Consider the following 72,089-nt stretch of genomic DNA (forward strand, 5'->3'; position numbering starts at 1 on the left):
GTCGTAAGTCGCCAGAGCTGCCCGCCAGTCGTAAGTTGGAACTGCCAGAGCTGCCCGCCAGTCGTAAGTCGGAACTGCCAGAGTGGCCCGACTGCCCGGGGCTGCCAGAGTGGCCCTGCCTGTTCGGAGCTGCCAGAGTGGCCCTGCCTGTTCGGAGCTGCCAGAGTGGCCCTGCCTGTTCGGAGCTGCCAGAGTGGCCCTGCCTGTTCGGAGCTGCCAGAGTGGCCCTGCCTGTTCGGAGCTGCCAGAGTGGCCCGTCAGTCAGGATCAGCCCGAGTGGTCCTCCTGCCCTCCGACCCAGCCCGGGTGGCCCTCCGGCCCAGCCCGGGTGGCCCTCCTGCCCTCCGGCCCAGCCCGAGTGGCCCGTCTGCCCGGCGCAGCTAGCAGCGCCGCCGAAGTGGGCGACACCGAAGGTGGAGCAAGGTCCTGCACCTGAGCCACCTCCAGGATAGGTGGGTTGGGGAGGGAGGGTGTAGCACAGTGCCGTCGGTGACTGCAGCCACCCTCCCTTCCCTCCCTTATTGTTTAGGGGTTATTGTTTATTGGTTTTGTTGGGGTATTGGGGATTTTCTTGTGTTTTTCTTTTTTTAGGTGCATCCCGGGGTCTGCACCTTGAGGGGGGGGGTACTGTCACGTCCTGACCAGCAGAGGGCGTAATTGTGTTAGTCTTGGTCAGGATGTGGCAGGTGGTTTGTGTTTGTTAATAACCTCTTGGGGCTAGGTGGGACGCTAGCGTGCCACCCGTGGTGCACTCCATCAACAGCAGGTGCATTTCAAGAGCGGCAAATTTGAATCCAAATAAATGTCAAAATTCAAATTTTTCAAAAATACAACTATGTTACACCATTTGAAAGATAAACATCTCCTTAATATAACCACGTTTTACGATTTCAAAAAGGTTTTACGGCGAAAGCATAAATTTAGAGTATGTTAGGACAGTACATTTACAAGAGTTGTGTGTAATGTTTTGTCAAGTCAAAGACAGGGTCACCAAAACCATAAAACCAGCTAAAATGATGCACTAACCTTTTACAATCTCCATCAGATGACACTCCTAGGACATTATGTTAGACAATGCATGCATTTTTAGTTCTATCAAGTTCATATTTATATCCAAAAACAGTGTTTTACTATGGCATTGATGTTGAGGAAATCGTTTCCCTCCAATAACCGGCAGTCAAGTCAGCGTCAGAAATTAAATAATTAAAATTAGAAAACATTGGTAAAATATTATATTGTCATTTAAAGAATTATAGATTTACATCTCTTGAACGCAATCAACTTGCCAGATTTAAAAATAACCTTACTGGGAAATCACACTTTGCAATAATCTGAGCACTGCGCCCAGAAAAATACGCGTTGCGATACAGACTAGACGTCATGTTGGGGAGATCTAAAATCGAAAATACTATGTAAATAATCCATTACCTTTGATTCTCTTCATCAGATGTCACTTCCAGGTATCACAGGTCCATAACGAATGTAGTTTTGTTCAAAAAAGCTCATCATTTATGTCCAAAAATCTCCGTCTCGTTAGCACATGATGTAAGCCAGCCGGACTTCTCGTCATGAACGAGGGGAAAAAATATATTTCCGTTCGTTCAAACATGTCAAACGTTGTATAGCATAAATCATTAGGGCCTTTTTTAACCAGAACATGAATAATATTCAAGGTGGACGAATGCATACTCTTTTATAACGTATTGGAACGAGGGTACCCAACATGAACTAGCGCGCCAGGTGTCTAATGGGACATCACCGTTCCATGGCTCTTGTTCGGTCAGATCTCCCTCCAGAAGACTCAAAACACTTTGTAAAGGCTGGTGACATCTAGTGGAAGCAATAGGAAGTGCCAAAATATTCCTAAACCCCTGTGTTTTTCAATGGGATAGGTTTAAAGTCAATACAACACATCAGGTATCCACTTCCTGTCAGAAAATGTCTCAGGGTTTTGCCTGCCAAATGAGTTCTGTTATACTCACAGACACCATTCAAACAGTTTTGGAAACTTTAGAGTGTTTTCTATCCATATATAATAAGTATATGCATATTCTAGTTACTGGGTAGGATTAGTAACCAGATTAAATCGGGTACATTTTTTTTATCCAGACGTGCAAATGCTGCCCCCTAGACCCAACAGGTTAAATGTTGTGGTGGTGATTGGGACTTCCAATTGAAGGCAGGTGTGTTGAGTTGCCTTTGATTGGAAGTCCTATATAGGTGTGTGTGTTTTGCTTTGGGGTTGTGGGTGGTTGTCCTTGCACTGTATTGTATGTGCCTGCAAGACTGTTGCTGTTGTAAGTACTGTTTATTGTTGTTTTCAAGTGGATGCTTTACGTGTTTTATTTAATAAACATGAGTGTCCACAATCCCGCTGCGCCTTGGTCCTCTTCTCTCCATGACAACTTCTGTGACATAGTGCCTTGCTGGGTACCAACATCATACAGCACATTGTCTTGGTGAGTTAAATTTGGAATAGTTGTAAAAAAAAACAGATTAAAAGGCTCCAAATACTTTTCTATTTGTGATTAAGAAATTCTGGCAAATCAGCAGTGTAAAATACAAACATTTAGGAAAAGTCAGGGAAGAAAGAGGACATGGCTTGTTTTTGCGCTGTTTTTTTTTCTTTACAAAATCAGATGTCAGTGGTCGTTGGCCTATAGCGTTCTAGTGTTAAATAAGTCTATGCCGAGTTCTGACTTGTTATAATGTATATAGATCTGAAAGTGTCAGAGTTTGGGTTGTCGCCATATTTAAGCAAATTGTCTGAATTAATCGTCCGACTATGCTACATTTCAATTATTACAGTTGTTTCTGAATGCTTAAACACTAACAGTGATTCTATCTCTGAAACCATTAACACTTGTAGCCAATGCATTTACCAAGTGTGCCAAACTGAATGCACGTTCTCTGCTTTACACTCAGTTTGTAATTTTATAAAGTTTGCAATTTAATAATACACTTCTAGCAAAACTGTAAACATTGGTCTCTACATTGCTACACTATTTCGACAATTGCTTTTCCACATTGACACATGAAAACACTTAGATAATGAGTTAACTTACAACAATGGAGGCCAATATTGGACAGAGAGTAAGAGGGGTGAGAACTAGAGGAGGACGAGGAAGTGGAGGTGAAGAAGTAAGAGGAGGAGAAGGAAAGGGTGAAGTAGGACGGGGGAGAAGGAGAAGAAGAGGAGGAGGTAGGTGAAGAAGGAAAGGGTGAAGTAGGACGGGGAGAAGGAGAGGACAGGGAAGAGGAGGAGGAGGTGAAGAAGTAAGAGGAGGAGAAGGAAAGGGTGAAGTAGGACGGGGAGAAGGAGAAGATGGGGAAGAGGAAGGGGAGTCAGGAACACAATAACTGATCGAATCAGAACGACTGTGGTTGACCATGTTGTCAACCATGGGATGAGCATGAGGGAGGCTCTGCAACGGGTTCAACCAAATCTGAGCCACTAGACTGTTATCATCCGGATATTTTGAAAGGAGAACCGATAAGTAACTAAGTGCTGTAGTCTTACTGGTACAGTAATATGTACTGTACTTTCATAACGAGAAGGATCTATCACTAAAACCATTCAAATGTGTTTTTACGGAACTGCAAGTAAACCAGTATCTGATGGAAGAGGTCGACTGTTCACCCCTGAGCAGGAGACCCACATTGTAAATATGGTCATTGCAAAAAACTGCATCAGACTCAGAGAACTGCAGGACCACATAATGGCAGATAACACCATATTCCAAAACGTCAACAGAGTGAGTCTCTCTGCACTGTCTTGTCTACTGAAACACAATAAAATTAAGGTGAAGCAGCTGTACAGAGTCTCTTTCGAAAAAACTCAGACCATGTAAAACAACTGAGAAATGAAAATGTGCAGGTAAGCTATACTATCCTATCATTGGTACTGGAAGTGTATGGTGCTACATCATATTGACTGATCCCTGTCTTTTCGTACTGTGCTACATTGTTTTGTCTTGTCTCTTTTAGAGAGTCATGGAGCTAGAAGCAGATGCAGTGCATCATGAGCTAATATATGTGGACGAGGCAGGTTTCAACCTTCTAAAAACAAGGGGCCGAGACAGAAATATCATCGGACTCCGTGCCATCATCAACGTCCCGGGACAACGTGGTGGCAACATAACAAAGTCTGCGGCTGTTAATCAAAACAGCGTCCTTCACCATCATGCAATCCTAGGCCCATACAACACTGCACACATTATCACATTTCTGGACACCCTCCACAACAGACTAATCCTTAATGACCAGAACAGCCCAGCTACGTTATCATCAGGGACAATTTAGTTTCCACTGGGCTGATGTGGTCCGCAATTGGTTCACAGGTCACCAACTTTTCTTCGCACTCAATCTCCCACCATACTGTCCGTTCTTGAATTATATTGAAGAATTCTTCTCTGCATGGCGTTGGAAGGTGTATGATCGCCAGCCCCACCAACGCATACCCCTTCTACAGGCAATGGAGGAGGCTTGTGAAGACATCGATCAGGGCCAGGCAGGCCTGGATACAGCACTCCAGGTGATACTTTCTACGCTGCCTAGCTCAAGACGACATCGCATTTAATGTGGATGATGTCTTATTTGTATTTATTATGAATCTCCATTAGCTGCAGCCAAAGCAGCAGCTACTCTTCTTGGGGTCCAGCAAAATTAAGGCAGTTTCCAATTTTAAAAACATTACAATACATTCACAGATTTCACAACACGGTGTGTGCCCTCAGGCCCCTACTCCACCACTACCACATATCTACAGTACTAAATCCATGCGTATGTATAGTGCGTGTGTGTGTGTATGCATGTGTCTGTGTCAATGTTTGTGTTGCTTCACAGTCCCCGCTGTTCCATATGGTGTTTTTTAATCTTTTTTTTTTAAATCAAATTTTACTGCTGCATCAGTTACTTGATGTGGAATAGAGTTCCATGTAGTCATGGCTCTATGTAGGACTGTGTGCTTCCCATATTCTGTTCTGGACTTGGGGACTGTGAAGAGACCTCTTGTGGCATATCTTGTGGGGTATGCATGGGTGTCTGAGCTGTGTGCCAGTAGTTTAGACAGACAGCTCGGTGCATTCAACATGTCAATACTTCTCATAAATAAAAGTAGTGATGAAGTCAATCTCTCCTCCACTTTGAGCCAGGAGAGATTGACATGCATATTATTAATATTAGCTCTCTGTGTACATCCAAGGGCCAGCCGTGCAGCTGTAACGGGCGTCATATAGAGGAGACCAAGGCGCAGCATGTTGAGTGCTCATCATTATTTTTAATGGAAAACGAACACTAGACAAAATGACAGCCAACAGTTCCGTCAGGTTATACAAACTAAACAGAAAGCAACTACCCATGAAAACCAAGTGGGAAAAGGCTGCCAAAGTATGGCTTCCAATCAGAGACAACGATAGACAGCTGCCTCTGATTGGAAACCAAACCCGGTCAAAACATAGAAACACAAACATAGAATGCCCACACCCTATCACACCCTGACCCAACTAAACAGAGAAAAAACAGCTCTCTTAGGTCAGGGCGTGACAGCAGCTCTGTTCTGAGCCAATTGCAATTTTCCTAAGTCCTTTTTTGTGGCACCTGACCACGACTGGATAGTAGTCAAGGTGCGACAAAACTAGGGCCTGTAGGACCTGCCTTGTTGATAGTGTTGTGTGACGGAGAAGTCCGTCACTGGCCGCGGGCAGCGTTTGGTACACTAACAAACACACATTCATTGCGCCTCCCTACTCCGTTATCAGCTACCTTAATGATGTGGGTCGACACACAAGTTAACTTCTCTGTCTTAGTACATACATTTCACACTTTATTCTTACCTTCTGTCAGTAACAGTTTATGGTATAAAGAATATACAAACAAGCGTTCCTGTTTAATTTAAACAATGTTTATTGTATGTATCAATGTTATGGATGAGCATGTTGTTTGTTTGGTTCTGTTCCGCTCTCTCTGTCTCTGTAGCTTCCGGGTATGCTGGGATAAGGACCAGAGCTACGGTAATCGGGCTGGCAATGTAGTGCCTGTCCCGATTGGCTTGTTCATGTGAATGGGCATATTGGAAGACTCCATGTCAGTAGGGATGGGATTTTGTAAATGGGTTATATTGGTATATTGTATCATGAGAAACGTGTTGCAATGTATATAATTCATTATGTTTAGCTGAGTGGAAAATGTAGGCTTTGATGAAGGTAATTGCTTAATTAATTAGTGCTGGGTATGTTCTGATGGGAGGGGCTTCCCCTACAAAAGGAGCCTCTCTTTCAGTTCAAGGGGGGAACCATTTTGGATTGAGTTGTTGATGGGGCAGCATTGTTTTTAAGCTGTCCCCATAATGTATACTTTCAATGGCAGAGCATCACTTTATTATACACAGACTTCTCCCCATCTTAGCTACTACTGCATCAATATGTTTTGGCCATGACAGTTTACAATCTAGGGTTACTCCAAGTAGTTTAGTCATCTCAATTTGCTCAATTTCCACGTAATTTATTACAAGATTTAGTTGAGGTTAAGGGTTTAGTGAGTGTTTTGTTCCAAATACAATGCTTTTAGTTTTAGAAATATTTAGGGGTAACTTTTTCATTGCCACCAACTCTGAAACTAACTGCAGCTCTTTGTTGTCAATCATCAGTCATTTGTGTAAGTACTGTGCTTGTTGAGTGTCCTTCCCTTCCCTACAAGCATGCTGAAATTCTGTTGTCAATTTGTTTACTGTGAAATAGCATTGTATCTGGTAAAACAATTTTTCCAGAAGTTTACTAAGGGTTGGTAACAGGCTGATTAGTCGGCTATTTGAGCCAGTAAATCGGGCTTTACTATTCTTAGGTAGTGGAATGACTTTAGCTTCCTCCAGGCCTGAGGGCACACACTCTCTAGTAGGCTTAAATTGAAGATGTGGCAAATAGGAGTGGCAATATCGTTTGTTATAATCCTTTTATGGCCAGACCCACAAAGAAGGAGAGATGTAGCCCCCCACAAATTGTTATTTGTTTTCTAGAACAAATGTTTTTGTTTTCTTCTACTGCACTTTTGTTGTTTGAGGAGTGTTAGAACATTTTGAGAAAAAAAAACGTATTTTTCCCCTTATTTGTATTATGTTCGGAATACACATCCATATTTGACAAATTTGTAAACCTGTGTTTATGTGTGTTTACTTTATTGTAAACTGCTATGCCCTACACACAGCAAAAGAAAAAGCCACAAGTGTTTTTCATTTGAACTATTAGTGCGTAATTAGTGTTTCGTGTACTTATTCAAATGATGGTTTGTGTGTACTGTATTTTTGCAAACACTTTTTTTAAGAGTTTGAAGAGTTTTGCAAGAATTGTTTGCTTTTGCAAGAGATGTATAATGTTTTGTTGGTTTGGTGTAAGGTTTTGTGGTTAGTGTGTAGAGTTTAGCAAAAATAGCCTCTACTTTCAAAGATAATGCCTAAGCAATCCAGAAAAAACAGTAATATTGGGTGATTTTAATCTGGATTGCTTAATGCTAGTATCAGATAGGCTGAAAGATACTTTTACTGAGCTAAATCTAACTGACCTGATAACTAAACCAACTCACCCCAACTTTAAACATCCTGAATAATGTACTCTTTTAGATATTATTCTAACACATGCCCCTCATAAGTATACTGCCAATGGAATGTTTGCTAATGAGCTGAATGACCATTGTCCCATTGCCTGCGTAAATGATGCATAAACAACCTAAATTTCAGCCATGCATTATTACAAAGAGACATTTTAGGAATTTTAAGTTGGGACAATGGTGAGGGAAAAAAGTATTTGATCACCTGCTGATTTTGTACGTTTGCCCACTGACAAAGAAATGATCAGTCTATAATTTTAATGGTAGGTTTATTTGAACAGTGAGAGACAGAATAAAAAAATTTAAAAAAACGCATATCAAAAATGTTATAAATTGATTTGCATTTTATGAGGGAAATAAGTATTTGACCCCCTCTCAATCAGAAACATTTCTGGCTCCCAGGTGTCTTTTATACAGGTAACGAGCTGAGATTAGGAGCACACTTTTAAAGGGAGTGCTCCTAATCTCAGTTTGTTACCTGTATAAAAGACACCTGTCCACAGAAGCAATCAATCAATCAGATTCCAAACTCTCCACCATGGCCAAGACCAAAGAGCTCTCCAAGGATGTCAGGGACAAGATTGTAGACCTACACAAGGCTGGAATGGGCTACAAGACCATCGCCAAGCAGCTTGGTGAGAAGGTGACAACAGTTGGTGCGATTATTCACAAATGGAAGAAACACAAAAGAACTGGCAATCTCCCTCGGCCTGGGGCTCCATGCAAGATCTCACCTCGTGGAGTTGCAATGATCATGAGAATGGTGAGGAATCAGCCCAGAACTACACGGGAGGATCTTGTCAATGATCTCAAGGCAGCTGGGACCATAGTCACCAAGAAAACAATTGGTAACACACTACGCCGTGAAGGACTGAAATCCTGCAGCGCCCGTAAGGTACCCCTGCTCAAGAAAGCACATATACATGCCCGTCTGAAGTTTGCCAATGTACATCTGAATGATTCAGAGGACAACTGGGTGAAAGTGTTGTGGTCAGATGAGACCAAAATGGAGCTCTTTGGCATCAACTCAACTCGCCGTGTTTGGAGGAGGAGGAATGCTGCCTATGACCCCAAGAATACCATCCCCACCGTCAAACATGGAGGTGGAAGCATTATGCTTTGGGGGTGTTTTTCTGCTAAGGGGACAGGACAACTTCACCGCATCAAAGGGACGATGGACGGGGCCATGTACCGTAAAATCTTTGGTGAGAACCTCCTTCCCTCAGCCAGGGCATTGAAAATGGGTCATGGATGGGTATTCCAGCATGACAATGACCCAAAACAAACGGCCAAGGCAACAAAGGAGTGGCTCAAGAAGAAGCACATTAAGGTCCTGGAGTGGCCTAGCCAGTCTCCAGACCTTAATCCCATAGAAAATCTGTGGAGGGAGCTGAAGGTTCGAGTTGCCAAACGTCAGCCTCGAAACCTTAATGACTTGGAGAACATCTGCAAAGAGGAGTGGGACAAAATCCCTCCTGAGATGTGTGCAAACCTGGTGGCCAACTACAAGAAACGTCTGACCTCTGTGATTGCCAACAAGGGTTTTGCCACCAATACAAAGTCATGTTTTGCAGAGGGGTCAAATACTTATTTCCCTCATTAAAATGCAAATCAATTTATAACATTTTTGACATGCGTTTTTTTGGATTATTTTGTTGTTATTCTGTCTCTCACTGTTCAAATAAACCTACCATTAATATTATAGACTGATCAATTCTTTGTCAGTGGGCAAACGTACAAAATCAGCAGCGGATCAAATACTTTTTTCCCTCACTGTACCAACATTTCATGTCTTATCTGGGGTTATGTGACTGGGGGATTGTGTCATCTGTCTCTGATCAGGCCCTAAATTGTTTTACTTCTCTGTTAAACAGTGTTGCAGATACACATGCTCCGTATAAAAAAACTAAGAGTAAAGTATAGATCAAACCCTTTTTTCACGCATGTATTGTCTGAAAAATGACAGGAAATACATTTAGCTTGAACTAAAGCTGGCAGTCCTTCAGACATTTGCAAAATAGATGTCCATCTCTAGTTAGTTAAAAAGTAACGTCAACATACTTGGACTGTGTATCTGAGAATGGTGGGAATCCAGCAAACTTCTGGAAAGTTGTCAAATCTTGTAAACCCCACACCCCCGTAACAAAACTCCCTCACTCATTGCCCCAGCAGGTTATGGCTGCCTCTGGTCATAGACAAAATTGACATTTGTGGTGTTTTAATAATCACTTTGCCTCAGCTGGCCATCTATTTGAAATTCATAGTTTCAGCTGGCCATCTTCTTGAAATTCAACTAATTCCAGTAGAGCAAGTCTTTTATGAATGATGCACTCCCAGATACACATTCTCTATTTTTATTTAAACCTTTTTATATCTATGATGTACTAAAAATTGATGTAAAAAAATCCACAAGGGCTGATTCTCTTAATCCCTTTTAATTGCAGCTCTCTGCCCCACTTATTGCAAAATCATTAACCTGTAATTTTTACTGGACAATTGTTTGTGTTATCCCTAAGATCTGGAAAGTGGAGGACACAAAGGAGGAGATTTTTCTGATTTACCGTCCAATTTCCAAGTTATCTTGCCTTTCTAAAGTTTTAAAATCCCTGGCCAACTCTCAGCTAAGAACTTTTTTAACTTCTCATTCTATTCTAAATGTGCACCAGTCTAGTTTTAGACTTGGACATAGCTCAGTTTCAGATGCTGTGTTTGTTCTAGATTATGTGTTAATTTGCTTAGATCATAAAACTGTGCTGCCTTATTTATAGACCTTTTCAAGGTCTTCGACACTCTTGACCACTACATTCTCATTCAAAGGCTGACTGAAATAGGCCTGGATCAGGCTTCTTGCAAGTCGTTTGAGAATTATCTGTTAGATAGGACACAATGCGTGATTTCTGATGGTGTCTAGTTTCCTGGATATTACAAAAGGTGTACTGCAGGGGTTGGTATTGGGATCTGTTCTCTTTACTATGTATATCAAAAAATATTGGTCTATCTGTTAAAACTGAAAATGACACGTATGTATGACATTTCCCCAACTGTTGACCAGGCTAGCAGATTCCACAGTCATCTTTCCTGCCGGTTCTTGACTATGGTGACACCATTGACCAGATTGCAGCAGCCACTACTCTAAAACCTTTGGATGCCATCTACCATAGTATACTTCACTTTATTACAGGTGACAGTTTTAATCCTCACCACTGCATCCTGTACCAAAAGGTTGACTGGTCCTCATTTAAGTCCCGTAGATCACTTCATTATTCAGTTTTTGTTTACAAAGCTCTACTACAGAAGTTTCCGACATAGCTAACTTAACTGTTTAAATATAAAAACATGAGATACCAAACCCGTTCACAAGGTTGGTTAACTCTTGAGGTTCATCGGGTCTCCACCTAACTAGGGAAATCCACGTTTAGTTTTAAAGTAATTCATTGCTGGAACCAACTACAAAATCCATTACAATTGGATGTTTCGGTGCCCCTCGGACAATTTTAAATATTGATTAGGGATCTTCTTATTGAGGAATGTTATTGTTTTTCTATAATATTTGTGTTGTGCTGTATTTTACTTGTTTTATATTGAATTTGAAATTGTATATACAGTGCTCCCTTGTTAATGAGACCCTGATCTCAATGGTGACTCAATGGTTGTCCACCGTTCACCTCTGTAAGACCGAGGGAAATTTTACTTTAAGTTGAGCCTAGCAACAGAAGACAAAACAGAAAGCCATTTGTCTCAATTGCATAGTGACATCATCATGAAAACAAACCAACAACAAAAAAATGACAAACAACCGAATGTGTCATAATAGTGTTTGAAACCTGTGGCACCATTGCTGACAGGTTTGTTGTTGTACTTTAAAACAAGACATTAAGACACAAATGCACTGCATGCCCAATTATTAGTCAAATTGTATTCCTCGAGATTAATTTTATTGTTGAACAAACACAATGCTCTCAGTCAATCCAAAATGTTATTGAACCTCAAACCTGAATGTTTAACAAAGGAAAAGTGAGTTTTGTCTTTCTCAGGGAAATATATGTGTGCACAATTATTAGGCAACTATTAGTGTGCAGAATTATTAGGCAACTGAATTACAAAAATAATTTCTCTCAACTCACTTGTTTATTCTCAATTTTTAGAGTAAGTGTAACGGATAAGTAACACAAAACGACAATTATATAACATTTTTGGCCTTTCAAAAATATTCAGTGACCAATATAGCCACCCTTATTTTCAATAACTGCCATGAGCCTTCCATCCATGGAGTCTGGCAGTTTCTTGATCTGTTCACGATCAATTTTTGCTGAAGCAGCAACCACAGCCTCCCAAATGTTGTTCAAAAAAGTGTATTGTCTTCCATCACTGTAAATCTCACGTTTGAGAAGGGCCCACAAGTTCTCAATAGGATTTAACCTCTTATGGCTAGGGGGCAGTATTTTCACGGCTGGATAAAAAACGTACCCGATTTAATCTGGTTACTAATCCTACCCAGTAACTAGAATATGCATATACTTATTATATATGGATAGAAAACACCCTAAAGTTTCTAAAACTGTTTGAAAGGTGTCTGTGAGTATAACAGAACTCAAATGGCAGGTCAAAACCTGAGAGATTCCTTTACAGGAAGTTGCCTGTCTGACCATTTCTGGAACTTCTTTGCCATCTCTATCTTTTACTAAGGATCTCTGCTCTAACGTGACACTTCCTATGTCGTCCATAGGCGCTCAGAGCCCGGGAAAAACCTGAATGTCGTCATCCCAGCCCCAGGCTGAAACACATTATCGCCTTTCTCAAGTGGCCGATCAAGGTACTCTGGGCTTAGGTGCGTGACCTGGTCGCCCCCGTCTTTGTGATTTTTTCCTCTGTTTGCCGAAAAGGAGATTCCCTGTCGGAATATTATCGCTTTTCTACGAGAAAAATGGCGTAAAAATTGATTTTAAACAGCGGTTGACATGCTTCGAAGTACGGTAATGGAATATTTAGAATTTTTTTGTCACGAATTGCGCCATGCGCACGACCCTTCTTTACCATTTCGGATAGTGTCTGGAACGCACGAACAAAACGCCGCTATTCGGATATAACGATGGATTATTTTGGACCAAAACCAACATTTGTTATTGAAGTAGCAGTCCTGGGAGTGCATTCTGACGAAGACAACAAAAGGTAATCAAACTTTTATAATAGTAAATATGATTATGGTGAGTGCTAAACTTGCCGGGTGTCTAAATAGCTAGCCCGTGATGCCTGGGCTATGTACTTAGAATATTGCAAAATGTGCTTTCACCAAAAAGCTATTTTAAAATCGGACATATTGAGCGCATAGAGGAGGTCTGTATCTATAATTCTTAAAATAATTGTTATGCTTTTTGTGAACGTTTATCGTGAGTAATTTAGTAAAATGTTAGCGAATTCCCCGGAAGTTTGCGGGGGGTATGCTAGTTCTGAACGTCACATGCTAATGTAAATAGCTGGTTTTTGATATAAATATGAACTTGATTGAACAAAACATGCATGTATTGTATAACATAATGTCCTAGGGTTGTCATCTGATGAAGATCATCAAAGGTGAGTGCTGCATTTAGCTGTCTTCTGGGTTTTTGTGACATTATATGCTAGCTTGAAAAATGGGTGTCTGATTATTTCTGGCTTGGTACTCTGCTGACATAATCTAATGTTTTGCTTTCGTTGTAAAGCCTTTTTGAAATCGGACAGTGTGGTTGGATTTAGGAGATGTTTATCTTTCAAATGGTGAAAAATAGTTGATTGTTTGAGAAATTGAAATTATTAGATTCTTGCAGTTTTGAATTTCCCGCCATGGTCTCTTCTCAATAAATCCCAATACCGGGATCAGAGCGGGAAGGGGTCCTCAACAGGTTTTAAAATTGTGTAAAATAGTCATATGTTTGAAAAATTGAAGTTTTCGGATTTTCGAGGAGTTTGTATTTCGCGCCACGCCCTATCATTGGATATTGGAGCGGTGTTCCGCTAGCGGAACGTCTAGATGTAAGAAGATAATGGGTTCCTGGTAGATTGACATTTAATTGGTCCCGTGTGGCTCAGTTGGTAGAGCACGGTGTTTGCGACGCCAGGGTTGTGGGTTCGATTCCCACGGGGGACCAGTATGGAAAAAAAATGTATGAAATGTATGCATTTACTACTGTAAGTCGCTCTGGATAGGAGCATCTGCTAAATGACTAAAAATGTAATTATTCTCAAGTCTTTTGCAGTTAATTTGCACCTTTTCTTCCCCATGCGTTTTTTGTGCCCCAGTTGACTATTCGCAACAAAACGTTTGAATGTCCGGTGGTCACACCTTAATAGTTTAGCTATTTAAAGAGTGTCGCATCCGTCTGAAAGCCATTTTACATTTTTGGTTTTTCAGTGTCAGTTAAATTTATTTTTTGGCCCATTTTACCTGAGGTAATGAGGCTGCCTAATAATTATGCACACCTTGATATAAGGTGTTATTCACTTTCGCCACACCCTCCCTCATTACACAAATACATATCACCTGAAAATGATTAAATCCAATAAGCAATCAAGTTTATATGGTTTGGAGTTTGAAAATGTGAATAGAAACAATGATAAGATCAGAATACTCACTTGCCTAGTAATTTTGCACGCAGTGTATAATGTCATTTTTCTCGATCTGTATATCTAAAAACCAGTTAGTGTAAAACTGTAATGGTCAAGTGTAGGTGATCTTGTTTACAGAGAAGAGAATTGTCTTCATATTATACACAAATCATTCTACAAAGAAGCAATGTCTTGCAAATGACATAATATTAAGTAATCCAATTTCAACTTTTTCAATACAGATAAGATATCTTGATGTTTGCCTCTAAATTACCACATTCATGTTCAATGTTAACTACTTTTAAAAGATAATACTGCTTTATACACTGAGTGTACAAAACAAAGAACACCTCTTTCCATAACATAGACTGACCGGGTGAATCCAGGTGAAAGCTATGATCCCTTACTGATGTCCCTGTTTAAATCCACTTCAGTCAGGCGAAGACACAGGTTAAAGAAGGATTTTTAAGCTTTGAGACAATTGAGACATGGATTGTGTATGTGTGCCATTCAGAGGGTGAATGGGCAAGGCAAAATATTTAAGTGCCTTCCTGTGTGTATCCAGAATGGTCAACCACCCAAAGGACATCCAGCCAACTTGACACAACTGTGGAAAATGTTGGAGTCAACATGGGCCAGCATCCCTGTGGAACGATTTTGACACCTTGTAGAGTGTCCATGCCCTGATGAATTGAGGCTGTTCTGAGGGCAAAAATATTAAATATTAGGAAGGTGTTCTTAATGTTTTGTACACTCAGTGTATAATCATACGTACAGTAAATACAACATTGAATATAAAACTAAGTCTTTGGCAAGCATAGTAAAAAATACATTCACAAAACATTTCCAGCAGCAAATTAGTGTTTTCTTTCTATTCCTTCTTCAGTGTCCCTTTAAAAGCAAGGTGGCTATTCAATTACATGTAAATAATACTTAGGACTATAGTATGAGTTGATTTGTATTGAAAAGTGAAATTTCTAAGTCAGTTAAAGTCTTTTTACAGTTGAAGCTTATACTTATGTAGGCAACTGATGGTAAGAGTAAAACTATATTTCAGAATGTTTAGCTAGAGATATTATGGTAGCACTATATAGTATTATCCTTACCAGAGCAATGTGCATCATATTACTGTAGAAACTATCAGATACATGAATATCAATTTCACATGAACGTGTTATTCTTAAGAAGGCTTCTTTAGTTTAGATCTGGATAATGCCACTATTTATGTTTTCTTTTATACGGTAGTATTTGATTAATTGTGACTAGGTATCCCCCTTTCCCTTTACTTACAGTGAATGTACTAAGTTGGAATGAAATTCTATTAAATCAGATGCTCAGGTAATAGTGCAAAAAAGATCAAAGGATGATAACGCATGAAGTACACTGCTGAGTTAACAAAATATGATACGAAATGTGACAAAAAAAACACAATCCTGAAAATTCTTAGATACTTTTGTACATCAGAAAAAAAATCTTTAAAAAAGAAAAACAATTTGAGAATAGAAAATGCTGCTGAACCACGGTCTGCATTTCATATTTTTCAGCAAAAAAAAGCTCGAAACTAAGGGAAAAGCACCAGGCTGTGGTTCACCCTACTCTTCAACATGCCCTAAACACAGGTTAGCTGGTTAGTCACTGTATTTGTATTTTGGCATACAACCTGTAGAAACCCCTGGGCTTATCATTACAACAAGAAATAGTGCACTGTTTTAGCCATGTAAAGAATTGAGGATCCATGAAAACAACATCAAACACCACACAAAAAAACACACAAAAAAACACACAACTTTTGTTCAGTTCTAAATGCCCGGGGGCCCTCTTTGGCCAGTGTGTGTGTTTGAGCGTGGCCAGTTGCCCTGCCATTCATCCCCCTATGGTGAAACTGGAGATTCAGGGGGGATTACATCTTGATTCCCTTTGACCTCTCAGTGCCTCTCAGACTGGGACAATATGGAGGCTGCAGTCGGACCATGTTTCCATGGTAACTAGTGGCGGTCATAGGCTGTGGCAGCAGTGGGAGGCGCGGAGCCATGGGCTGCAGCACTATAATAATAAGGGGAACCTGAAAGTGAACAGAAGAAAGCACAGTTCGAAACCACAAGATCAAACACCACACAAAGGCACACATACACGCTCATTTAACGTTACACTGCATAATTCACAGAGAAATCGTTAATCAGATATTGTGTTGGGGTAGCTAATTTGTGTTAAAATGATGACTGATTCTGCAGTAGGTTTACATGTAATGTCTCTGCAACTGTTATGGTACTACTGTATACTTATTCTAGTTTTGATTGGTTTAGCTTATCAACATTTACATTTTAGTCATTTAGCAGACACTCTTATCCAGAGCGACTTACAGTAGTGAATGCATACATTTCATTTCATGCATTTTTTTTTTGCACTGGCCCCTGTGGGAATCAAACCCACAACCCTGGCGTTGCACATACCATGCTGGCGTTGCAAACACCATGCTCTACCAACTGAGCCACAGGGAAGCCTTTCCAATGTTTGGTCATAGTTATAATATTGATCAAACAGACATTCATTCAAACTACTTGAACACATAGTGAAATAGTACAAAATATTATAGCTGTAATCTGATATAAATAATAAAAGGTAATACAGTGTTGATACTGACTTAGTACTGCTGGGTTGCTGAACCGCCATCCTTCGTTGTAGGTGGTGCATTGAGGGTGGGAGTAGGGGTTTCCTGAAAAGTCTCCTCCTGAAAACCCAAAAAATCAGTCACAAGACCATGGCAGTTCAGGAGATTTGCTTAATATTCCTGTAACTGTGTCACACAAAATGTTCACCTAAAATGACATACCCAAATCTTACTGCCTGTAGCTCAGGGCCTGAAGCAAGGATATGCATATTCTTGGTACCATTTGAAAAAAAACACTTTGAAGTTTGTGGAAATGTTAAAAGAATGTAGGAGAATATAACGCATTAGATCTGGTAAAAGATAATAAAAAGAAAAAAACCTACCTTTTTTTGTATCATTATCTTTGAAATGCAAGAGAAAGTCCATAATGTACTATGCCAGCCCAGGTGCAATTTAGATTTTGGCCACTAGATGGCAGCAGTGTACGTGCACAGTTTTAGACTGATCCAAGGAACCATTGCATTTCTGTTCAAAATGTTGTATCAAGACTGCCTAAATGTGCCTAATTGGTTTATTAATACATTTTCAAGTTCATAATTGTGCACTCTCCTCAAACAACAGCATGGTATTATTTCACTGTAATAGCTTCTGTAAATTGGACAGTGCAGTTACATTAACAAGAATTTAAGCTTTCTGCCAATATCAGATATGTCCATGTCCTGGGAAATGTTCTTGTTACTTACAACCTCATGCTAATCGCATTAGCCTACATTAGCTCAGCCGTCCCATAGGGGACCCACCAATCCTGAAGAATACTTGTAGTTTGTGTTATCAAATATTTTAATACAGATATTAAATTATCAAAAATCAAACATATTTCACATTGTTCCTTTTTTATTTGAGCAATTAGATTTTGTGTGCCACGGAACAAACAGAAACAACATTGTTCCACAACAAGTCCCAGAGAAATGTCCTTGTTGTCAATTCCCTAAGCACTCCTACACACTCACTTTAGATGAATTCATCATACGTTAATCATCTGGTCGTTTTGGAGATGTCTCCTATTCTCTGCTTGGCTAGGGGACCTTTTGTTGCTTTTAAAAATGTCCAAAGCCTCGCTTCTAAGGTCCCAAATGGATTCCCACTCTGCTTCTCATGCACTTTTTATTCTCACTGTAGATTCTCTGTTGCAGAGGGCAGGAAGCTGAGGCAGTGTCAGGGAGCAATACTGTTGGTCTTGCCCATTTCTTTATTTTATGATACAATAAAGGCTAGGTTTTATATGAAGCTACTGAGGAATGGCCTTTGCTTTAACAGTAGAACTGCTAAAGCAGTTTTGACTGCTCATGGTTATGATTTTTGTACTACTCTGCCATTTTTTTGTCATGCCCCCCTCCATCCTTGACTTGTCCTAAAAAAGTGTATATAACACAATGCCTTTGTTAGAATCTTAAAACCTGTTTAGGATAGGGGGCAGTATTGACACGGCTGGATAAAAAACATACCCGATTTAATCTGGTTACCACTCCTACCCAGTAACTAGAATATGCATATACTTATTACATATGGATAGAAAACACCCTAAATTTTCTAAAACTGTTTGAATGGTGTCTGTGAGTATAACAGAACTCAAATGGCAGGTCAAAACCTGAGAGATTCCTTTACAGGAAGTGGCCTGTCTGACCATTTCTTGAACTTCTTTTCCATCTCTATCATTTACTAAGGATCTCTGCTCTAACGTGACACTTCCCACGTCGTCCATAGGCGCTCAGAGCCCGGGAAAAAACAGAATGTCGTCATTCCAGCCCCAGGCTGAAACACATTATCGCCTTTCTCAAGTGGCCGATCAAGGGACACTGGGCTTATGCGCGTGACCCCGACCGCCCCCGCCTTTGGGATTTTTTTCCTCTGTTTGCCGAAAAGGAGATTCCCTGTCGGAATATTATCGCTTTTCTACGAGAAAAATGTCGTAAAAATTGATTTTAAACAGCGGTTGACATGCTTCGAAGTACGGTAATGGAATACTTAGAATTTTATTGTCACGAATTGCGCCATGCGCGTGACACTTCTTTACTATTTCGGATAGTGTCTGGAACGCATACGAACAAAACGCCGCTATTCGGATATAACGATGGATTATTTTGGACCAAACCAACATTTGTTATTGAAGTAGCAGTCCTGGGTGTGTATTCTGATGAAGACAACAAAAGGTAATCAAACTTTTATAATAGTAAATATGATTATGGTGAGTGCTAAACTTGCCGGGTGTCTAAATAGCGAGCCCGTGATGCCTGGGCTATGTACTTAGAATATTGCAAAATGTGCTTTCACCAAAAGCTATTTTAAAATCGGACATATCGAGTGCATAGAGGAGGTCTGTATCTATAATTCTTAAAATAATTGTTATGCTTTTTGTGAACGTTTATCGTGAGTAATTTAGTAAAATGTTAGCGAATTCCCCGGAAGTTTGCGGGGGGTATGCTAGTTCTGAACGTCACATGCTAATGTAAAAAGCTGGTTTTTGATATAAATATGAACTTGATTGAACAAAACATGCATGTATTGTATAACATAATGTCCTAGGGTTGTCATCTGATGAAGATCATCAAAGGTGAGTGCTGCATTTAGCTGTCTTCTGGGTTTTGGTGACATTATATGCTGGCTTGAAAAATGGGTGTCTGATTATTTCTGGCTTGGTACTCTGCTGACATAATCTAATGTTTTGCTTTCGTTGTAAAGCCTTTTTGAAATCGGACAGTGTGGTTAGATTAACGAGAGTCTTGTCTTTAAATGGCTGTAAAATAGTCAAACAGAGGAAAAATCACAAAGACGGGGGCGGCCAGGGCATGCGCCTAACCCCACAGTCCCTTGATCGGCCACTTGAGAAAGGCGATAATGTGTTTCAGCCTGGGGCTGGGATGACGACATTCTGTTTTTCCCCGGGCTCTGAGCGCCCATGGAAGACGTAGGAAGTGTCACGTTAGAGCCTAGATCCTTTGTAAAAGATAGAGATGGCAAAGAAGTTCAAGAAATGGTCAGACAGGCCACTTCCTGTAAAGGAATCTCTCAGGTTTTGACCTGCCATTTGAGTTCTGTTATACTCCTGGCACGGGCGGAGCGCTGGCACATGACGAACTGGGCTGTGCTGGGGAATGAGGGCAGAGCTCAGGCGCAGGATAAACTGGGCCGAGGAGACGCACTGGCGGCCAGATGCGCTGAGCAGGCACACTCCTTCCTGGCTGAGTGCCAACTCTAGCACGGCAACGCTACGGAGCCCGTACCGACCGCACCGGACTGTGCGTGCGGATGGGCGAGAGAGTGCGCATCACCCGTAATGCATCGCTCGCCCCTCTGCACGCCTGCTCAGTCATGCCCTCTCCGCCAGTACCTCCTTCCGGAATCTGGCGTCAAGCTCCGTGCTTGACTCCACGACTGGCACCAGTTTGCTCCACGGCTCTCTCCTGTACACCTGGCAAGTTAGGTCAGTGCTCCCCCCTGACATACATGAAGGGAACTCATGTGCGCTAGCCGTATGGTTAGTGAGAAAGTCCATATTGCAAATGTACGCTCCCTTACTAGACGTCCGACTACGTCCGATAAATCCGCGGACGGCGTCGGGCCGCTCACAGGTGCCGGATCTTCCAGGAAGTCATCGAACGGACCTTCCGTTTCCGTTTAATAAAATTTTCAAATTTTTGTCATTTCTTTGCAGTTCTGGATTATTCCACAGGAGGGCGAATGGAATCATATTGCAAACGTAACATATATCACCAATCACGACACGGCTTTTTCTCCTAAACGGAAAATAATTCGAAGACGAAACTCGGTCTGTGTGGGTTTGGCATAATGGGCAGTTGGCCCCGAACAGGATGGAGTCGTGGCCTCGACGCTTTTCGAGTTAAGGCTATTTTTATGGGATTGTAAGTCAAACAGGAAAATAGAGTGCTGATTTGACCGCTTCACATCAAACTACATGAGCCTACGGTGTCAGGAGAAAAGGAACCAAACATTTACATTTACCATGTACAATGACACATTGGTGATATTCAACAATAGGAGGTTTTTTTTTCAAAAAAGTTACATATCCAGTTGCAGCGTGTTCAGATGAGTCCGTTAAGGCCGGTTTCGGAGCTCTGCGAGATTTCTGTGATTTTCTGAAACGACACACACTTGTTCAACCCTCTGTAAATAAGTCAGTTCTTAACATAAAGAACTAAAACTCAATATTCTAGAAGAGCCTAACGTTCAGATTCCTGTGTCAACCAGAAGTGCCTTAAAATCGTGTCATAGGGGCTGTTTTGAAGGGTTAAAAAGGTCAGATCTTTCCACAACTTCATATGTGTGACTAGGCAACCCTCACGAACTGTAATTCAGTCATTTATCCCATCAGATGTCAAAGAAAAGCTCTCTCACACACACACACAGCAAGGACGGAGTGACACAGTGCGGTGCTTAAAGACACAAAGAGCCTGCAATGGCATTACCATTATCTCTAGGCTGTGCCGAGTTCAATGAGACACCCCGCTTGACCGTAGCTGAGCGCACCGACTGTGAGAAAACTAGGCCGAAAATGATGCCTGCACCAATATGTCAAGTGCTTTTGGGTGACAGTGAGAGAACCGTTAGGGTTAGAATCACAATTCAACCTCAGGAGCGTTCCTGAGGTCCTCCCGATCTGTGCAAGCCTAACCTTGACCCTGTGGCATTAACCCTTCACAGTGAAAAGAAGGTTTTTAGATCAAACTGTGTGCAATGACTTCTCTCCCCATAGGAACACATAGACTATTCTCCAAAATTCAACCTGAAGTCTATGTGGGTTATGAATGCCTTATGAAGCTGTCTTCTATAACAATCCATCAGGCTACTGTGAGGTCTACCTGTGTCGATTCTAAGGTTCCTGGAGCCACCGGAAGTGGTTAAAAACAGCCTAGAGCTATTGTCATATAAAACGCACATTGTGAAAATCACGCAACTCAACCATCTGTCATTCAGTCAATTCTTAAGGTAGAGACTTCATATTCAGGATTCTGTTTATGTCTACCCCAAAGGCAACGTGTGTGGAGCAAAAGCTTCCTGTGACAACTGGAAGTTGTTAAAAACAGCCTAGAGCAATTGTCATATGGCCAACCAGCAGATAGTGAAAATCACCTCAACTCAACCATGTGCCATTCAGTCAATTCTAAAGGTAGAGACTTCATAGTCAGGATTCTGTTTATGTCTACCCCAAAGACAACGTGTGTGGAGCAAGAGCTTCCTGTGACAACCGGAAGTTGTTAAAAACAGCCTAGAGCTATTGTCATATAAAACACACATAGTGAAAATCACGCAACTCAACCATCTGTCATTCAGTCAATTCTTAAGGTAGAGACTTCATATTCAGGATTCTGTTTATGTCTACCCCAAAGACAACGTGTGTGGAGCAAGAGCTTTCTGTGACAACCGGAAGTTTTTAAAAACAGCCTAGAGCTATTGTCATATAAAACGCACATAGTAAAAATCACGCAACTCAACCATCTGTTATTCAGTCAATTCTTAAGGTAGAGACTTCATATTCAGGATTCTGTTTATGCCTACCCCAAAGACAACGTGTGTTGAGTATGAACTTCCTGTGACAACCGGAAGTTGTTAAAAACACCCTAGAGCTATTGTCATATAACCTGCACATAGTGAAAATCACGCAACTCAACTCTGTGTCATTCAGTCAATTCTTAAGGTAGAGACTTCATATTCAGGATTCCTTCTATGCCTACCCCAAAGACAACGTGTGTCTATTATTTTTGCAAAAAAAACTAAAACACACACACACAATTTGGCCATAGGGACGTAGTGTGGGGCTGAGAGGCTTATACCGCCTTCAATAGTTACTTTTGTTCAAACGATTCAAGAACCGTCAGACCTAGAGCTCCGAAATTTTAGAAACCGGTTCTAGAGCTCAAGTCGATAGTGCACGGTGATTTATGTGGCTCTAGAAGGTTCTCAGACCGGTAAACCGCCTCGTGCATTTGCAACATGTTCAATTCATTTTGAATATCACGGACATGGCGACATGTAGAAATGTCCCAGAGTCGCAAGACTAAGTGCATTGAAACCGCCTCGGCCCATAGAGACGGACCCCAATGTCTCTGTCCGATAGCTCATTCAGGGACCCCGTAGTAACGCCCTGAAAAAGTGGATTTTCAGCACCAATTAAGGCCATTGCTCGGGCACCGAATGACCTATCGAGCCGAAACTTGGGATTCGGGGTCGCCTCACATAGGCCTACACATATTGTCAGAGCTGGACCCGCAGCTATAACGTAACTATGTGTTTTATGTTTTTTTATGGTTAAAATTGAAAGCACTGTGAATTATAGGCTTTCTCTGACATATGTGATAGTTGGCTTCTATACGAGTTGGAAAAAGTGGATTTGGTGTCAGATGGTATCAGAATGACATCTAATTTACTAATGGATGCTGACTGCTGGGTGACGAGCAATGGAGAGGAACCACAGTCACTGCCCGGCCATCCCGAGTTCATCGGGCCAGTCAATTATGCATTTCTGCAGTATTTTTGAGCATGCCTAAATTCGTGATGCTAAATGCCCATTGAATCATATTGCAAACGTAACGCACAATATTGCAAATGTAACGTGCATTTGCAATATGATTCAACAGCCAAAAATATCAACAATGTTGACATGGTGAATCATATTGCAAACGTAACGCGCAATATTGCAAACGTAACGCGCGTTTGCAATATGATTCAACAGCAATAAATATCACCAAAGTTGACATGATGAATCATATTGCAAACGCTATGCGCAATATTGCAAACGTAACGTGCATTTGCAATATGATTCAACAGCCAAAATATCACCAAAGTTGACATGATGAGATCGACACAACGGGCGATGGAGAGGAATCACAGTCAATGCACAGCCATCCCCAGTTCATCGGGACAGTCAATTATACATTTCTGCAGTATTTTTGAGCATGCCTAAATTCGTGATGCTAAATGCCCATTGAATCATATTGCAAACGTAATGTGCAATATTGCAAATGTAACGTGCATTTGCAATATGATTCAACAGCAAAAAATATCACCAAAGTTGACATGATGAAATAAAGACAATGAGCGATAGAGAGGAACCACAGTCACTGCACGGCCATCCCCAGTTCATTGGGACAGTCAATTATGCATTTCTGCAGGGTTTTTGAGCATGCCAAATTCATGATGTTGAGGCCCATTGAAACATATTGCAAATGCGCATCCGTGCACATGGTGACCCGAAATGGGTTACCAGGATACATTTTTTAGAAGGGTTTTAAATGCCTTTAGGGGGGTGCAAGGGGTCCACGGTTGGGTAGGGAGCACCTTCCATCAGTGCCCATCCAATATGGGGCGCCCCTAGTCATTTTGGATATTTTTCCAAAAACAATCGCTAAAAAACGACAGTCCCACTTCTCTCATGTCACCATCAAGCCATGTAGAGGAACCACAGTCACTGTCCGGCCATACCAAGATCATCGGGACAGTCAATTATGCATTTCAGCAGTATTTTTGAGCATGCCTAAATTCGTGATGCTAAATGCCCATTGAATCATCTTGCAAACGTAACGCGCTATATTGCAAACGTAACGCGCATTTGCAATATGATTCAACAGCAAAAAATACCACCAAAGTTGACATGATGAAATCAACACAACGAGCGATGGAGAGGAACCACAGTCACTGCACAGCCATCCCCACTTCATCTGGACAGTCAATTATACATTTCTGCAGTATTTTTGAACATGCCTAAATTCGTGATGCTAAATGCCCATTGAATCATATTGCATACGTAACGCGCTATATTGCAAATTTAACGCACATTTGCAATATGATTCAACAGCCAAAATATCACCAAAGTTGACATGATGAAATCAACACAACGAGCGATGGAGAGGAACCACAGTCACTGCACAGCCATCCCCAGTTCATCGGGACAGTCAATTATACATTTCTGCAGTATTTTTGAGCATGCCTAAATTCGTGATGCTAAATGCCCATTGAATCATATTGCAAACGTAATGCGCAATATTGCAAATGTAACGTGCATTTGCAATATGATTCAACAGCAAAAAATATCACCAAAGTTGACATGATGAAATCAACACAACGAGCGATGGAGAGGAACCACAGTCACTGCGCGGCCATCCCGAGATCATCAGGCCAGTCAATTATGCATTCTGAGCATGTCAAATTCGTAAAAAATGTTTAAAGCAACAGAGTCCCACTTCTCCCTCATCATACATGACAAGTAGTCTGTCTGCGTTGATTCATGGCTTAACATAGGGCTATATATCATTTGGGCAGTATAAATGCCATTTGGACTATGGTTCACTGACTTTTGGGTTTGGAAACCGATTTCCTATGATCGTACATGGCAAACGGACAAACATCCTGATTTGGCACATTCAATACTTTCATACACGTATAATTGACAAAAAAAGAATTGGACATTTCATTTGCACATTTCTAATGGCATTTGGCAAAAAAAGAAAAAAATATGTCACTTTTGACTTCCTATGAAATCATATTCCAAATGCACAAAACATATGCCTTATGCACAAGCAAATGTGTCACTTTTAACTTCCTATGAAATCATATTCAAAATGCACAAAACATATGCCAAAAACAACCCAAAAAATGATGTCAATAATATATGTCAAATGTATGTCCATACAGCTCTTATACATGTGTAATTGACATAAAAATCGAAAAAAATTGAAAAACGGTCCAGAAACCACTCTTTAAGGGGTTGAAAAGTTTTCCAAAAATATGTCATTTTTTCAAAATTTTACTCTTGGGTCTTGAATTGTGTTACATTTGCAATATGAAAATTCACAGCGGAGAGCTCTAGCCATCTATTGGATATTTGCTGTGATTTGGCACATTCAATACTTTCATAATTGACAAAAAAAAGCTTTGGACATGTCATTTTGCAAAAAAAAGAAAAAAATATGTAACTTTTTTCCTATGAAATCATATTCAAAATGCACAAAACATATGCCTTGTGCACAAGCAAAAGCAACCCAAAAAACGACGTCAATAAAAAACGTCATTAGCATGTTCATACAGCTCTTATACATGTATAATTGACATAACAATAATACAAATAAAAAAATCGAAAAACGGTCCAGAAACCACTTTTTTAAGGGGTGATAAGTTTTCAAAAAAAAAATCATTTTATCAAAATCTGACCCTTGGGTGTAGACTTGGGTATCATTTGCTGTATGAAAATCCACGGTGGAGCGCGCTCGCCATCTAAAGGAAATTTGGGGTGTTACAATTGGCAATTGCCATCGGAAAATTGCCATATGATTTGCACGGAGATGGACCACTTTCGGTGGTATTTACAATCGTGTGTATGATTCGTGCTATGCCAATATGTTCCCATGTTATTTTGTCCAAATCAGGGGGGTTTTCCCTTACCTACGCAAACGAATGCTAGAGCTACTGTAAATGTACTGTACTGCCACTGTAAAAAAGGCCGTCCTGCTCCTCTCCTCTCTACCTAACTTCCACTCACAGTCCCTTCAGTTTCCCTTCAGTCCCGTTAGTTTCGCTGCTCATCCTACCATAGTTATCCCTCATCCATCATAGCCCTGCCATTCCCAACCAATCAGAGCGCTTGGAAATGTGCATCTGGACACTGCACCTGCCCACTCTGAGGGTTATCATCATCTGAAGGGAGAAGATGCATCTTTCTGAGGACTTTTATTTTCGACACTAACGCGAATGTCTGAATGTTGCACGTGCATCGAAATGTTAGTTGAGGGGGGTTTATTGGGGGTTTTACATGCTGTGTAATATTGACAGTAATTTTTGTGTTTATTATTTATTTCACCTTTGTTTAACCAGGAAGGCAAGTTGAGAACAAGTACTCATTTACAATTCGACCTGGCCAAGATAAAGCAAGCAGTTTGACACATACAACAACACAGAGTTACACATGGAGTAAAACAAACATACAGTCAATAATATAGTAAAAAAATAAGTCTATATACAATGTGAGCAAATGAGGTGAGATAAGGGAGGTAAAGGCAAAAAAGGCCATGGTGGCGAAGCAAATACAATATAGCAAGTAAAACACTGGAATGGTAGATTTGCAGTGGAAGATAGTGCAAAGTAGAAATAGAAATAATGGGGTGCAAAGGAGCAAAATAAATAAATACAGTAGGGGAAGAGGGTAGTTGTTTGGGCTAAATTATAGATTGGCTATGTACAGGTGCAGTAATCTGTGAGCTGCTCTGACAGCTGATGCTTAAAGCTAGTGAGGGAGATAAGTGTTTCCAGTTTTAGAGATTTTTGTAGTTCGTTCCAGTCATTGGCAGCAGAGAACTGGAAGGAGAGGCAGCCGAAGGAGGAATTGGCTTTGGGGGTGACCAGAGAGATATACCTGCTGGAGCGTGTGCTACAGGTGGGTGCTGCTATGGTGACCAGTGAGCTGAGATAAGGGGGAACTTTACCTAGCAGGGTCTTGTAGATGACCTGGAGCCAGTGGGTTTGGCAACGAGTATGAAGCGAGGGCCAGCCAACGAGAGCATACAGGTCGCAGTGGTGGGTAGTATATGGGGCTTTGGTGACAAAACAGATTGCACTGTGATAAACTGCATCCAATTTATTGAGTAGGGTATTGGAGGCTATTTTGTAAATGACATCGCCGAAGTCGAGGATCGGTAGGATGGTCAGTTTTACGAGGGTATGTTTGGCAGCATGAGTGAAAGATGCTTTGTTGCGAAATAGGAAGCCAATTATAGATTTAACTTTGGATTGGAAATGTTTGATGTGAGTCTGGAAGGAGAGTTTACAGTTTAATCAGACACCTAGGTATTTGTAGTTGTCCACATATTCTAAGTCAGAACCGTCCAGAGTAGTGATGCTGGACGGGCGGGCAGCTGCAGGCAGCAATCGGTTGAAGAGCATGCATTTAGTTTTACTTGTATTTAAGAGCAGTCGGAGGCCACGGAAGGAGAGTTGTATGGCATTAAAGCTCGTCTGGAGGGTAGTTAACACAGTGTCCAAAGAAGGGCCAGAAGTATACAGAATGGTGTCGTTTGCGTAGAGGTGGATCAGAGACTCACCAGCAGAAAGAGCGACATCATTGATGTATACAGAGAAAAGAGTCGGCCCAAGATTTGAACCCTGTGGCACCCCCATAGAGACTGCCAGAGGCCCGGACAACAGGTCCTCCGATTTGACACACTGAACTCTGTAGTTGGTGAACCAGGCGAGGCAATCATTTGAGAAACCAAGGCTGTTGAGTCTGCCAATAAGGATATGGTGATTGACAGAATCGAAAGCCTTGGCCAGGTCAATGAATACAGGTGCACAGTATTGTTTCTTATCGATGGTGGTTAAGATATCGTTTAGGACCTTGAGTGTGGCTGAGGTGCACCCATGACCAGCTCTGAAACCAGATTGCATAGCGGAGAAGGTGCGGTGGGATTCAAATTGGTTGGTAATCGGTTTGTTTACCTGGCTTTCGAAGACTTTAGAGAGGCAGGGTAGGATAGATATAGGTCTGTAGCAGTTTGGGTCAAGAGTGATCTTTGGGAATCTTAGACGACACGAAAGAGAGGTTGAACAGGCTAGTAATAGGGGTTGCAACAATTTCTGCAGATAATTTTAGAAAGAATGGGTCCAGATTGTCTAGCCCAGCTGATTTGTAGGGGTCCAGAATTTGCAGCTCTTTCAGAACATCAGCTGACTGGATTTGGGAGAAGGAGAAATGGGGAAGTCTTGGGCGAGTTGCTGTGGGGGGTGCAGTGCTGTTGACCGGGGTAGGGGTAGCCAGGTGGAAAGCATGGCCAGCCGTAGAAAAATGCTTCTTGAAATTCTCAATTATAGTGGATTTATCGGTGGTGACAGAGTTTCCTATCCTCAGTGCAGTGGGCAGCTTGGAGGAGATGCTCTTATTCTCCAAGGACTTTACAGTGTCCTTGAACTTTTTTGAATTTGTGTTGCAGGAAGCAAATTTCTGCTTGAAAAAGCTAGCCTTGGCTTTTCTAACTGCCGGTGTATATTGGTTTCTAACTTCCCTGAAAAATTGCATATCACGGGGGCTGTTCGATGCTAATGCAGAATGCCACAGGATATTTTTGTGTTGGTTAACCTCTTACATCTAGATGTTCCGCAAGCGGAACACCTGCTCCAATATCCAAAGATGGGCGTGGCGCGAAATACAAATTCCTCTAAAATCCGAAAACTTCCATTTTTCAAACATATGACTATTTTACAGCATTTTAAAGACAAGACTCTCATTAATCTAACCACACTGTCCGATTTCAAAAAGGCTTTACAGCGAAAGCAAAACATTAGATTATGTCAGCAGAGTACCCAGCCAGAAATAATCAGACACCCATTTTTCAAGCTAGCATATAATGTCACATAAACCCAAACCACAGCTAAATGCAGCACTAACCTTTGATGATCTTCATCAGATGACACTCCTAGGACATTATGTTATACAATACATGCATGTTTTGTTTAATCAAGTTCATATTTATATCAAAAAACAGCTTTTTACATTAGCATGTGACTAGCATGTGACTAGCATTCCCACCGAACACTTCCGGTGAATTTACTAAATTACTCACGATAAACGTTCACAAAAAACATAAATTATTTTAAGAATTGTAGATACAGAACTCCTTTATGCAATCGCGGTGTCCGATTTTAAAATAGCTTTTCGGTGAAAGCACATTTTGCAATATTCTGAGTAGATAGCCCGGCCATCACGGGCTAGCTATTTTGACACCCACCAAGTGTGGTACTCACCAAACTCAGATTTACTATTAGAAAAATTGGATTACCTTTGCTGTTCTTCGTCAGAATGCACTCCCAGGACTGCTACTTCAATAACAAATGTTGGTTTGGTTCCAAATAATCCATAGTTATATCCAAATAGCGGCGTTTTGTTAGTGCGTTCAAGACACTATCCGAAGGGTAAAGAAGCGGTGATGCGCGTTTCGTGACAAAAAAATTCAAAATATTCCATTACCGTACTTCGAAGCATGTCAAACGCTGTTTAAAATCAATTTTTATGCGATTTTTCTTGTAAAAAAGCGATAATATTCCGACCGGGAAACCCTGTTTTCGTTCAAAGACGAAAAAATAAAAACATGGTGTCGGGTCGTGCACGCGCCCCAGTCTCATTGTTCTCAGATCGACCACTATCCAAATGCGCTACTGTTTTTCAGCCATGGCCTTCAAAGTCATGATTAAACGTTCTGGAGCCGTCTAAGAGCCTATGGGAGCATTAGAAAATATCACGTTATGCCAGAGATCCCCTGTTTTGGATAGAGATGATCAAGAAGGCCAAGAAATAGTCAGAGAGAGCGCTTCCTGTTTGGAATCTTCTCAGGTTTTGGCCTGCCAAATGAGTTATTTTATACTCACAGACACCATTCAAACAGTTTTAGAAACTTTAGGGTGTTTTCTATCCAAATCAAACAATTATATGCATATTCTAGTTACTGGGAAGGAGTAGTAACCAGATTAAATCGGGTACGTTTTTTATCCGGCCGTGCAAATACTGCCCCCTATCCCCAACAGGTTAATCAAATCAAATGTATTTATATAGCCCTTCTTACATCAGCTGATATCTCAAAGTGCTGTACAGAAACCCAGCCTAAAACCCCAAACAGCAAGCAATGCAGGTGTAGAAGCACGGTGGCTAGGAAAAACTCCCTAGAAAGGCCAAAACCTAGGAAGAAACCTAGAGAGGAACCAGGCTATGAGGGGTGGCCAGTCCTCTTCTGGCTGTGCCGGGTGGAGATTATAACAGCACATGGCCAAGATGTTCAAATGTTCATAAATGACCAGCATGGTCAAATAATAATAATCATAGTAGTTGTCGAGGGTGCAACAAGTCAGTAACACAAGAGTAAGTGTCAGTTGGCTTTTTCATAGCCGATCTTTGAGAGTATCTCTACTGCTCCTGCTGTGTCTAGAGAGTTGAAAACAGCAGGTCTGGGACAGGTAGCACGTCCGGTGAACAGGTCAGGGTTCCAGCAGGTCTGGGACAGCAGGTCTTGGACAGGTAGCACGTCCGGTGAACAGGTCAGGGTTCCACAGCTGCAGGCAGAACAGTTGGAACTGGAGCAACAGCACGGCCAGGTGAACTGGGGACAGCAAGGAGTCATCAAGCCAGGTAGTCCTGAGGCATGGTCCTAGGGCTCAGGTCCTCCGAGAGAGAGAAAGAAAGAAAGAAAGAAAGAAAGAAAGAAAGAAAGAAAGAAAGAAAGAAAGAAAGAAAGAAAGAAAGAAAGAAAGAAAGAAAGAAAGAAAGAAAGAGAGAGAGAGAATTAGAGAGAGCATATTTAAATTCACACAGGACACCGGAAAAGACAAGAGAAATGCCCCAGATGTGACAGACTGACCCTAGCCCCCCGACACATAAACTACTGCAGCATAAATACTGGAGGCTGAGACAGGAGGGTTCAGGAGACACTGTGGCCCCATCCGATGAAACCCCCGGACAGGGCCAAACAGGCAGGATATAACCCCACCCACTTTGCCAAAGCACAGCCCCCACACCACTGGACGGATATCTACAACCACCAACATACCTTCCCGGGACAAGGCCGAGTATAGCCCACAAAGATCTCCGCCACGGCACAACCCAAGGGGGGGGGCGCTAACCCAGACAGGAAGACCACGTCAGTGACTCAACCCACTCAAGTGACACACCCCTCCCAGGGACGGCATGGAAGAACACCAGTAAGCCAGTGAGTCAGCCCCTGTAATAGGGGTAGAGGCAGAGAATCCCAGTGGAAAGAGGGGAAACCGGCCAGGCAGAGACAGCAAGGGCGGTTCGTTGCTCCAGCCTTTCCGTTCACCTTCACACCCCTGGGCCAGACTACACTTAATTATAGGAACTACTGAAGAGATGTGTCTTCAGTAAAGACTTAAAGGTTGAGACTGAGTCTGCGTCTCTCACATGGGTAGGCAGACTATTCCATAAAAATTGAGCTCTATAGGAGAAAGCCCTGCCTCCAGCTGTTTGCTTAGAAATTCTAGGAACAATTAGGAGGCCCGTGTCTTGTGACCGTAGCGTACGTGTAGGTATGTACGACAGGACCAAATCAGAAAGATAGGTAGGAGCAAGCCCATGTGTAACGGCTGTCTGTGGATGTAGACCAAGGTGCAGCGGAGTTAGTGTTCATCTTGAATTTTAATAACCGTAAGAACACTACACAACAAAAACAAGAAAACCGACAGCCAAACAGTACTGTCAGGTGCAAGACACTAAACAGAAACAATCCCCCACAAAACCCAAAGGAAAAACAGGCTCCTTATGTGTGACTCCCAATCAGCAACAACGAACTACAGCTGTGCCTGATTGGGAGCCACACACATCCCAAAACAAAGAAATACAAAAACATAGAAAAATGAACATAGAACGCCCACCCAATGTAACACCCTGGCCTAACCAAAATAAAGAACAAAAACCCCTCTCTATGGCCAGGGCGTTACACCATGTAATGCTTTGTAGGTTAGCAGTAAAACCTTGAAATCAGCCCTTGCCTTAACAGGAAGCCAGTGTAGGGAGGCTAGCACTGGAGTAATATGATCACATTTTTTGGTTCTAGTCTGGATTCTAGCAGCCGTATTTAGCACTAACTGAAGTTTATTTAGTGCTTTATCCGGGTAGCCGGAAAGTAGAGCATTGCAGTAGTCCAACCTAGAAGTAACAAAGGCATGGATTAATTTTTCTGCGTCATTTTTGGACAGAAAGTTTCTGATTTTCTTTCATTTGTATGTACGTCTGTGTCTTTGCATGTGCCTGTGTGTGTTGGCTGTGTGCATGGTCTGTGTCTGACCTGTTGAGGGCATTGGACATCTCAATGGTGACCAGCACGGACAGAGCCATGGTCATAGGGGCAGAGGCCTCAAAAACCTTGCATACAATTCTGGTGAAGTCTTTGTTCTCGTCGTGGCACTGCATGAAGTGGGACAGTTGGTGAAAGGTGACTCCGGGGCCGTTGGGATCGTACATGAACCACCAGACGGCCGCTGCGACAGTGGCGGCACGGACATATCCTGGAGTGAACCAAAGAGACTCACTGTCAGACACGGACTCAAGTTATGAACACCTTGGTGGTGTTCAACAAGCCCTTACAGGACATTACTAATGCAAAACAGACAGGGGATACATCCTAATGGCACCTAATTCCCTTCAAAGTGCACTACTTTTGCCCAGAGCCTTATTCGTTGCCACCGCCCCGTCCTGTTCTTCCATGCTTACCTCCGATGACCATTTATCTGAAGAACAGCCAGCCGGAGATCAGGGGTTCCTTGGCGGAACGGGGGCGGCGCCCCATGATGTCGAGGTCGGGGGGGTTGAATCCCAGGGCGGTGGCAGGCAGACCGTCAGTCACCAGGTTGACCCACAGCAGCTGGACAGGGATAAGAGCCTCAGGTAGACTCAGGGTGGCAGTCAAGAAGATACTGAGAGAGAGAAGGAAGGAAAACGGGGATTGATTGATTTTGATTTAAAAAAGTACCAATTCCAGAGGATAACACATGAAAGGATGGGGAGGACAAGGAGGAGAGAAGTTAGGTCCCTGAGCTAATGTGTAGGCTTTAGCTTGACGGGCTAACATCGTCTCAGAGAGCCCGGGTTCAAAACCAAGTCGGTCCCATACAGACACTCACCAGACAACCTCACCAACATTGGAGGAGATGAGGTAGCGGATGAACTGCTTCATGTTGTTGTAGATGGCACGACCCTCCTCGACAGCGGACACAATGGAAGAAAAGTTGTCATCAGCCAGGATCATCTCAGAGGCAGACTTGGCAACGTCAGTGCCAGAGCCCATGGCAATGCCAATCTCTGCCTTTTTCAGTGCGGGGGCATCGTTCACTCCATCACCAGTCTGGTTTAAGGGAGGGAGAGAGAGAGTGTCGGTTGAAGAAATGCAATTACACATCAGTCATTCAAAGATCAGCGGAGGAACAGTATCAGGTCGAGTGTACTAACAGTTACGTTACAAACTTGGGGGTAAACTTTGGATTCACTTGAACTACTGTCAAATGTTTGAAGACGTGTGCATTTTATAGTATGTTGCACGTACAGTACCAGTCAAAAGGGTTTTTCTAGATTTTTACTGTTTGCTAGATTGTAGAATAATAGTGAAGACATCAAAATTATGAAATAACACATATGGAATCATATAGTAACCAAAAAAGTGTTAAACAAATCAAAATAGATTTTATATTTGAGATTCATCAAAGTTGCCTTGATGACAGCTTTGCACACTCTTGGCATTCTCTCAACCAGCTTCACCTGGAATGCTTTTCCAACAGTCTTGAAGGAGTTGCCACATATGCTGAGCACTTGTTGGCTGCTTTTCCTTCACTCTGTGGTCCAACTCATCCCAAACCATCTCAACGGGGTTGAGGTTGGGTGATTGTGGAGGCCAGGTCATCTGTTGCAGAAAACCATCACTCTCCTGTTTGGTCAAATAGCCATACACAACCTGGAGTTGTTTTTGGTCATTGTCCTGTTGAAAAACAAATGATTGTCCCATTAAGTGCAAACCATATGGGATGGCGTATCGCTGCAGAATGCTGTGGTAGCCATGCTGGTTAAGTGTGCCTTGAATTCTAAATAAATCACACAGTGTCACCAGCAAAGTACCTACACACCATCACACCTGCTCTTCCATGCGGAGATCATCCGTTCACCTACTCTGCGTATCAGAAAGACATGGAGGTTGTAACCAAAAATCTTTACCAAATAGGGCTATCTTCTGTATACCACCCTTCCTTGTCACAACACAACTGATTGGCTCAAACGCATTATGAAGGAAAGAAATTCAACAAATTAACCTCTATGGGCTAGGTGGGACGTCCCACCTACTCAACAGCCAGTGTAATCCCGTGGCGCGATATTCAAATACCTCAAAAATGCAAAAACTTCAATTTTTCAAACATATGACTATTTTACACCATTTTAAAGACAAGACTCTCGTTAATCTAACCACACTGTCCGATTTCAAAAAGGCTTTACAACGAAAGCAAAACATTAGATTATGTCAGCAGAGTAGCCAGACAGAAATAATCAGACACCCATTTTTCAAGCTAGCATATAATGTCACATAAAACCCAAACCACAGCTAAATGCAGCACTAACCTTTGATGATCTTCATCAGATGACAACCCTAGGACATTATGTTATACAATACATGCATGTTTTGTTCAATCAAGTTCATATTTATATCAAAAACCAGCTTTTTACATTAGCATGTGACTAGCATGTGACTAGCATTCCGACCGAACACTGCCGGTGAATTTACTAAATTACTCACGATAAACGTTCACAAAAAGCATAACAATTATTTTAAGAATTATAGATACAGAACTCCTCTATGCACTCGATATGTCCGATTTTAAAATAGCTTTTCGGTGAAAGCACATTTTGCAATATTCTAAGTAGATAGCCCGGCATCACAGGGCTAGCTATTTAGACACCCAGCAAGTTTAGCACTCACCAAAGTCAGATTTACTATAAGAAAAATGTTATTACCTTTGCTGTTCTTCGTCACAATGCACTCTCAGGACTTCTACTTCAATAACAAATGTTGGTTTGGTCCCAAATAATCCATTGTTATGTCCAAATAGCGGCGTTTCGTTCGTGCGTTCAAGACACTATCCGAAAGGGTAAATAAGGGTGACGAGCATGGCGCATTTCGTGAAAAAAAAATTCTAAATATTACATTGTCGTACTTCGAAGCATGTCAACCGCTGTTTAAAATCGATTTTTATGCCATTTTTCTCGTAAAAAAGCGATAATATTCCGACCGGGAAAGCGTGTATACGTACAAAGAGAGAGAAAATAAAAACATCTCGTTTCATTCAGCCAAAAGTGTTCAAGCTTGGTTTCATCAGACCAGAGAATCTTCTTTCTCATGGTCTGAGAGTCATTTACGTGCCTTTTGACACACTCCAAGCGGGCTGTCATGTGCCTTTTACTGAGGAGTGGCATCCGTCTGACCATTCTACCATATAGGCCTGATTGGTGGAGGGCTGCAGAGATGGTTGTCATTCTGGAATGTTCTCCCATCTTCATAGAGGAACTCTGAAGCTCTGTCAGAGTGACCATCGGGTTCGTGTTCACCTCCCCCCGATTGCTCGGTTTGAACGGGCGGCCAGCTCCAGGAAGAGTCTTAGTGGTTCCAAACTTCTTCCATTTTAGAATGATGGGTGCCACTGTGTTCTTGGGGACCTTCAATGCTGCAGACATTTTTTGGTACCCTTCCCCAGATTTGTGCCTCTACACAATCCTGTCTCGGAGCTCTATCAATCAATTAATCAAATGTATTTATAAAGCCCTTTTTACATGAGCCAATGTCACAAAGTGCTATACAGAAACCCAGCCTAAAACCCCAAACAGCAAGCAATGCAGATGTAGAAGCACGGTGGCTAGGAAAAACTCCCTAGAAAGGCAGGAACCTAGGAAGAAACCTAGAGAGGAACCAGGCTCTGAGGGGTGGCCAATCCTCCTCTGGCTGTGCCGGGTTGAGATTATAACAGTACATGGCCAAGATGTTCAAACGTTCATAGATGACTAGCAGGGTCAAATAATAATAATAGTCACAGTGGTTGTAGAAGGTGCAACAGGTCAGCACAGCAAATGACTGTAGGCTTTTCATAGCTGAGCATTCAGAGTTAGAGACAGCAGGTGCGGTAGAGAGAGAGAGTTGAGAAACAGCAGGTCCGGGACAAGGAAGCACATCTGGTGAACATGTCAGGGTTCCATAGCTGCAGGCAGAACAGTTGAAACTGGAGCAGCAGCTCAACCAGGTGGACTGGGGACAGCAAGGAGTCATCAGGCCAGGTAGTCATGAGGCATGGTCCCAGGGCTCAGGTCCTCCGGGAGGGAGGGATTACTTCATGATTCCACATGTGTTATTTCATAGTTCTGATGTCTTCACTATTATTATACAATGTAGAGAATGCCAAGAGTGTGCAAAGCTGTCATCAAGGCAATGCATGGCTACATTGAAGAATCTGAAATATAAAATATATTTTGATTTGTTTAACACTTTTTTTGTTACTACATGATTCCATGTGCGTTTTTTTATAGTTTTGATGTCTTCACTATTATTCTACAATGTAGAAAATATTAAAAATAAAGAAAAACCCTGGAATGAGTAGGTGTGTCCAAACTTTTGACGGGTACTGTATGTAAATAAGGTATTTCATTTTTCTTTTATATATACATTTGCAAAAATAAAAATAAACCTGTTTTCACTTTGTCATTGTGGGGTATTGTGTGTAGATTGATATTTATTTAATCAATTTTAGAATAAGCCTGTAGCGTAACAAAAAGTGTAAAAAGTGAAGGGCTCTGAATACTTTCCAAATGCACTGCAGCACAGACACAACAACCAGGGTACAAGTCTATATTAGGTATGAGTGCTTGAGGAGAGGAGGCAGTGGTACACTAACCAGTGATCATAATGACGCGGATTCCAGCAGTTTTGCACAGCTGAATGGCGGGCATAACCTCCTTACGCGGGGGATCCAGCATACCAACACAGCCAACGAAGGTCAGGTTAGTCTGGGGATGAGGGGAGAGAGGGAGCAAGGTGAGGATGGTAGTCAAAACCCACTCGGATCTATCTGGATCTATCCATCCATTCATCTATCCATCCAGCAATCTAGCCATGTATCCATCCATGTATCCATCCATCCATCCTCTCATTTATCCATCTTCCCATCCACCCATCCATCTATCTACAGATGGAAATATTTCTTCCTCACCTCGTAATGAATGAACTTGGTCGAATCCTCAAGCTTCATTTCCTCAATCTTCAGGGGGGTGTCACGGGTGGCAAGGGCAATGCAGGGTATCGTGGCCGCAACCCCATTCCTTGATCAAAGCCAAGATATTGTCCTTGACGGCACCAGTCAGAGGAACGCGGGTGTTGCCAACACGAACATAGGCACATCTGTCAATGACACCCTCGGGGGCGCCCTATTGGGTGAGGAGGAAACCGGAGAGAGGATATGTTTTCACAAATGGACCAAATCAAACTCCTTTACTGCTTTGAAAATAGAGTTGTCGAGAAGAATTGTCGAGTAGAAAGCTATTTATAATTTGCTGTCTAACTAAAAGCCTCAATGATCAGGCTATAATTTAGTGGCTAATAATCTGCTCGCAACGGAATAATATGGCATAAGCCCATGTTTGACTCGAGGGAATTAGAGGAAGAGGACTAGAATTTGTAAAAAAAATTATTTAACTTTTATTTAACTAGGCAAGTCAGTTAAGAACAAATTCTTATTTACAAGAATTTTAGAAGAGAGAGAAAGTGGAGAGAGGGAAGAGCTGACCTTCACAAACATCTTAGCTCTGCCATCGCCCTTGGCGGGCGTGCAGTACACAGATATGGACTTCCTGTCACGGGAGAACTCCAGGGTGAATTCCTTCTTCATCAGCTGCTTGATCACAGCGCAACAGGCATTGGCTCTATCAGGCTTGGACAGGCCTGTAACGTTGGAGTTGAACACGTTCATCTTTTCAACCAGGCAGCACATGGCGGTCTCGGTGGCCTCACCCACCTTCTCATAGACCTTCTTCGCCTGGAAGGAAGGGAGAGAGAGAAATAGAGAGAAAGTGTCATAGGAAGGAAATTAAGAAAAAGCAGAGGGCAAAATCTACAGCTACGGGACATGTTTTGTAATCATAAAACATGTTATTTGATGTGTGTTATCCATGACTGCAAAGAAGCACATTTCAGTTGCCATGCTTTCTATCACAATGACATGGTCAGAGCATAAATCTGTGTTAGCCATGTTGTTTTATCTGTGTTTAGGGAACTATAGAAGAAAAGGAGCGTCATACCAATAACTTGATATGTAAACTGAAATTTTGATGGATAGAATGAATGAATGAATGAATGGTCCTCTGTCCCTGTCTACTAAATAAGATAAATAAATAACAAATAAATCAATGAATTACTTCATTGTAGTCCAGAGAGGAGTCATTGCACAGGGAGCTGATGGTTGCCAGCTCAACAAGGCCATCGTAGGATCCGCAGGGGGTCTTAACACCTCCCTGGGAGCTAAGAGAGGAAGACATATGGAGAGATTGACAGAGGGAAAGAAGGAAGATATAGGGAGAATAGAGGAGGAGAAAGGGGGAATAAAGAGAAAATGCATCAACATAATTGTTAGATGAAGCTTTGTAGCTTTATGTTGGACAAGAGTCGTAAAGTTATCGGCGGTTGCCACGGGAACGGGACTACTTACACTTCTCCCTCAGGGGTGTACTTGGACCCCGAGATGTCAAACATGTCCAGGTCGACATGGTCGCCATCAACATTCTTGATGATGAACATCTAGACAGAAAGAAATGAAAAGAAGTTGTGAAATGACTGTTCAGTTTTTGTGCGTAAGTGTCTGAATGTGCCCAAATCGGTCACCTGGTGAACAATACACTGCCCAATGTCGACAAACTTGGCAGGCTAAAACATGGACCCACCTTGGTCACACACATCTGGTTGGTGGTCGGGGTTCCGGTCTTGTCAGAGCAGATGACGGAGGTGCAACCCAGGGTCTCAACAGATGGTAGAGAGCGGACAATAGCATTCTTCTTGGCCCTACGGCGGGTACCGAGAGCCAGGCAGGTGGTGATGACAGCAGGCAGACCTTGTAGAGAGATGATGTTTGAAACCATGAGTAAATCAAATAGCAGTGGCATAGTGAGAATGACAAGCACATTGTCACAACTGAATATCACAAACAACAAACACTGTGTGTCAACCGCACAACCTGAACAACTACGCACTCGCACAAAAACACACGGACACACACACACATAGGGCCAGACGGATTGAAAGGATGTGTACTCAGAGCATCCGCTGACCAGCTGGCAAGTGTCTTCACTGCCATTTTCAACCACTCTCTGACCCAGTGTGTAATACGTACAGTTGAAGTCGGAAGTTTAAATGCACTTAGGTTGGAGTCATTAAAACTCGTTTTTCAACCACTCCACAAATTTCTTGTTAACAAACTATAGTTTTGGCAAGTCGGTTAGGACATCTACTTTGTGCATGACACAAGTCATTTTTCCAACAATTGTTTACAGACAGATTATTTCACCTATAAATCACTGTATCACAATTCCAGTGGGTCAAAAGTTTACATACACTAAGTTGACTGTGCCTTTGAACAGCTTGGAAAATTTCAGAAAATGTCATGGCTTTAGAAGCTTCTGAAAGGCTAATTGACATAATTTGAGTCAATTGGAGGTGTACCTGTTGATGTATTTCAACGCCTACCTTCAAGCTCAGTGACTCTTTGCTTGACATCATGGGAAAATCAAAAGAAGTCAGCCAAGACCTCAGAAAAAAGTCTGGTTCATCCTTGGGAGCAATTTCCAAATGCCTGAAGGTACCACGTTCATCTGTACAAACAATAGTACGCAAGTATAAACACCATGGGACCACGCAGCTGTCATACCGCTCAGGAAGGGGACGCATTCTGTCTCCTAGAGATGAACGTACTTTGGTATGAAAAGTGCAAATCAATCCCAGAACAACAGCAAAGGACCTTGTGAAGATGCTGGAGGAAACAGGTACCAAAGTATCTATATCCAAGGTAAAACGAGTCCTATATCGACATAACCTGAAAAGCTGCTCAGCAAGGAAGAAACCACTGCTCCAAAACCATCATAAAAGAGCCAGACTATGGTGTGCAACTGCACATGGGGACAATGATCGTACTTTTTGGAGAAATGTCCTCTGGTCTGATGAAACAAAAATAGAACTTTTTGGCCATAATGACCATCGATATGTTTGGAGGAAAAAGGGGGAGGCTTGCAAGCCGAAGAACACCATCCCAACCGTGAAGCACGGAGCTGGTAGCATCATGTTGTGGGGGTGCTTTGCTGCAGGAGGGACTGGTGCACTTCATAAAATAGATGGCATCATGAGGATGGAAGATTATGTGTATATATTAAAGCAACATCTCAAGACATCAGGCAGGAAGTTAAAGCTTGGTGGCAAATGGGTCTTCCAAATGGACAATGACCCCAAGCATACTTCCAAAATTGTGGCAAAATGGCTTAAAGACAACAAAGTCAAGGTATTGGAGTGGCCATCACAAAGCCCTGACCTCAATTCCTATAGAAAATTTGTGGGCAGAACTGAAAAAGAAGTGCGAGCAAGGAGTCCTACAAACCTGACTCAGTTACACCAGCTCTGTCAGGAGGAATGGGCCAAAATTCACCCAACTTGTTGTGGGAAGCTTGTGGGTGGCTACCCAAAACGTTTGACCCAAGTTAAACAATTGAAAGGCAATGCTACCAAATACTAATTGAGTGCATGTAAACTTCTGACTCACTGGGAATGTGATGAAAGAAATAAAAGCTGAAATAAATAATTCTCTCTAGTATTATTCTGACATTTCACTTTCTTAAAATAAAGTAGTGATCCTAACTGACCTAAGACAGGGAATTTTTACTAGGATTAAATGTCAGGAATTGTGAAAAACTGAGTTTCAATGTATTTGGCTAAGGTGTATGTAAACTTACAAGTTCAACTGTATGTTTCAAGCAGACCACCATAGTCCCTGTGCCTAAGAATGCCAAGGTAACCTGTCTAAATGACACATAGCATCACTCACATCCATAGCCATGAAATAGTTTGAAAAGCTGGTCATGCCTCACATCAACACCATCATCCAAGATATCCTGGATACACTCCAAATTTCATACCGCCCCAAAAGATCCACAGATGATGCAATCTCTATTGCACTCCACACGGCCCTTTCCCACCTGGACAAAAACAAAAGGAACACCTATGTGTGAATGCTGTTCGTTGACTACAGCTCAGAGATCAACACAATAGTGTCCTCCAAGCTCATCACTAAGCTAAGGACCCTGGGATTAAGCTGGATCCTGGACTTCCTGATGGGCCAGCCCTAGGTGGTGAGGAGGGTAGGCAACAACACATCTGCCACGCTGACCCTCAACACAGTGTCCCCTCAGGGGAGCGTGCTTAGTCCCCTCCTGTACCTCCTGTTCACCGACGACTGCATGGCCTTAAACGACTTCAACATAATTTTTAAGTTTGCTGACGACATTACGGTGCTAGGCCTGATCACAGACGACAATGAGACTGCCTCCAGAGAGAAGGTCAGAGACCTGGCAGTGTGATGCCAGGACAACAAAAACAAACATCAGCAACACAAAGGAGCTGATCATGGACCGTAGGAAACTGAGTGCCGAGCACACCCCCCATCTACATCGACAGGGTTGTAGTTGAGCAGGTCTAGACCTTCAAGTTCCTCGGTGTCCACATCACTAAATAATTATCATGGTCCACACACACTAACACAGTCATAACGAGGGCACAACAATGCCTCTTCCTTTTCAAGACTGAAAAGATTTAGCACGAGCCATTTACAGCTGCACCATTGAGAGCAACTTGACTGTTCATGTCACCGCTTCATATGGCAACTGCTTGGCATTCAACCGCAAGGCGCTACAGGGGGTAGTGCGTACGGCCCAGTACATCACTGGAGCCAAGCCCCCTGCCATCCAGGACCTCTATACCAGCCGGTGTCAGAGGAAGGCCCTAAAAATGGTCAAAGACTCCAGTCACCCTAGTCATTGACTGTTCGCTCTGCTACCGAACGGCAAGCGGTACCGGAGCACCAAGTCTAGTTCCAAGAGGCTTCTAAACAGCTTCTACCCCACAAGCCATAAGACTTCTGAACATCTAATCAAATGGCTACCCAGACTATTTGCATTGCACTCTTTTATGCTGCTTCTACTCTGTGTTATGATCTATGCATAGTCACTTTAATAACTGTACCTACATGTAGATATTACCACAATTACCTCAACTAATCGGTGCTCCTGTGCATTGACTCTGTACCGGTACCCCCTGTATATAGCCTCGCTATTGTTATTTTACTACTGCACTTTAATTATTTGTAAATTGTTTTATTTTTTTGTCTTAAAACTGCATTTTTGGTTAAGGGCTTGTAAGTAAGCGTTTCAATGTAAGGTCTACACCTGTTGTATTTGGCACATGTGACAAATAAAACTTGATTTGAAAACTATGAAATAACACATATGGAATCATGTAGAATCCAAAAAAGTGTAAAACGAATCAAAATATATTTTATCTTTTAGATTCTTCGAAGTAGCCACCCTTTGTCTTGATGACAGCTTTGCCTTGATGACAGACATGAAGAAGAAATGACAGTCCATCATTACTTTAAGACATGAAGGTCAGTCAATCCGGACAATATCAAGAACTTTGAATGTTTCTTCATGTGCAGTCTCAAAAACCATCAAGCGCTATGATGAAACTGGCTCTCATGAGGACCACCACAGGAAAGGAAGACCCAGAGTTCACTAGAGTTAACTGGACCTCAGATTGTAGCCCAAGTAAATGCTCCACAGAGTTCAAGTAACAGACACATATCAGCGTCAACTGTTCGGAAGAGACTGCGTGAATCAAGCCTTCGTGGTCGAATTGCTGCAAAGAAACCACCCCTAAAGGAAACCAATAAGAAGAAGAGAATAGCTTGGGCCGAGAAACACGAGCAATGGACATTAGACTGATGGAAATCTGTCCATTGGTCTGATTAGTCCAAATGTGAAATGTTTGGTTCCAACCGCCGTGTCTTTCTGAGATGCAGAGTAGGTGAAAGGATGATCTCCACAAATGTAGTTCCCACTGTGAAGCATGGAGAAGGAGGTGTGATTGCGTTGGGGTGCTTTGCTGGTGACACTGTCTGTGATTTATTTAGAATTCAAGGCACACTTAACCAGCATGGCTACCAAAGCATTCTGCAGCAATACACCATCACATCTGGTTTAAGCTTAGTGGGACTATCATTTGTTTTTCAACAGGACAATGACCCAAAACACACCTCCAGGCTGTGTAAGGGCTATTTGACCAAGAAGGAGAGTGATGGTATGCTGCATCAGATGACCTGGCCTCCACAATCACCCGACCTCAAGCCAATTGAGATGGTTTGGGATGAGTTGGACTGCAGAGTGAAGGAAAAGTGGCCAACAAGTGCTCAGCATATGTGGGAACTCCTTCAAGACTATTGGAAAAGCATTCCTCATGAAGCTGGTTGAGAGAAAGCCAAGAGTGTGCAAAGCTGTCATCAAGACAAAGGGTGGCTACTTTGAAGAATCTAAAATATTCAATATATTTTGATATGTTTAAGAATGTTTTTGGTTACTACATGATTCCATTTGTGTTATTTCATAGTTTTGATGTCTTCACTATTATTCTACAATGTAGAAAATAGTAAAGAAATTAAGAAAAACCCTCGAATGAGTACGTGTGTCCAAACTTTTGACTGGTAGTGTATATGTAATAAAAAAATATATAATCTGGTTATATCTACTGTAGCTTTGATTGGACTGATCATGTCAACATCATAGTTTCAATGTCTTAGTTAGCAAGCTAGACAAGCAGTCATCATCATGAATCACGTTGACAAACTACTGGCAAATCCTTTTCAATTCGTGTCATATGAAGAGAAATGTAGATAAAATGTATTTGTACTCATCAGCCATTGAACATAAAAATTACACAACAAGCTGGAAATGGCAAATTCAATAATGAGTGGTTTGGAAGGAATCAGTGGCTAACTGCAAGTGTTGCAAAGCGATCACTAGCCTGCTATTCAGTGGAGTGGGTGTGTGGTCCAAGTCTGGGTTTAATGGTCTCTTTTCCAAGCTTAAATGGATAAAGATTCAACACAATGGGCCAGAAAAGGATGAATACAAGTCAATCCAGTATGACTTCTACCGCATTCAAAACAACAGGAAACTTGGAACTGGGAAATCTGTCTTATTAACCTCTACGGGATTGGCGTCCCTATACTTGGATGGTTGAGCAAACGTGCGCTAATGTGATTAGCATGACATTGTAGGTAACAGCAAACTTTCCAGGACATAGACATGGACTATATGGGCAGAAAGCTTACATTATTGTTATTAATCTAACTGCACTGTCCAATTTACAGTTGCTATTACAGTGAAAAAAAGACCATGCTATTGTTTGAGGAGAGTACACAACAACAAAAAACCTTTATCACGGCAACTGGTTTGATACATTCACCTCTGAAGGAAAATAATGTACTTACATTCAGTAATCTGGCTCTGATTTGTCATCCTGAGGGTCCCAGAGATAAAATGTAGCATCGTTTTTTTTTAAATAAAATCAATTTTTATATTCAAATGTAGGAACTGGTTTTTACAGTTTGAACCCCTGCTGTCTCTTCCTGTTTGTGTGAGCACAGCACAACAAGGTGAGTCCAAAAATCTCTTGTATCCTGCTGCATAAATGATGTAATATGCCAGGGAGATATGTATGCTGTAGCTAAGAAAGTAATACTAAGTGTATGTTGTGTAGTAAGCTGTTAGCAGCCCATGTGCCTCACCCTAATAATTTGGTCCCTTTCCCCTTCATAGCTTAGCCTACTGTTCTGACTTGGTGGTGCACGTGTAGCCTATAGGCTGTTTTGGAGAAATGTAATCATCAAATATTGTAAGAGCTTTCATTGTTTGCTTACAGTGCGTTCGGAAAGTATTAAGATCCCTTGACTTTTTCCACATTTTGTTATGTTACAGCCTTACTCTAAAATTGAATAAATATATATTTTTCTCAGCTATCTACACAGAATACCCAATAATGACAAAGCGAAAACAGATATACCTTATTTACATAGATATTCAGACCCTTTGCTATTAGATTCAAAATTGAGCTCAGGTGCATCCTGTTTCCATTGATCATCCTTTATATGTTTCTTCAACTTGGAGTCCATCTGTGGTAAATTCAACTGATTAGACATGATTTGGAAAGACATACAACTTTCTATATAAGGTCCCATTGTAGAATTCCTCACAATCAAATGCCGACCGCATTATCTACCAAGACAATTCTCTTCGATCATAACCACAGTCGTGTATATTCCCCCCCAAGCAGACACATCGACGGCCCTGAAAGAACTTCATTCGACTCTATGTAAACTGGAAACCACATATCCTGAGGCTGCATTTATTGTAGCCGGGGATTTTAACAAGGCTAATCTGAAAACAAGGCTCCCTAAATTCTATCAGCATATCGATTGAGCAACCCGGGCTGGCAAAACCCTGGATCATTGTTACTCTAACTTCCATGACACATACAAGGCCCTCCCCTGCCCTCCTATCGGAAAGCTGACCACGACTCCATTTTGTTGCTCCCAGCCTACAGACAGAAACTAAAACAGGAAGTACCCGCGCTCAGGTCTGTTCAACGCTGGTCTGACAAATCGGATTCCACGCTTCAAGATTGCTTCGATCACGTGGACTGGGATATGTTCCGCATAGCGGCAAACAACAACATTGATGAATACGCTGATTTGTTGAGCGAGTTTATAAGCAAGTGCATCGGAGATGTCGTACCCACAGTTTCTATTAAAACATTCCCCAACCAGAAACCGTGGATTGATGGGAGCATTCACGCAAAACTGAAAGCGCGAACCACTGCTTTTAACCTGTTAGGGCTAGGGGGCAGCATTGACACGGCTGGATAAAAAACATACCCGATTTAATCTGGTTACCACTCCTACTCAGTAACTAGAATATGCATATACTTATTACATATGGATAGAAAACACCCTAAATTTTCTAAAACTGTTTGAATGGTGTCTGTGAGTATAACAGAACTCAAATGGCAGGTCAAAACCTGAGAGATTCCTTTACAGGAAGTGGCCTGTCTGACCATTTCTGGAACTTCTTTGCCATCTCTATCATTTACTAAGGATCTCTGCTCTAACGTGACACTTCCCACGTCGTCCATAGGCTCTCATAGCCCGGGAAAAAAGAGAATGTCGTCATTCCAGCCCCAGGCTGAAACACATTATCGCCTTTCTCAAGTGGCCCATCAAGAGACACTAGCTTATGCGCGTGACCCCGACCGCCCCCGCCTTTGGGATTTTTTTCCTCTGTTTGCCGAAAAGGAGATTCCCTGTCGGAATTTTATCGCTTTTCTACGAGAAAAATGACGTAAAAATTGATTTTAAACAGCGGTTGACATGCTTCGACGTACGGCAATTGAATACTTTGAATTTTATTGTCAGGAATTGCGCCAAGCGCGACACTTCTTTACTATTTCGGATAGTGTCTGGAACGCATCGAACAAAACGCCGCTATTCGGATATAACGATGGATTATTTTGGACCAAACCAACATTTGTTATTGAAGTAGACGTCCTGGGTGTGCATTCTGACGAAGACAACAAAAGGTAATGACATTTTTATAATAGTAAATATGATTATGGTGAGTGCTAAACTTGCCGGGTGTCTAAATAAGCGAGCCCGTGATGCCTGGGCTATATACTTAGAATATTGCAAAATGTGCTTTCACCAAAAGCTATTTTAAAATCGGACATATCGAGTGCATAGAGGAGGTCTGTATCTATAATTCTTAAAATAATTGTTATGCTTTTTGTGAACGTTTATCGTGAGTAATTTAGTAAAATGTTAGCGAATTCCCCGTAAGTTTGCGGGGGGTATGCTAGTTCTGAACGTCACATGCTAATGTAAAAAGCTGGTTTTTGATATAAATATGAACTTGATTGAACAAAACATGCATGTATTGTATAACATAATGTCCTAGGGTTGTCATCTGATGAAGATCATCAAAGGTGAGTGCTGCATTTAGCTGTCTTCTGGGTTTTGGTGACATTATATGCTGGCTTGAAAAATGGGTGTCTGATTATTTCTGGCTTGGTACTCTGCTGACATAATCTAATGTTTTGCTTTCGTTGTAAAGCCTTTTTGAAATCGGACAGTGTGGTTAGATTAACGAGAGTCTTATCTTTAAATGGCTGTAAAATAGTCATATGTTTGAGAAATTGAAGTAATAGGATTTTGAAGATTTTGAAAATCGCGCCACAGGCTGGCAGTGGATGTTACGTAGGTGGGACGAATTCGTCCCGCCGGTCCCATAGAGGTTAATCAGGGCAAGGTGATCGGAAACATGACCGAATACAAACAGTGTAGCTATTCCCTCCGCAAGGCAATCAAACAAGCTAAGCGTCAACATAGAGACAAAGTAGAGTCACAATTGAACGGCTCAGATACGAGAGGTATGTGGCAGGGTCTACAGTCAATCACGGACTACAAAAAGGAAACCATCCCCGTCGCGGACCACGATGTCTTGCTCCCAGACAGACTAAACAACTTCTTTGCTCACTTTGAGGACAATACAGTGCCACTGACACGGCCCGCTACCAAAACCTGCGGGCTCTCAATCACTGCAGCCAACGTGAGTAAAACATTTAAACGTGTTAACCCTCGCAAGGCTGCAGGCCCAGACAGCATCCCCAGCCGCGTCCTCAGAGCATGCACAGACCAGCTGACTGGTGTGTTTACGGACATATTCAATCAATCCTTATCCCAGACTGCTGTTCCCACATGCTTCGAGGGCCACCATTGTTCCTGTTCCCAAGAAAGCTAAGGTAACTGAGCTAAATGACTACCGCCCCATAGCACTCACTTCCGTCATCATGAAGTGCTTTGAGAGACTAGTCAAGGACCATATCACCTCCACCTTACCTGACACCCTAGACCCACTCCAATTTGCTTACCGCCCCAGTAGGTCCACAGACGACGCAATCGCAATCACACTGCACACTGCCCTAACCCATCTGAACAAGAGGAATACATACGTAAGAATACTGTTCATCGACTACAGCTCAGCATTGAACACCATAGTACCCTCCAAACTCCCCATTAAGCTCGAGACCCTGGGTCTTGACCCTGCCCTGTGCAACTGGGTCCTGGACTTCCTGACGGGCCGCCCCCAGGTGGTGAGGGTAGGTAACAACATCTCCACCCCGCTGATCCTCAACACTGGGGCCCCACAAGAGTGGGTTCTCAGCCCTCTCCTGTACTCCCTGTTTACCCACGACTGCGTGGCCATGCACGCCTCCAACTCAATCATCAACTTTGCAGATGACACTACAGTGGTAGGCTTGATTACCAACAACGACGAGATGGCCTACAGGGAGGAGGTGAGGGCCCTCGGAGTGTGGTGTCAGGAAAATAACCTCACACTCAATGTCAACAAAACAAAGGAGATGATCGTGGACTTCAGGAAACAGCAGAGGAAGCAGCCCCCTATCCACATCGACGGGACAGTAGTGGAGAGTGGAAAGTTTTAAGTTCCTCGGCGTACACATCACGGACAAACTGAAAGGGTTCACCCACACAGACAACCTCTGGAGGCTGAAGAAGTTCAGCTTGTCACCAAAAATACTCACAAACCTTTACAGATGCACAATCGAGAGCATCCTGTCGGGCTGTATCACCGCCTGGTACGGCAACTGCTCCGCCCATAACCGTTAGGCTCTCCAGAGGGTAGTGAGGTCTGCACAACGCATCACTGGGGGCAAACTTCCTGCCCTCCAGGACACCTACACCACCCGATGTCACAGGAAGGCCAAAAAGATCATCAAGGACAGCAACCACCCGAGCCACTGCCTGTTCACCCCGCTAACATCCAGAAGGCGAGGTCAGTACAGGTGCATCAAAGCGGGGACTGAGAGACTTAAAAACAGCTTCTATCTCAAGGCCATCAGACTGTTAAACAGCCATCACTAGCATTGAGTGGCTGCTGCCAACATACTGACTCAACTCTTAGCCACTTTAATAATGGAAAAATTGATGTAATAAATGTATCACTAGCCACTTTAAACAATGCCACTTTATATAATGTTTACATACCCTACATTACTCATCTCATATGTATATACTGTACTCTACGCCATCTACTGCATCTTGCCATCTTGATGTAATAAATGTATGCCACTTTATATAATGTTTATATACCCTACATTACTCATCTCATATGTATATACTGTACTCTGTACCATCTACTGCATCTTGCCTATGCCGTTCGGCCATCACTCATTCATATATTTTTATTTACATATTCTTATTCATTCTCTCATGACGTTGGCCTGTGGGTAAGGTTTATGACCCCCCCATAAATACCTTTCTCCCTTCCCCTCTCTGACCCTACTGAAGGACTTGAATAGCCTGTGTTAAATATAGAGAGTCTGGGAACATCAAACAAATGGGGAAAGGAACCATATTTTGGTAATAAAACCAGTTGGAAATATGCTTGATAACGTAATGAGTATGGATGTCAGTTCGTTGTTATCTGGGACATTATGATTGATGACAGGACGACATAAACTGTACCTGAGAAAGTATACACCCTCTAATTATCAGAGTCACATGGAATTGTTATGCAATTGAAATGTTTGATATTGAAATTGTTTGTTAGGAGATTAAATGTAATTTTAGCTTCCAAATGAGAGATTTGGGTTTTCATAAGGAAAGTGCCCTGCTTGATCAGTGGCCCACCCCTGTGAAGAGACAGGGGTTATAAACGATGAAACACATCCTTCCCCCGCTCCACTATATAAGCCTTTGACGAAAAGATAACCAGGTGGTTCCAGTACGGGAGGTCTGCAGCCTCTACGTTAGAAGGACACACATGTCAAGTACAGAACTAAGCCAACCTCGGCGTGAGCTTTGGTGGCGAATGGTATGAACTTTGAGCTTATTCACTACAGAAGTGATACTTCCTAGCCGTTGAGTTAGCAGCGGCCGCTGTGGACGTGGGCTAGGAAAGGACGGACGACGGATCCAGTCTAACAGACGGACGAAGATACCACCACGTATCCAATTTACCACCAGAGACATTCTTCCGAGTAACAGGAAGATCTGTTGGCCAACCCGGCCAGCATCTACGACCAATCTACCGAAGCGCAGCTCAGAGTAAATATTTATTGCATTTTCCTTTTCCAAATGGGCGGTAATTTAGAATGCATAAGATAATGTATTTACGATAGCATAGCTGCTGTTTCTTTGTTCCTAAATCTTCCCGCTCTTTCATTCAAGCCCAACCCCCTTTCCTTTGTGTAACCAGCCATCATGTATGACATCATTTGTATTCGGTGTATTTGTAATTCTGTGTGATTAGTTTAGGTATTTAGTAAATAAATAATTAAACCCAATTTTGTATTGCTGATTCAACTTGTTAGCCAGGGTTCGTGAAGATAACCAAGAATTTACAACTTTCATTATGAGACTGAAAATAAGACAAGGGTTAATATTGACTGCTATCGATGTAAAATATTACAAAGTATTTTAAGAGTTTATTCGGAAGATAACGGCTCTATAAACGTTCTTCCGTGGTGCCCCGACTTTCTAGTTAATTACATTTACATGATTAGCTTAATCAGGTAATATTATTTACAGAGAAATCATTTTATAGGTTAGCATGTCATATCACTTAATCCGGCATAGCCAAAGACACGACAATTCCTTTATACTGTGTGTACAAGGAAGTTGTTGCGAAATTGTTAGGTTAGATTACTTGTTAGATACTACTGCATAGTCGGAACTAGAAGCACAAGCTTTTCGCTACACTCGCATTAACATATGCTAACCATGTGTATGTGAGAAATAAAATTGGATTTGATTTGATTTGAAGACAATGCAGGAGTGGCTTCGGGACAAGTCTCTGAATGTCCTTGAGTGCCCCAGCCAGAGCTTGGACTTGAATCCAATCGAACATCGCTGGAGAGACCTGAAAATAGCTGTGCAGCGACTCTCCCCCTCCAACCTGACAGAGCTTGAGAGGATCTGCAGAGAGAAAAGGGAGAAACTCCCCAAATACAGATATGCTGAGCTTGCAGCGTCATACCCAAGAACACTTGAGGCTGTAATCACTGCCAAGGGTGCTTCAACAAAGTACTGAGTTAGCGGTCTGAATACTTATGTAAATATGATATTTAAGTATTGTTTTGTTTTATTATTTGCAACAACAAAAAAATACTTTTGTTTTGTCATTATGGGGTATTGTGTGTATTAAAAAATTACACACACCTTTATTAACTAGTCAAGTCAGTTAAGATCAAATTCTTATTTACAATGACGACCTACCCCGGCAAACCCGGATGACAATGGGCACCGCCCTATGAGACTTACAATCCCAGACGGATGTGATACAGCCTGGATTTGAACCAATGACTCTAGTGGCACCTCTTGCACTGAGATGCAGTGCCTTAGACCGCTGTGCCATTCGGGTGTGTAGATTGACGAGGGGAAATTTAAAATAATAATAATTTTAGAGTAAGGCTGTAATGTAACAAAATGTGGAAAAAGTCAAGAGATCCTTTATTTATCCTACAGTTCTGACTTGGTGTACAGGGAGAATACTGTAATAATGGCTCATGTTCTGAATTCTGTCGCTGTACATTTCAAAAGAGCTGAACAAATAGTTATATTGACTACATCCGTCATAGCTTGCTAATTTAATGTCTTTATCGAAATTAAATATTGCCTCTTTTCCGCTCGTCGTCCCCTTATGCCATAGTTTGTACATCTCAATTGTCAATAGAAACCACAATTATTTAGCAAGTAAGCCATATCAGCTATGTTTTTTTAAAGGCAGTAAATTAGGCTGAATGAACTGTTTTCTTGCCTTGCTGATAGTCTGGTGTAGCCATGGTATGGATTCACTCCATGGTGCTGAAAAGAAAGCTCTGCTGTTGGGACAGCTTTATGTAGGCCCAAACAGTTTGTGGGCACCCTTTGTCACCGTTATAGTGTAATTAATGTATTGTTTAGTTTTGTGTAGTGGCTTTGCTGGCATGCATAAAAAGTTAGCCCCAGCAAGATTGACATGCTAATATTGCCACTGCCTACCTATATGTACATATCTACCTCAATTCCCTCGTACCCCTGGACATCAATCGGTACTGGTATCCCGTGTATGTAGCTAAGTTATTGTCACTCGTTGTGTATTAATTCCTTGTGTTATTATTTTTCTATTATTTAAAAAATATATATCTGTGCATAATTGGAAAGGGCCCATAAGTAAGCATTTCACTGTTAGTCTACACCTGTTTTTTATGAAGCATGTGTCTAATAACATTTTATTTTATTTAACATACAACCCATCTCACCTCCAAACACACACATTCATGCACCCCCCCATAACACCTATATTTTCCTTATCCTCCATCCCTCCCTCCATCCCTCCCTCCATCCCTCTCTTCCTTACCCTCGGGGATTGCGGCCACAGCCAGGGCAATGGCAATTTTGAAGTAGTAGACGGCACCACGGATCCAAGAACCTCCATGGACTGGGTCGTTGAAGTGGCCGATGTTGATCGCCCACACGGCAACACAGATCAGGGAGATGACCTTGGACAGCTTCTCACCAAACTCGTCCAGCTTGGCCTGCAGGGGGGTCTTCTCTTGTTCGGTGGCGACCATCTGATCGTGGATCTTGCCGATCTCGGTGGAGACTCTGGTAGCCACAACCACGCCAATGGCCCTGCCGGCAGCAACGTTAGTGCCCTCTGGTTGGTAGAGGTGGAGGTGGTGGAGAATACACAGTGAGAAAAACGATGAGTATGAACGTAGAATTTAGTATATTCTGTTGTTGTTTTATGTGGTTATACAAACAAATGTACACTGTACACGCATTACACACTGTTTTAGGGATGTTGTTCTCTTGGAAAGAAGTGGATTAAGTAAAGTATACTAACCATGAATAGAGAACACTAGAGGGTGTTTTATGAAAGAAAGGGAAGGACTGAGGGACAGAGGATGGAGGGACAGAGTGAGAGATGGAGGTGTAGAAAAGGGATGGAGGCAGGGAGGGACAGGTGAATAGAGAAAAGAAGGAGGGGATGAGGGGAGAATGAAATAGAGGGATGGAGGGAAGGATAGCTGTAGGGATACTCACAGAGAAAAGCATGTTCTTCTTGTCCTGGTTGATGGCTCTGGGGTCGGGGACAGGGTCAGTATGCTTAATCACACTGACTGACTCACCTGAGGGGGACACACAGACAATGGTCAAGGAGAAGATACATAACAAGAGAACAATATGCAAAGCCTTAAAGATGTAAAGTAGTAAATAGGTCTGTATACTTTGTGTTCTTTATCCTTATCATGTATTGTTGTTTTCTGCATAGTTAAAACAACATGATATGTATTATAGAATGGGAGTTGTAGCATGTGAGGATCCTCACCAGTAAGGATGGACTGGTCAATGCGCAGGGTGGTAGAACGGATGGCAACAATTCTGATGTCAGCGGGGACTTTGTCACCGACTGTGGGACAGAGAGAGAGAGAGAGAGAGAGAGAGAGAGAGAGAGAGAGAGAGAGAGAGAGAGAGAGAGAGAGAGAGAGAGATGCTTTACCTCAACTGACACATTATACACCAACCAATCAGAATGAGCCAAAGGAATGCCACGGAAATGACTGACTTGAAGGGCAACAGGTGTACATTGCTAATGAACACCAGTGGGTTATGGGAGAGCTGGGAGAGAGAGTGGGCAAGAAGGGGACAATAGGTGGGGCAGGTGATATGGGGGTATTTACACCCAAGATTTTGTTTTCCTTCCCTCAGCATATTTTCGCAGCCGTTCGCCCCCTCCCACCTTCCCTCTCTCTTGCATTATATGGGCATGTCCTGCCCTTGAGAATCCTTTCAAAAATACACTCTGTGGGTCCCTACTTTTCTTTCTAAATAGTTTACTTGGTAAAGCCACATAACACCTAAAGTGTAAAGTAAGTGTTAAAAAAGGAGGGAACAAATTATATTGAGTAAGAGATAATAAATTCTATGTATTTGTTAGGGGACAGAAACAATTAAAACTTTTACACATTGAGTCATCAATAGTCAGTTGCATTGTCCCATCATTCTTTAGCTTGCGCTAATTTGCAGCATGAGTCTCTACATTACAATCCCTAGTTCCTAGGGCTTTGAAATGGTGAAAAAATAAAGTACACCTAAAAAGATAGATAATGAAGGGAAAGATGGGTCTCTCACCGGAAACCTCCACAATATCACCGGGGACCATCACATTGGCCTTGATCTTCTGCACGCTCTTCCTGTCAGTACGGAAGACTTTGCCCATCTCAGGCTCGTACTCCTTCAGAGCCTCGATGGCATCCTCAGCATTACGCTCCTGTGGCAGACAACCAGACACACGTGCAACTACAGTCAATACAACTGTTGAAGAGGTCCTGTGTGGCTCAGTTGGTAGTTGTCATCAAAGCTGCGGGTGTGTGACGTTGCTCAACGTGTATGTATGTGTACGTCAACACCACTGACCTGCCACACTCCAACAACAGCGTTAGCGATAAGGATGAGAAGGATGACGAAGGGCTCGACGAAGGCAGTGATGGTCTCCTCACCTTCCTCAAACCAAGCCAGCACCTGAGCACAAAGAGATGGACATCAGCAGAAAAGAGTTAGCATTTGGTGTCAGCGTTTGCATCATAGCTTGCATCACACTGTCTGCAGGGGAAACCGTGTTTAATCGTAGTTAAATCAATTAAATTATTATCCGAGAGCTATTGTGTACAACAACAAGAGAAATTCCTGGTAACATTTGTGGCATGGCAATAAAGTGTTCTTATTCTGAATCTGCTGCAAAGCAAAGAACTCCTGTGGGGTATTTGATAGGCAGTGGTTGTCTGTTGAGTTTTTGTTTCCATATGGTTTACACATGTTTATAACGATGTTATGGATCTTAGGGCACGACAATTCTCCTGAGGGAAGCCAGTGACTTTAAAAACCTTAGGGAAGCCATCTGCAATGCAGAATGTAGTATGTGGAGGGCTCACGATTTCTCTGTGAGGATGTTTGAGATGAATATGAATAACAGAGTGCTCAGAGGGCAGCATAGGGCACTAGCTGGCATTTAGAACAATGGTGTCAAGTGTTTGTTCCATCCATAGAATTAGGAATTAGAATACTAGAAAGGACATGAACCTTCTTATGATGGGAGTTCAAGTGGGCCTTCATGCTTCAGCAAACAAAGGAAAGGTGAGGTGTTCAACAACAATGACAAAAATCATGAGAATGTCTTACCAAGAAAAACTTCCAAAAGGACTAATCCGAGGTTACAAGGAGTTAAAGCACTCAAAAAAAGGCAGAGAATGAGAGCATAGTGACTCTGATACCTCCCGAACCAGCTTTTTTAGGGGCACGAGGCAACCAGCGCCAATCCGCAGGAAGATGAGGCGAGCTCGAGGGGAGGGGGGAATCCACACCCAGCCCACCTGAGGAGTTTCAGTCGGAACCGCAACAAGACGTTTCGGTGATCAACATATCACCAGGGCCTTTCACTGATGCCCAAGTGTCAGTCCTGATTAAAGGACTCTCTATCTCCCCTCCTAATAGGACTGACCCTTTTGCGTTAAAAGTGACATTTAAATAATTTATTCTGTGCTAATAGGCAACCATTGTGTAATGGCAATGCAGTGTTTAGAAACTACAATGCATCTGGAATTTCTGATGTGAGAGAACAAACGACTTTCAAAAATGTTTTTTTTGTGAAGAGTTTTGTGTCTTATGCTAATTTTAGTCCCTCTGTTCTCACCTACAGTAGGCTGATAGAACAGGATTTTGCTAAATTGGCCCGTAATACCCCTAAACAAGCAGCTAATCTCAGTAATGATGAACAAAATGCTTTGAAGAAACTGAAAGACAATCCTATTGTGATATTAAGCAGGGAACAATATGCTTAACTCGCTGACACTAAGTTCTATGTCCCCCTCTGTTCCAACCCCACAGACAGAGGATATAGCTTCATTGATAACGCCTTTTCAGAGGGTTGGATAACAGAAACGGAGAAGGACATTCTCATGGCTTACTGAAAATACATTAAAGTATGGATAAACCTCCTTTACGTTCCATAGTATCAGGTAACAGTAGCCCTATTGAACCCCTATCTCAGTATGTTGATTTCTTCATCTCTAAATTTGTGCCAGCACTGCCAGCCTTTTTAGGAGATACCAGGGATGTGTTTAAGATCATTGATACTATAGATGCCACACCGAAAGCATCTTGGTTACAGTTGACATTCAGTCTCTCTAGACTAATATCCCTCATGACGCAGGCCTACGAGCGCTCTCTCAACAGTAGACAGGAGGGTATCTTACCTCCGTCTAACTTTATTCTGTCACTCACTGAAAAAGCCCAAGTCAAAAAATCCTTTAGGATTAGTGATTTTTCCAATAGAATCCTATAAGATTCTCACAATCCTACAGGATTTTGTGTCACTATCAGAATCCTATTGAACTACTGTTTTCCTATTGGGAATTACAAGTAGTCCGATTGGATCCTATAGGTTTTTGATAAGTCTTGTAGGATTTTGTCATCTCAATTACAATCATATTAGATTTGTCTTAATTGAACCATTCAATTATAGTTTGTTGTCATTAGATCCAGTACAATACAACAATATTAATTAATTACATTCGATGATCGGAAACAAAAGTTCTATATTAATTTCTGTTTTATTCACCTGTAAGAAAGCCTGTCCCTTTAAGAGTGACTGGTGAAGTCACAGCTAGCACAAGCTCACAGTGTTAATTAGCCTAACTCCCAAGTTGGGGAGAGCGGTCTCGTGTTAATGACTGGAGAGGAATAGGTGAAATGGTATAAAATACATCAAACACATGGTTTCCAGGTTGATGCCATTCCATTTGCTCTGTTCCAGACATTGTTATGAGCCGTTCTTCTCTCAATAGCCTCCTCTGGTGGAAACTATTGTTAAATCACCAAATCTAGTACTAATGTGAAGATTAAGATTTAAACACACCAATATTATCAGAAAACTTTCATTCGCGGGTTCCGGATATTATTGAAATGCAGATCTTTGACCAGTTCTTCTGACAAAACCACAACCCCAAACACTTTCAGCTAAATAAAGTAACTGTTTCTATTCGAGCTGTTAACAGATTCATTGTAATGAAATGTGAAGATGTGACTCCGGGATGCTGGCCTTCTAGGCAGAGTTGCAAAGAAAAAGCCATATCTCAGACTGGCAAATAAAAATAAAAGATGAGGCTCATCATGGGTCTGGGCTACTATTCCCCCCCTTTGTGTCTCGGGACCCCCCCACCAGCGGGTGGTGTTGGTGTCCGAGGCGCAAACGAAAAGGTCGGACCCTATGTACGAGTTGTCAGTGGCCGCGTTATTATGAGAATGGCTATAACCTTTCAACCAAATCTCTTGGTGTTTGTGCTTCAAAGCACTCAGTGGCTGTCGAGGTATGTCAGTCACCACCGCGTCCACGTGTGGCAACCTCTTCAGTACCTGCAAACTGAGACGAGGATATCGGTCTGTGATATCGCAAAGTGTTTCACCAGTGGGAGTCATCGGGTCAGTTGCTGGACTGATGCCATTAGTGTCATTGTAAGGGGTGACAGTCCCCAACAAAGCAGAAGGTGTATCATCGGAAGCAGAGTGTACTCTGCGCATCAATGTTTTTCTTGCTGAGACGGCCGCAGTGCTTGCGGAAGTGTCCGAAGGGCAAGAGAAGTTCATCTCAACTACCGTATTGCACTGCAAGGAGGAGGGAAGTTGCTCATTCACAGAGACAGCTGGCTCGAAATCATGAAAAGAATGGTCAATCAGATTGGCTGATGGAATGTGTCAAGATATCGTAATATCTCCTTGGATCGGATTCTGTACCAAGAGGTTTCTAAACGTCTTTTTCCCAAGGGGTGCTTTCGACAGATACCCCTCGTGAAGGACTGCGTTGCAGCTAGCGTTAGGGGGAGACAGTGTGGTCAGTGGAGAAGGCACTGTGGCCTGTGACCATACCTGGTTGGTTTTCCAATCCATCAATGGGAGTAACCGATCCATCAAGTCTGCTCCAAGTAGCAGGGGTACACTTTCGAGGCTGGTAACATACACAGGGTGAACGAGCGATACGTCCTGGAAGTGTAGTTTCAGCATGACTCTCAATGTGAGAGGCGAGGTAGTCTGAGTGACCCCTCGAAGTTTAGTGTCGCATCGTTCCACTTTTAACCAACGAAACGTTGGCTTCAAAGCCCTTTTGAGATCATCAAACAATGTTTGAGAGATGAGTGATATTGTCGCACCCGAATCCATTAGCGCATGACAAGTTAAGCAGCCCTCCAGGACTGTTTCCAGGTATGGCCGTTTAGATTCGTGGTTAGTGGACATATTCCCCACAAAGTGGAGTGGTCGTTCGCAACGACGTGATGTGCCATTTCTGTTCAAGGTGGAAGCAGATTGACTTTTCTGATTTTGAGTGGGCTTAGCTTTAAGTTTTGAAATCCACCTGGATTCGGCCGCTTTCCTCTGGCCTGTGGTCCAGGTGGATTTCATCTCCAGACCGGTAATGCGGAGGGAGGTTGTTGGGTGGATTTGAAAATGTTGGACCAGGTGTGTTTGTAATATGTTTTTTCCAATTGTATAGAGGTGCTGTTTCAGGCGTTAGGGTTAGTTCCTTCAGAGCCCACTGTGAGACTCTCCCCTCTGCCTTCACCTAGACACTCTACCCCAACATCCCCAGCCACCCCCCCCATTCTTGTACCAGCCAACTAGACATGATATGACAAACAGAAAAATGTATGACTGGAAAATAAAATCTCTCAAACCGATTGCCATCATTGGAGATTCAAACTTGAAAAGAATACCCTAAGATCCGTACAAACACATCCAAATTGAGAGTTATCCTGGATTACAGTTCCACCACATTACTGGGGTAATGGCAAAATCTACCCCAAATCCTAACACCAAGGTGGTTGTGCTGTCTCTGGGCCTGAACAACAAAGATCAAACACAGAAACAAACACCCATAGGACAACTACAATCACTTCACAGTAAAGCAACAGTGATGTATCCCAACGCAACCATTTACTTCCCCATCATTAACTACTCTCCCCACCTGTCAGAGAAACAACAAACCATGTTGAAATATATTAATTCACACATCGCCACACACTACAACCCCCTATTAGAAATCCACCATTTAGATTTCCACACAGACAAGACAACATACACTGGACACCAGATACAGGGGCAGAAATACTCCAACATTGGATGGAACAGCTAAAATAGTGGGGGAGGGTATGCCTGCATCACAGCCCCTCCACCAAGACACAAACATCCTTAATCTTTCATCCACAATTAACTTATCACCCTCTGAGACTCGGCTGCTGGAGAGGGGACTCACTTTTATCCCCACACCACTGCATTCTGACTATGGGGACCTCCAGAGGGACATCTACAGGTATCATAGAGCTCTGAAGTTTTTGGACCACTTTGATTATACATCTGATTACCAAACCCTACCATTCACAGCTCCATCCAGATGGGAACCAAAATCACAGACAATATCAGCACCCATTAGGAAACTCATTAAAACCAACACACACATCATCAGAGAATTCCATACCGCCACCATAACTTCACAACAGAATATCACAGTAGAAGAAAGACAAGTCATAGCTAAATTAAGGAAACACAAACATATAACCATAAAACCAGCAGACAAAGGCTCAAAGATAATTATTATGGACAACCAACAGTACCTCTTTGAAGCCCACCGCCAACTCTCTAACACACAACACTATACTTCTATCCCTGCTTCTACACAGATCCAGACACAAATAAAAATTAGACAGATAATATCAGATCTTTATAAAAAGAAATGCATTACATATAGACAAAAGGAATATCTAGATGGACCAGACTTACCCAGATAGAGACTCTTCTATCTCCTCCCTAAGATACATCAAACACCAGATGCCTGGACAGTCCCTTTTGAGGTCCCGAAGGGAAGACCTATTGTGTCGGACTGTGGGAGTGAGTCCTCTCCAGCAGCGGAGTTTATTGACTACTTCCTCAACCCCATTTCACAAAGGCACCCCAGCTACCTGAAGGACACATACCACTTCATAGACACTCTTCACAACATTCCAGTCCCAGCAAATGCATACCTATTCACCATAGATATAGATTCTCTCTACACTAACATAGACATCTTGTCAGGTTTAGCAGCAGTGAAATCTGCACTCCAGAGATACCCAGATCCAGATAGACCAGACTCACACCTCCTACAACTTGGATTAAGAAACAATGATTTCACATTCAATAATAAACACTACTTACAGATTCATGGGACGGCGATGGGTAAAAAGTTTGCCCCAGCCTATGCTAATATTTATATGGCGGACTGGGAGTTGACAGCCTTAGATAAATGCCCATTGCGTCCCATGTTTTATAGACGATACCTGGATGATATCTTCGGAGTGTGGGAACATGATCTGGTACATTTCAAAACGTTCATTGAAATACTCAATAACCATCATCCGACCATAACTGTTAAATATGTCATTCACCCACATACAATCAACTTCCTGGATACAACAATATTCTTTCCAGATACTGACACACACATAGTCTCTTTACAAACAAAAGTATACTTTAAAGACACAGACACACATGCCTTACTTCACAAGTCCAGTTATCACCCAAAACATACATTCACTGGTATTGTAAAATCACAACTCATTTGATTCCATAGACTATGTACACAACAGAAAGACTTTCATCTAGCCACACAGACTCTTTTTAGTGCACTGAGGAAGAGGGGATATTCAAAGAGATCACTGAAGTACATTAAGGCTAACACAATGGTGGGCTTCACCCAGAACAGAATGCCTGATCCTCCGTACCCCACCTCTAACACTAACCTTAACCCTAACCTTAACCCTAAGCCTAACCCTAACCTTAACCCTAACCCTAACCCTAACCTTCATAACGCTCCCGTTAGAACTCTGGACCTGGTACTGACTCCTGACCTGGGTGAACAGCCCACGCCTATCCTTATCCCTTTCCCGATTCTGGGTCCGTATCCCTATCCCCCCCATCCTATCCCTGTCCTCCACCCTCAGACCTTTCCCAGACCCCCTGTTCCTATTCCCCCAACAGACACAGAACCCCAGATTATACCCATTATCAGCACCTTCTCTGACATAAACATACTCCTTCACTCTAGACTGAAAGCCGCTTTCACCCAAACACAACGCACACTTCCCCCACTTCAGGAATTTAGACCCATATCAGCTTTTCGCAGAAACCCCAACTTAAGGGATCTCTTAATTTTTGCAAAATGTTCCAATAAACCCAGTCCTAAACTATCCATTGAACAACAGTATTATAGACAACTTTCACACATTCAAAATCCACATGCACAAACCTCCAGTCCTATTTCACAACTCATGACCATTCAAAGCACCAATATTGTCTACGCCATAACATGCACATTATGCCATAACATTTATATAGGAGAAACCGGTCACATAGTCTTGACACGCCTGAAACAGCACCTCTATACAATTGGAAAAAACATATTACAAACACACCTGGTCCAACATTTTCAAATCCACCCAACAACCTCCCTCCGCATTACCGGTCTGGAGATGAAATCCACCTGGACCACAGGCCAGAGGAAAGCGCCGAATCCAGGTGGATTTCAAAACTTAATACTTTGGCTCCACTGGGTATGAATACTAAGGAATAATGCAAAACACTAATAGTGGGAGGGGGTGGGGACCTAATTAAGAGGGCTGGAGGGGCCACTGGAACGGGGAGGAAGTTCAAATAATAAATAAAGAAGCGTTTGATTGCTGAACCTGGTGGTGTCTTTTTTTGTATTTTGTGCTGAATTTTATTATATTATACAATTTTAACATGACAGGTGACATTTTATTTACCTGATTATTTATTCAACTATTTAAAAAATATATTTTTTTTCTTTTTAGTTATCTAATTGATCGGGTATGCATGTTTTAATGCGATTTTATATGAAATTTGTTTTAAGGTTAAACCTTTTACTCCCAGGTTGTTTTTGGATGATTGTCCTCCTCCTACTTTTGAATTGTTGTGGGTTGCCCCTCGGAGCTCTCAGTCTCTCATGTCCTCCCACTTTCTCTGGACCGGTAAAAGTTGCAATAGGCCCGTGCAACCCAAGGTTTGACACCAATACAAACATAAACCCTCTTAAACCTAACCCTAACCCTAACCCCTACCCCTAACCCCTAACCCTAACCCTAAACCTAACCCCTAACCCTAACCCAGAGATGGAAGTAGATCAACCGACTCAAAACTAGAAACCAACCCTAACCCTAACCCCTAACCCTAACCCCTAAACCCTAACCCTAACCACAACCCTAACCACAACCCTAACCCTAGCCCCCAGACTTTCCCTAGAAACCCCATTCCCACATTGGGTACGGGGCCGGAACCCAAGAGGCTACCAATCATCAGCACCTATTCACACATAAACCAACGCATACACTAAAGACTGAAAAGCGCATTTTCTAACACACAACATGCCTTCCCCCCACTACAACCATTCTGACCCATCTCAGCATACAGGAGGAACCCCAATCTGAAGGATCTCCTAGTCAATGCAACATTTTCAAACAGGCCCTCTCCCCCAGTACCCACTGAAAGCCACTACTACAGACAACTGACAAACATACACAACCCATACGCACACACCTGTAGCCAAATCACACAACTGATGAATATAAACAGCACTAACATAGTTTATGCAATCACCTGTGCATTATGCAAAAAAATCTACGTGGGGGAAACTGGATCGACAATTTTAACACGTCTCAAACAACATCTATATACAATCACCAATAATAAACTGTCCACACATTTAGTTACACAATTCCAAACACACCCTATTATACACCTCAATATCACTGGGCTAGAAACGGTCTCTACCTGGACCATAGCCCAGAGAAAGGCCACAGAATCCAAGTGGATAGCCAACCTTAGATCTTTGGCTCCACTTGGATTAAATGGCAAAATGTAAGTAGGGAAACTATTCATACATCTCACATATTCACAAACACAACCCTCCCAATAAACACCAGACTGGAAACAATAACAGAGATCACAATAGGCCAGTGCAACGCAAGGTAAAAAAAACACAAAAAAACAGAATTTATCATAACCCTAACCCTAACCCTAACCCTAACCACAACACCTTCCATCCAACACATAACCAAGACTTATTTTAAACTGATACAAGCTACGCACCACAAACATATTATCCTACATGCACTGGAAACACAGACCTTTCCAGTGGGAATGATGAAACACGTAAGGAAATTGACAGGTTTTATTAAACCATCTTCACCAAACATATCTACAAAGCAGAAAATGGCAGGGAACACTAACAATTGGATGTTGGCTAACATGCATATCTTGCTTGAACATTATGAGACTATACTGAACATTATGTCCCCTACAGGCTTTCCTTTCAACGGTAGCGCCTTTCAGACAGCAGTTCGTTGGGCGGAACACAGGTATAAACACAGATTGCGCGATAGCACAGCCCCTACAGTGATAGACCTCTTAAAGGGCCCAGTGGCTACAGGGGCTCCTCTTCCTACCTCAGCCATTTTACAACACTTCACTACCCCTACCCCAATGGGAGGTTTTCCTCCACGAGCCACTAAGAACCCTAGACCACCGACCCAGATGACAGGACATTCCAAACAAACCCGAACCGAAGAAATCCCATCACTTATGGCTGCCAGGTTGACCAAACCGGCAGTAGCCCAAACTACACAACTGAGTCCCAGATCTGGCCAAATTGGAAGAACCTTAAACATTGCCTCTAGACTGAGTAATGAGAAAGGTGCTTTAGACATTGTGGCCCTCATTTGTCAGCCTGCCAAACAAAACCCTTCCACACACCACACAGGAGAAAGGGATGGGGGAACACCAAACCTCATATTCCTTCAGCCCAGTCAAGCAACAACAACATCTCAGCACCTAGAAACAATTGCCCAGCCCAGTATATCACCCCAATCTGACACTTACCCATTAATGATACATTTTGAGTTAATAGAAGAGGACTTCCCACCCCTACAATCTACCGTAGTTGAAAACTCACATAACACAGCAAAACCAAAGACAGTTACGATTGAGGCCCAAGTGATCCATACACCTTGGAGCCAAGTGGCAACTCCAACCATCTCTCCACCCACCGAAGCAATAGGGACAGCACAACCACCCGACAAACCTAGATCCAGTAATGTGGCGGTGTACTCTGACTTGAACATCTCAGGTCCACCCAGCCCAGACACTAACATCTCTACTTCTGTTTCCACAGAGACCCAAGCAAACATACCCATAAACCCCACTGAGGTGGGGAATAAGGAGAAAGGGGCTAAGGGTGATAAAAATATGATGATCGGACAGACCAAAGGGAAGTTCAATCCCAGTAATGTCCCGGCTGAACCCTCCCCAACACCTTATTCTCCATACACCAGACCCCCCTCTCTACCCACCCCACCTAGTATGTCTCCAAACAATGGGCTCCCCAAAGAGCCCAGGGTGAGACTGGAACTCTATTTCCCCTCTGAAACATCTCCAATACTTTCTTCTCCACAGATTGGAAACATGGTACCCACCCCACCTATCTTGGGTACTAGGAAAAAGATTGGCCAAGAACCCAGTGTAAGACTCTCTCCCCTGCCTATACCGAGACACTCCACCCCAACATCTCCACCATCTCCCCGATTATTGTACCGACCAACCAGACATAATTTGAGCACCAGAAAGACATATGATTGGCATATAACTTCACATAAACCGGTCACCATTATAGGAGATTCTAACCTTAGTAGAATTCCACCACACCCTTACAAAGATATTCAGATAGATAGTTACCCAGGAGCACAATTTCATCACATTACTGGGGTTTTGGCAAAGTCAACCCCAAACCCCAATATTAAGGTGGTTGTGCTGTCACTAGGGATAAATAACAAAGACCAGGAAAGGAAATCAGCACCCATAAGCCAACTACAGATACTCCACAATAAAGCCACAGTCATGTATCCCAACGCCACCATCTACTGGCCAATCATCAACTTCTCACCCAACCTCACACGTCAACAGAAGGACATACTGAAACATATCAACACATACATCACTACACATTATAATTCCCTACTGGAAATAGACCATTCAGAATTCATCACTGAAAATCATGACTACATACATTGGACACCAGCTACAGCAGCTAAAATACTGAAACATTGGGCAACTCAGCTAAAGTGGTAGAGGAGGGTAAGTGCATAGGACATCCCCTCCACCAACACACTAATATTATGAATCTCTCCACGGTATTTGTTCTGTCCCCTTCTGAGACTCGGCTGCTGGAGAAGGGACTGACCTTTGTCCCGACACCGATGCGGTCGGACTATGGGGACCTGCAAAGGGAAATCCATAGGTTCCATAGAAACCTCAAGCTATTAGACCATTTTGACTATACTACTGATTTTATTACCCAACCATTCACTGAAAGATCTAAATGGGAACCCTCACTAAAGAAACTATCACAACCAATTAGAAAACTTATTAAAACCAATACACAGATTATTAGAGATTTACATAGCTCTACCATTACAACTTCACATAACATTACACAAGACGAAAGACTAGCTATAACCCAGCTAAGACAAAACAAACATATAACAATTAAACCAGCAGACAAAGGCTCCAAGATAGTGATAATGGATAATCAGCAATATCTCTTGGAAGCCAATTGCCAACTTTCCAATACACAACACTACACTCCCATTCCCACTTCCACACAGATGGAGACGTTTTTTATCCGGCCGTGAAAATACTGCCCCCTAGCCATAACAGGATAAGGTGCAAAGGAACTAAAGGCACTCCTACCAAACTCTGTGGAGACCACAGGAGTATCTAATGCAATCCACATCTGTGATCTGGTTTTAAAATGTGAATATCTAGTGGAAATTAATGATGATATATATGGAGGTAGTTTTAACCTGTTATGGCTAGGGGGCAGTATTTTCACGGCTGGATAAAAAAGTACCCGATTTAATCTGGTTACCACTCCTACCCAGTAACTAGAATATGCATATACTTATTATATATGGATAGAACACACCCTAAAGTTTCTAAAACTGTTTGAATGGTGTCTGTGAGTATAACAGAACTCATTTGGCAGGCAAAAACCTGACAAGGTTTCATGCAGGAAGTGGCCTGTCTGACAAGGTGTCGTTCTTCTTGTCTCTGTTTATTGAAGAGTGAGGATCTTAGCTGTCCCGTGACACTTCCTACGGCTGCCATAGGGTCTCAGAAGGCGGTAAAAAGCTGAATCGTGGGTTTGCAGGCTCTGGCTGAAAAAAAGTAGCGCGTTTGGGTAGTGGCTGGTTACAGTACTGTGAGACTCAGGCTCGTGCCCGTGTCGACCGAAAGCTTTGTTTACTTTCCTCTGTTTAGCTAAAAGGAGATTCCCGGTCGGAATATTATCGCTTTTTTACAAGAAAAATGGCATAAAAATGGATTTTAAACAGCGGTTGACATGCTTCGAAGTACGGTAATGGAATATTTAGATTTTTTTGTCACGAATTGCGCCATGCGCGCAACACTGATTTACTATTTCAGATAGTGTCTGGGACGCACGAACAAAACGCCGCTATTCGGATATAACGATGGATTATTTTGGACCAAACCAACATTTGTTATTGAAGTAGAAGTCCTGGGTGTGTATTCTGACGAAGACAACAAAAGGTAATCAATCTTTTATAATAGTAAATATGATAATGGTGAGTGCTAAACTTGCCGGGTGTCTAAATAGCGAGCCCGTGATGCCTGGGCTATGTACTTAGAATATTGCAAAATGTGCTTTCACCAAAAAGCTATTTTAAAATCGGACATATCGAGTGCATAGAGGAGGTCTGTATCTATAATTCTTAAAATAATTGTTATGCTTTTTGTGAACGTTTATCGTGAGTAATTTAGTAAAATGTTAGCGAATTCCCCGGAAGTTTGCGGGGGGTATGCTAGTTCTGAACGTCACATGCTAATGTAAAAAGCTGGTTTTTGATATAAATATGAACTTGATTGAACAAAACATGCATGTATTGTATAACATAATGTCCTAGGGTTGTCATCTGATGAAGATCATCAAAGGTGAGTGCTGCATTTAGCTGTCTTCTGGGTTTTGGTGACATTATATGCTGGCTTGAAAAATGGGTGTCTGATTATTTCTGGCTTGGTACTCTGCTGACATAATCTAATGTTTTGCTTTCGTTGTAAAGCCTTTTTGAAATCGGACAGTGTGGTTAGATTAACGAGAGTCTTGTCTTTAAATAGCTGTAAAATAGTCATATGTTTGAGAAATTGAAGTAATAGGATTTTTAACGTTTTGAAAATCGCGCCACAGGATAGCAGTGGCTGTTACGTAGGTGGGACGAATTCGTCCCGCCTAGCCTAGAGACGTTAATCTGGTTACCACTCCTACCCAGTAACTAGAATATGCATATACTTATTACATATGGATAGAAAACACCCTAAATTTTCTAAAAGTGTTTGAATGGTGTCTGTGAGTATAACAGAACTCAAATGGCAGGTCAAAACCTGAGAGATTCCTTTACAGGAAGTGGCCTGTCTGACCATTTGTTGAACTTCTTTTCCATCTCTATCATTTACTAAGGATCTCTGCTCTAACGTGACACTTCCCACGTCGTCCATAGGCGCTCAGAGCCCGGGAAAAAACAGAATGTCGTCATTCCAGCCCCAGGCTGAAACACATTATCGCCTTTCTCAAGTGGCCGATCAAGGGACACTAGCTTATGCGCGTGACCCCGACCGCCCCCGCCTTTGGGATTTTTTCCTCTGTTTGCCGAAAAGGAGATTCCCTGTCGGAATATTATCGCTTTTCTACGAGAAAAATGTCGTAAAAATTGATTTTAAACAGCGGTTGACATGCTTCGAAGTACGGTAATGGAATACTTAGAATTTTATTGTCACGAATTGCGCCATGCGCGTGACACTTCTTTACTATTTCGGATAGTGTCTGGAACGCACGAACAAAACGCCGCTATTCGGATATAACGATGGATTATTTTGGACCAAACCAACATTTGTTATTGAAGTAGCAGTCCTGGGTGTATATTCTGACGAAGACAACAAAAGGTAATGAAACTTTTATAATAGTAAATATGATTATGGTGAGTGCTAAACTTGCCGGGTGTCTAAATAAGCGAGCCCGTGATGCCTGGGCTATGTACTTAGAATATTGCAAAATGTGCTTTCACCAAAAGCTATTTTAAAATCGGACATATCGAGTGCATAGAGGAGGTCTGTATCTATAATTCTTAAAATAATTGTTATGCTTTTTGTGAACGTTTATCGTGAGTAATTTAGTAAATTCACCGGAAGTTTGCGGGGGGTATGCTAGTTCTGAACGTCACATGCTAATGTAAAAAGCTGGTTTTTGATATAAATATGAACTTGATTGAACAAAACATGCATGTATTGTATAACATAATGTCCTAGGGTTGTCATCTGATGAAGATCATCAAAGGTGAGTGCTGCATTTAGCTGTCTTCTGGGTTTTGGTGACATTATATGCTAGCTTGAAAAATGGGTGTCTGATTATTTCTGGCTTGGTACTCTGCTGACATAATCTAATGTTTTGCTTTCGTTGTAAAGCCTTTTTGAAATCGGACAGTGTGGTTAGATTAACGAGAGTCTTGTCTTTAAATGGCTGTAAAATAGTCATATGTTTGAGAAATTGAAGTAATAGGATTTTTAAGGTTTTGAAAATCGCGCCACACGATAGCAGTGGCTGTTACGTAGGTGGGACGAATTCGTCCCGCCTAGCCTAGAGAGGATAAGACATGAGAGTACCACCTAGCCCGTAGAAGTTAATGACTGTAAACAACTTTGAGCATTCCTCAAGAGCAAACACAAATGTGTAGGGTCTGGTCACCATCACCTGGTGCAGGTACTCAAACATGTTGGTCTTAACCTCTCTAGGGTAGGTGGCACCAAATCGTCCCACCTACGTAACAGCCAGTGTAATCCCGTGGCGCGTTATTCAAAAACCTTAAAAATGCAAAAACTTCAATTTTTCAAACATATGACTATTTTACACCATTTTAAAGACAAAACTCTCGTTAATCTAACCACACTGTCCGATTTCAAAAAGGCTTTACAACGAAAGCAAAACATTAGATTATGTCAGCAGAGTACCCAGCCAGAAATAATCAGACACCCATTTTTCAAGCTAGCATATAATGTCACATAAACCCAAACCACAGCTAAATGCAGCACTAACCTTTGATGATCTTCATCAGACGACAACCCTAGGACATTATGTCATCCTGTTAGGGCTAGGGGGCAGTATTTGCACAGCCGGATAAAAAAACATACCCGATTTAATCTGGTTACTACTCCTGCCCAGTAACTAGAATATGCATATAATTGTTTGATTTGGATAGAAAACACCCTAAAGTTTCTAAAACTGTTTGAATGGTGTCTGTGAGTATAACAGAACTCATATGGCAGTCAAAACCCTGAGACAAATCCTGGCAGGAAACTGAAATCTGATGTGTGGATATCACTTCAAACATTTGCCATTGAAACACACAGGGGCTTGCAATTCATTTAGCACTTCCTATGGCTTCCACTAGATGTCCCCAGTCTTTACAAAGTGGTTTGAGCCTCCTACCATCAAAATTGACTGAAAGAGAGGATGTTTACCTTAGTCACAGGGGATGGGCCATTACCATTGTGACGTCGGCGCCCATGGGTACTCTCCCTTTTCGAATCGTTTTGAAAGACAATGCAACCGTCCCAATGGAATATTATTGAAGCCCTGGTTGAAAAAGCCCCTAAAGATTTATGTTATACAACGTTTGACATGTTTGAACGAACTTAAATATATTTTTTTTGCTCATTCCTGATGACAAGTCAGACGCTCACGGTACATTTTTACTAGCCTTCGGAGTGCGCTAACACTATTGGGACATAAATTATTAACTTTTTTGAACAAAACTACATTTGTTATGGACCTGGGATGCCTAGAAGTGCCTTCTGATAAAGATAATCAAAGGTAAGGGATTATTTACAATAGTATTTTTGATGGTTGATCGTTCCAAGATGTCTCCAACATAGACTTCTTTTCTGGGCATACCACGTCGTTTATTGCAAAGTGTGATTTCCCAGTAAAGTTATTTTTAAATCTGGCAAAGAGATGTCATTCAAGACATGTTAATCTATAAGTCTTTGAATGACAATATTACATTTTAACAATGTTTTCGAATAGTAATTTTGTAAATTGTAGCGCTGATTATCGGAAGCATTTGAGGGAAAAGATTTTCTGAACGTCATGCGCTGATGTAAAATGCTGTTTTATACATAAATATGAACTTTATCAAACAAAAAATGCATGTGTTGTGTAACATGATGTCCTGGGAGTGTCATCTGATGAAGGTTGTCAAAGGTTAGTGCTGCATTTAGCTGTGTTTTGGGTATTTGTGATGCATGCTAGTTGCTTTGAAAATGGCTGTGTGATTATTTCTGGCTGGGTACTCTGCTGACATAATCTAATGTTTTGCTTTTGCTGTAAAGCCTTTTTGAAATCGGACAACGTGGTTCGATTCAGGAGAGGTGTATCTATAAAACGGTGAAAAATAGTCATATGTTTGAGAAATTGAAGTTATAGCATTTATGAGGTTTTGCATTTAGCGTGACGCGATTCCACTGGCTGTTGATTAGGGTGGGACGCAAGCTGGCCCAGACAGGTTAAACAATACATGCATGTTTTGTTCAATCAAGTTCATATTTATATCAAAAAACTGCTTTTTACATTAGCATGTGACTAGCATGTGACTAGCATTCCCACCGAACACTGCCGGTGAATTTACTAAATTACTCACGATAAACGTTCACAAAAAGCATAACAATTATTTTAAGAATTATAGATACAGAACTCCTCTATGCACTCGATATGTCCGATTTTAAAATAGCTTTTTGGTGAAAGCACATTTTGCAATATTCTCAGTAGATAGCCCGGCATCACAGGGCTAGCTATTTAGACACCCAGCAAGTTTAACACTCACCAAAGTCAGATTTACTATAAGAAAAATGTTATTACCTTTGCTGTCTTCGTCAGAATGCACTCCCAGGACTTCTACTTCAATAACAAATGTTGGTTTGGTTCAAAATAATCCATAGTTATATCCAAACAGCGGCGTTTTGTTCGTGCGTTCAAGACACTATCCAAAAGGGTAAATAAGGGTGACGAGCATGGCGCAATTCGTGACAAAAAAATTCTAAATATTCCATTACCGTACTTCGAAGCATGTCAACCGCTGTTTAAAATCAATTTTTATGCCATTTTTCTCATAAAAAAGCGATAATATTCCGACCGGGAATCTGCGTTTAGGTAAACAGACGAAAGAAAATAAAGCATTCGGTCGACTCGGGCACGCGCCTAAGCCCATAGTACTCTGATCGGCCACTTGCCAAAGGCGATAATGTGTTTCAGCCAGAGGCTGCCTCGATATCGTTCAGCTTTTACCCGGGC

General features: G+C 42.1%; 1 pseudogene; it reads right to left on the bottom strand.

The window, feature by feature from the left end:
- Positions 1 to 16,822: 16,822 nt before the first annotated feature.
- Positions 16,823 to 55,108, bottom strand: LOC106578396 (sarcoplasmic/endoplasmic reticulum calcium ATPase 1-like; annotated as a pseudogene).
- Between the last annotated feature and the right edge of the window lie 16,981 nt (positions 55,109 to 72,089).

The sequence above is a fragment of the Salmo salar genome, chromosome ssa19 (genome assembly GCF_905237065.1).
Source record: "Salmo salar chromosome ssa19, Ssal_v3.1, whole genome shotgun sequence".
Classification (NCBI taxonomy): Eukaryota; Metazoa; Chordata; class Actinopteri; order Salmoniformes; family Salmonidae; genus Salmo; species Salmo salar.